Below are 72,089 nucleotides of genomic sequence, written 5' to 3' on the forward strand. Positions count from 1 at the left end.
TCATGCTACATCTGAGCATTCATCTCTCCTACACTAGCTCACCTTATGTGCACCAAACCCTACCTAAACTACCTCGGCATGCCATGCACACCAAATCTTTGTGTAACAAAGCAAAGTCAGTGGCCTTTCTCCATCACTATGGGATGAGTTAAAGAAAAAATTCATCATCATCATCATCATCCGGACCTCCTTTCCCACCCTAGGGCAGGGTGAGGAGTAGCAACATCCAGACAGCCAAAGTTTGCCCAATTCAATGGGCTATGCTTCCATTCACTAATCATTCAAGCCCACAGAATCCTGGCGCCATCTGATAGGCCAAAAAAATTTCACCATGTTCTGTAGCTTCACATAAACCTAGCTGATAGAGAAAATCCAGATGTGGTCACGTTAAAAAGGGGTGCCAAATCCCTGGTTATGTGCTTCGCACAAAATTCATCCATCCAGCTCGGTCTCTTGTCAGTCCCTTAGCCTCAGCAACTTCCATACCTCTCCTCCTCACACTCATCCACCATTCCCCTCCACCTTCTTCTTGGCCCATCTCGCTTCCTCCCGCTTTCAAATTCTTTCAGATATACATTTTTCACCATTCTATTGTCATCCATTCTCTCCACATGACCAAAACATCTAAGTACACTCTCTTTGATTCTGGTGTCCACAGACTTCCTCACTCAGCATCTTTCCTGTATCACAATAATCCATATCCTATCCACTCTCTGTACTCTACATACATTCCTCAGCAGTCCCATCTCCACTGCTCTTACTCTTGACTTTTCATTTTCATGCCACACCATAGTCTCACATCCGTATTAAAGTTGACACCAACACACCTTCATGTAAGCCTCGTGCAGCTGCAACACTCAAGCCTCTGTTTATCAAGACCATCATAGGACCAGCTACTTTCCTTGTGTCACTCTACTTTCCACTTCTTTTGCACAGTTTCCTCTCTTTTCTATCACTGAACCCAGGTACTTGAACTCTCTCACCAATTCCAGTCTCTCTCTCCACTCACTGTAACATCACACTGGGAGTCACCTTTTCTTTAAATAACCACCACTTTACTCTTTTCTACATTCACTCTCACAGCATGATGCCCACAGACATCTACAACACTCTGCAATAGTCTACCAAGCTCTGTCTAGTATTTGCAAGTGGCACTACATCATCAGCATACAATAAATTTGAGATATTCCATCCATCTCCATTCAGTACCAACACCATCCCATTCTCCAATACACATGTTTTTACATCTCTCACCACCTCGTCCATAAATATACTGAACAACCATGGGGACATGATGCGACCTTGTCACACACCTTCACTGATAACGAAATATTCACTTAGATGCCCATTTACCCATACACATGCCTCACTACCATCATAAAAACTCTCGACGGCACATAGCAGCTTACCATCTACACCATACAAGCGCAAAACCTTCCACAATCCTTCTATCTACTTTGCTGTATGCCTTTTCCAGATCCATAAATGCCATGAACACCTTATTATCCTTCTCACATGCCTTCTGCACTACATGTCTCACTGCAAATATTTGATCCACACATCCTCTGCCACTCTAAAGCCACCCTGTTTGTCACTCACTAGGACATCTGATATCTCTCTTACTTTCTCTATAATAATTCTTACATATACCTTCCCTACAATACTCAGTAAAGTATATATATAATACTGCAATTTGAATAACGCAGGATGCTTTATTATACTGTACAACACTGGTATGATGACCATGAAACAAAAACATAACTGCTATGACTTACATGTACAGTACAAATTTCTTTAAAAAGTCTGAGTTTCCTCAACATAAAAAAAAAAAAAAAAAAAATCCTAGATTCTATAATAAACTAATGCCACACAAATGTTCACAAAAGAAATACTTGCACTATTCAGATATTTAATTGCACAGCCAATTGGTATCCAATGAATTTATCACTGCAGTCTCCTAACCTTACTGTGGGAACAAAAATAAAAATATAACTCTGAATGACCAAACATGAAGTTCAGAATTTCAGACTCAAACTTGAAGATGGATAAGACAAAGTTCATCAATAACCTTTACAGCACAAGACTAAGTATGACACCAACATGAACCTACTATGCATCTGCCAAACCATTCAGTGCTAAGGGGTCCATGTCAGCTTAATACCCTGTCACACCTGATGACTGCAAGAATAACAATCAAGCATCCTAGCAGTCCTTCTTGGCCTCCTATGTCTGTCAGTGGGAGTTCATAGTTTGTGCAAGAACTGAACTACCAAACATGTACATCTTCCTATTTTAAAGTACTTGCGCAATAAGTTAACAAAGGAGATACTGACCTTAATCAACAAAGCAGAAAACAATGCATTACATATACTCGCACTAGTGTACTGAAGCTTGCTGGTATCTGTATTTCCAAGTTTCAAGGTACAGTAACATATTGTACTTTATCCCATTTACTACAATGACATTATCATCATCATCATCATCATCATCCAGACCTTCTTTCCCACCTTAGGTCAGGGTGAGGAGTAGCAATGTTCAGACAGCCCAAATTTGCTCAATCCAATGGGCCACATTTCCATTTGCTTACTGTTCATGCCCCCAGACTCCTGGCTTTATCTGGTATGCCAAAAACATTCACCACATTCCATAACTTCACATTAATGTATCCGATAAGAGTTACACCGGACACTGTCATGTTAAAAAGGGGTGCCAAGGACAATTATATGCTGAATAAAATAATCTGAAGACAGCAATAAAAATATATAAATAAATGCGAAGGGGAGCAGGTCACACTTGGTTACTCTGTGTGCAATGTAGTATATTGCTAAATACCAGCTGCTGTACCATGTTTAAAATCATCATCATCATCATTATGACTTTTCTTTTTTTTTTCTTTTCTTTCTTTTTCATTTTAAGGATGTGATAAGGTAAGGTCCAGAAAACAAGGAGAGGGAAACAGAGAGCATGAAAGTGAAAGAAATATCAAGAGTATGCCCAGGGAAATAGGCTGGACACTTCAAACACCACTCAGAGCACTGGAATCTAAGCTCAGTCTCACACACCTAATAATCTGCACACATCTCCAGAGTTTTTTTTTACTTGTAGATGCATTTCATATACACCTTCCAGAAGTCAATCCATTTGAAGCTTATTTCTAATTTCAACAGTCAAAGGTAATTTATGGTACCTTAAATAACATATCCTGAGGGAAAGCATAGATTACCTATAGTTACTCTGAGTGCAATGTATAGACAGCAGTATTGTTGTAATCAATTACTACACTCCAATGATGCACTTTATATTCTGCTATTGCTGCCACCAGACAATTTAATTACATTCTGCTGAGACCTTTGAAACACGAGAAAGTATACATAGCCTTTATCAGCTTTTTGCAACTTTGAAATTGGACAAGGTATATGCAGCCTTCATTAGCTTCTCACAGCTAGAGGTCTACCCTAAGTTAGCAAAATTATATGGTGGCAGCGAAAATTAAATAAAAACCTGCTGCTCTACACTGAAGGGGATAACAAATATCATATCACAGTATTACAGTGTATTATTATACAGTATCTTGTTTCACATACAGTACTGGTACACTTCTCAAAACTCGATACTGCACAGGACAAGTGGATCTTTGCTGTGCGCAATGTGTAGACTGGGTGTTGGTAAAAAACTACAGTATATTAAGCTCAGTACAATATATACAAGCATGAATCTGCAACACAGTTCATATACATGCTATACTGCAGAATAATGTACAGTGCCATACAGTCAAGTTTCACCATCCATGACTATACTGTTCCCAAAGTAAGTGCAAACAGTGTAACTCTTGAATACAGTATCAAATACATATAAATAAATGCATACTATTCCCAGCTCTGGATCCAAGTCCACTTTGTCCACTCATTTCCCCAAGTTTCTCCCAGTGTTACACTGACCTTCCATATAATGTCACAAACTATCACAATTCTCCAGCGCCCTTTACAGGCATATTACCTGTATCACTGTCATCATCATAACCACTGACCACAGCCAATCACTATCATGTACATGTCATAAGCTAAGAAGTGGATGTGAGAATCAATTACTAGTCCAGTGTATTTTTGTCACTCTTCACTCAGTTTCCTGCACAACTCTATGGGTAGTGGCGCAATTATGAAAGCTTCAGACAAATTCTTCTGTTATTTTTATAAAAAAATAATGGATCTTTAAGGCAAAAAATGAGTGAACAGGAACATTCTGGAGTGCTATGAATAACGCTAATGCCATACGGGATGCTGTAAATGCTGAAACTTGATTGTATATTGAATAAAAAGAGGACTATGCAATTGAAATCTCCACTTAAATAATGATGCTCACAAAATTGGCATAAAGTGCAAAATGAAGTCTTCCTCCAGTTCTGACTGCAGATAATACAGGCACATATGTGATGTTAGCCTGTGACTGCAGTATTAAATCTAAATACAGGATTCCTTAAGAAGAAAATTGGCAATATTCTTATGCATGTATGTACATATGGAAAACTTTACAGCACTTTATGGTGAGGAACTGAGCTTATGTGGAGTAATAATCAAGTTATTTCTGAATTTAATTTCTATCCAACATTACTGCCACACTTAGTGCACACTACTCAACATGTATTACAACCATCTGTGAATGCAAACAACACATTTCATTATCTGGTTCTTATCTGGTTCAGTATCTCATCATTACCATCTTGTCCTTTTCCCACCTCAACACTGATTTATTAGCTCATAAATGGGTATGATTTCCATACATAAATCAATAAATCAAGCCAAAGGCATAAAAGCAAAAGCCAGGTCCATATTATTCCTTGTGATATGCAGAGACAGGCAAGGCTACGACTTCACAAAATTAAGGGCAAGTGACTGATCTATACCCCTATTGCATTAACTGGTTGCAAAACTTCATTCTCCTCTTGGGAAGTCAAGCTATCTACCAATCATCCAATCTTCTTCTGCCACGTCAAGAGTGCAGGCTTGGGGCAAGGCTACTCAGTGCCAGCATTTAATGTGAGGGTGACCACCATCACTTGCCCCATTTTATGGCAAAGGTGACTAGCCCCATTTGCCCCTGCCAGGCATTATGTGAGCAATGAACCACAGCTCTCCCTCAGATGTACGGTATACCTCTTTTGGATTCAATCTGATGATTAAGCATTTGACCTACATAATGACTGGCACTGTACATCACTAAACTACTGGAATCTCATACAGTATACAACTACGCATCTCATTTACGATTTTTGCCAATTACTGTACATGAAATTCTAATTAAAAACACTCAAACAATATTTATAATAACAGACTATAATTTGGTAAGTTTATATTTTTACACTGCACTTATGTTTAAAAACCACTGACCATGCTAGCTGAAGGCAGCTCTCCTTGGGCTGAGGTGCTACAACCATATACTGTATTTATCATGTGTAGTAATGTGGCCTTGAGTCCTTACTGGCACCCCAGGCTGTAAGGTCAACCACCCTGGCACAGGAAAGTTCTGTAAGTGGCTTCCTGGCCTACAAGAACCATTACACTTGTTCAGTGTAGAACCATCTGAAGGTAGCACTACTGAGTGGATGGTAAGCACCCCCACCTCTGTGAAATTCATGGTCATAGTTTTCCTGGTCATACAGCTATCAATATACAATACAAAATATGTATACTGGGTGCAGTGTAGGTAAAGTTACATGTTAAAGAAATGAAATTGGAAATTCTCCAACAATTATCTGTGGATCCAGAAAGCACAAAGTCCTTCAACCTAAGGAGTCTCAAATAAACTGAATACTCCAACCTTGTCAGACATAATGCAGTATAAAGTATTTCTCAGGCTGAAGGAGTTCATGGAGATTTACGTCTGACCCTTCAACCAGGTCAATCTCCTAAAACTGTCTGGAACTAACCAGAAAAAACTGCAGTGTACCATCACAGGCAAAAGTTTCCCAACACTCCCCTGCCAGCATTATGTTAACAAATATTTCTTACTCCTCCCAGAATGTCATACAGCATCCATTCATATCACATTTTTCTGCTCTGTGCCTTATATTCATATCTATCCCATGTAAAAAATATCCATGCAACACCTTATAATCACAACTGGCAGGGAAGTGTATGTGAGCTTTTGATAACAGCAGTACTGTACACAGACTGAAGGGATTTAGATACAGTGACAGTTCTTGCCAAGGTTATACTTAGTCATCATCCACCATGTCCACCACTGACTCAGCAAGGTCTTTCAGTGATGGGGCATTGTCATCATCCACCATGTCCTCCACTGACTCAGCAAGGTCTTTCCCTCTTGACCCACTGTTCTCTGTTTCATGTTCTTGGAATTCTTGTCTGGAATAGTTTTCTCTTTCAATGTCATCATGCTCACTTCCAGATCCAATGTCTCTTTTAGAGTCACTGAAGTCTTCACTGAAATTCCCAGGGTCCTTTCTGAAATCTTCGGGGTACCTGCTGACAGGACCGGAGTCTCTACTGAAATCATCAGAGTCTCTGCTGAAATCATCAGGGTATCTGCTGACACCACCAGAGTCTCTGCTGAAATCTTCAGGGTACCTACTGACACGGTTAGAGTCTCTGCTAAAGTCATCTGGATACTTCCTGACATCATCTGAGTCTCTGCTGAAATCTTCAGGGTATCTGCTGAGACTTGGGGGGTTTCTGCTGAGATCTTCGGGGTACCTGCTGATGTGACCAGAGTCTCTGCTAAAATCATCAGGGTATCTGCTGAAATCATCGGGGTATCTGCTGGAATTATCAGGGCGTCTGCTGATATCATTGGGGTATCTGCCGAATTTATCAGGGAATCTGCTGAAATCATCGGGGTACCTTCTGTCACCATAGGTGTCTCTGGTGAATTCATCAGGGTATCTGCTGACACGACCCAAGCCTCTGCTGGAACTACCAGGATCTCTTCTAGGACTTGAGTCTCTTTTAGAATACATGAATCTTCTATAATCAGTGGAGTCATTACTAGAATCACATAAGTCTCTCCTAGAATCACCATGCATTCTTCTAAAATCAACAGCATCCCTGTCAGAAACCAGGGAGTCTCTTGCAGAATCACTTGGACCTCTTCCAAACATTGTACCACCATTGATGGAGGATACCATGCCTTCCATACCCATGTGAGTTGAAGGGAATGAAGCAGCTAATGTTGGATAGGCTGCACCTGGACCGGCAACTCCACCGGCTGCATCTGCAGGTACTTTACTGCTCATCTCAGAAAGAATTATTGCATGAGCATTTAAAACAGCAGATATTATCTCTTTCAAATCTTCTTCCCTTAAATCTGATCTGCCAATATTTAACAAATAAGCAGAGAGATATTTGGCTATTTCTACTTCACTACAACCTAGTGTTGCTCTTGCAATGCCTGCTATATCTATACCTATGTACTTTTCATGTGAAAAGTTTTCCCAGTGTGATTTTCTCATGTCGTAAGATAAAATTGTAGCTTGGTTGTTGGTTTTTACAGGAAATGATCTGACAGCCTCAGTTATCAGTCGCATTACTGCATCAACAGTTTCCTTAACCTTCTGGGCTGAAGCAACTCCTACTGTTCTACCAAAAAGATGTGACAAAAGCTTCTCCCTTGCAGAGACCATCAAATCAAAATTGGCTTGTTCTTCAAACAAATCAAATGGCTCTAAACCTTCCTTATTGAAAATATTTACTTTTTCACAAAGAACAGAAAGATCAGAAGCCAAGTTCCCAAGCAAAGGCATAAAAGACTGAAAGAGATCCATAACTTCTGTGACAGAATAGAGCTTCTGTGGTTGTTGTTCAAAGTGAGGCACTGGATTTACCATAACTGTTCCAGTACCATAAATATCTGTTCTTGGCACAGTGGAAGGATCTGACATCTGAAGACTCTCTGGAGCAGCAGGTACCACATCGTCAATTGAATATTTGTCCATCATGAGTTTAGCAGTAACAGAATATTTCTTGGAATATTTTGCAGCAGCTTCCCTGACAAAGTTATTTACATCAATACCCTGTAAATCATGTTCCTGCAAAAGATCATCTTGTCTTTGTTTCAAGTCATTATTCATCAGTTCTTTCATCCGACGCTGCCAAAACACTTCCCACTCTGCACTCAAGTCAAAGTTTTTAGCGTCAGTGCCCATCTTTCTTAACTCTTCACGCCTTCTCTTCCAAAAGTATTTCCACTCTTCCTGGTACTTTGGATGAGACTCTGGTTCTTTTTCAAGCACAGCCTGATGATAAAATCAAAATAAACATCTTCATATTACCCATGTAAAAGAAAAATATTAATACAATATTACAAATCACATATTGCAAACATAAAACAATAGCCTACATTGTCCAAATCTATATACTATGGTAAATTCCATCCTAATATTCTCATTATACCACACATTATAAAATCACTGGTATAAACAGCTCCATTTTAAAACTGTCCTTATACTACACATTACGAAATCAAGGATCACCTCCAAGTTTTTGTGTCGTTTCAGGAGGCGTTGCTCAGCTTCCTTGAAGACTTCAATCTTCTTGAGAATTACCATCTTTGAAAGATGCTCAGCCAACTCCAGTGCATCTATGCCTTTGATGGAAGTCTTCATAGCCCTGTAGGAAAAACAAACATGAATTAAGCATAAGTGCAATTCATCATACACTTCATCCATGTCAGAAAATGCAACAGCGGCCTTATGAGCACTGCAGGACCACACGAATATCTCCACACACAGGCCAATATCACGTAGGGATGTCACATTACCGTACTACTAACTGATTGGTATTATTACATGTGATGAACTAGAAAATGCTGCTAGTATGTATGGGCTAAGGCCCACATGCTCGTCAGTATGGGGGTTCCCTTACATCTTTAACAATTTATTTTCCAAACTACTCATTTATATAGCCTGGTGTGCTTCTTATGTCCTTTCAATATCAACACAGATTGCACGTATAACACACAAGAATACAGCAACAGAGCAGAATCAGCAATACATTGATATGGAAGAGGTGTTAACAATACTAGAACACTGTCCTAAAACTCTTAATACCATTCACACCATCCTCCATGACAAAACAAAGTCCAATGAACAACTGCATGCATAGATGATGAGGAAAATCTCTCCAGTAAAGTAGATGATTTATTTATAAGTCTCAAGGCCCAATGCAGAATATACAGTGTTATACTTCTATATCTTCTAACCTGCACTTCCTAGCAACATTCCCTAAGCAACACACTGTATTTTGTTTTTGTTGATTTGGAGAAGGCTTTTGACAGAGTCCCTAGGGAGGTGGTGAAGTAGGCAATGAGAAAGCCTGGGATTGAGGAGTGGCTGGTTATAGTGGCTATGGATATGTACACGTATGTGGATGTTACACTCAGGTGAGACTGAATGGAGACTTAAATGATGAGTTTTCCGTGTATGTGTGTGTGTGTGTGTGTGTGTGTGTGTGTGTGTGTGTGTGTGTGTGTGTGTGTGTGTTTCGTACCTAATTGTATCTTAACAGGAATGAGTCAAGCTCATACCGTCCCGTGTTTTGAACCATTTTTATCATACATGTCTTTAAGTTTAAGAATAGTTTTGGCACACACTGTTTCATTTGGTAGTGCATTCCACTGATCAATTGCTCTATTTGGGAAACTGAATTTTCTTGTCTTTATCATCTCTCTTTTTGTAGTTTTTTGCGATGTCCTCTTGATGTTGCTTCCCACAGGTTATATACTCATTTATGTTTATTTTCTCTTTTCCTGTGATGCATTTATGTAACCTAATCATGTCTCTTTTCCTTCTCTTCTGTAATGCTGGTAGGTTTAATTTCGAGTCCTTCTTCACAGCTTGGATCCCTTAATCATGGTGCCCATCTTGTAGTGGCCCTTTGTACCTTTTCAATCTTATCTTGAGATGTGGATTCCAGACTACTGATGCATACGCCTGAGTTGGTCTGACAAAAGATGTTACTATCTTTCTCAGCATGTCCTCATTTATATATGTGAATGTAATCCTCATATTAGAAAGCAGTGTGCGCATGTTCTTTACTTTTTCATTTATGTAGTCAGCTGGTGATTGTCTGTTGCTGATAATCACTCCTAATCCCTCTTCCTTTTCTGGTGTGTGTAGAGTTGAACTTCCTAACTTGCAGTCCCAGTCTGGTCTTTTTAACTTTTACCAAATTTTATTACATGACATTTGTCCACATTTAATTCCATTTGCCATCTATTGTTCCATTCATGAAGCTTATTTAATTCCTCTCGTAGCTCTATGCAAGAGACTGTGTTTGTAATTTTCCTTTGTAGGGATTATGGCATCTGGCAATAGACAGACAGAGATATTTGCATCATAAGCAAATATATTTAGGCAGCTTCCATTTCTACTGTTGCTATGTCCTTTATATATGCTAAAAACATAATTGGTGCCAGCACTGAGCCCTGTGGAACTCCACTTGTCACTTCTCTCAATGATGAGTAATTTCCCCTTAGCACTGTTCTCATTCCCTTTTACTGAGAAAATCTTCCAGCCAATCATACAGATTACCTTGGATTCCTCCTTGATGGTACTGTTTCCATAAAAGTCTTATATGTGGTACTCTGTCAAATGCCCTCTTGAAATCCAAATACATGCCGTCTACCCAGCCATCTCTTTTCTGTATATTTCTGCAACTCTATCATAGTGGCCTAATAGATTAGTAACACATGATTTTCCCTTTCTAAAACCAAATTGTCTTTCTGTTATCATACTGTGTTTTTCCAGGTGATTTACCCAAATTCTTTGTATCAGTTTTTCTAAACTCATCCTTTCAATGGTAGTTAGTGATACTGGTCAGTAGTCAAGTGGATTTTGTCTATTTCCTTTCTTGAATTGGGGCACAATACAGTATTTGCTTTCTTCCAAATATCACGTAGTTTACCTACAGTAGTTTTAGGGATTCTCTTTTGCACATTCCTGTAATACCCAACACAAAATCTCATCAGGGCCATTAGCTTTTCCTTTGTCTACTTTCCTCACGTGTGTGTGTGTGTGTGTGTGTGTAATTCACCGGGTCGGTCAGGATCACTTGATGGTCGTGATCGCCAGCATTTTACCCTCCCGGAAGGGAGCTGAGAGCTCATATAGTCCGATCTAAGGGCAAGGCTGTGACCTTCACACACCCACACACCTGTCCCCTTGCTCCAGGGGGACAGTAACCACCCACTTCGTCAGTGAAACTTTTCGCGACCTGAGCGAGGCGCGAACACCCGTCTACCAGATGGCAAGCGAGAACGTTACCACTGCACCAGCGAGTGTGTGTGTGTGTGTGTGTGTGTGTGTTGTCACTGCACAAATTTATTTAAATAACTTACAATAACTTTGAAAACAGAATATCTCTAAATATGTGTGCATATGTCACTCGGTAGGGTCTGAGTGAGATGTGTTCATTGTGCAAGATCCAACTGAGGGAGTTGGGGCTGCCCAGCACTCAGCCACAGTTGGACACAAACTTTGTCAAATGACATTGAGATGGTAAAGTATCAGCATCTGAAATAACCTGGTATGCAAAGTACAAATGAATGCACAAATAACTACTCAAACACACTGCTCTGATGACTGACACAGGTGGGAAGGAGGACTGGTTTGCTACTTCCACCAATATCCCCAGCACCAAAATAGTCAAAGTAGCTTGTCTGGACGCTGCGGCAGTGGTGGTGTGACTAGAAACACAACCATTGATTTCTTTTCACAATCATTCGCTATAACAAAAAAAAATTTTCACCCTTTTTTTTATCATTGAGATACACTTCCACTATAATGATCCCTGATATATCTATCTATCTATTGCCAGATGCCTTAATCCCGTACGGGGTGGCCATAAACAAATTGCCTCCACATCACCCTGTCCCCCACCATTTCACTGCCTTGCTCCCAACTCACACCCCCCTCTCTCATATACCTCTCCACTCCATCCCTCCATCTCATCCTCGGCCTCCCCCCCTCCATCTCACTCACATACACTCTCCTCGTCAGTCTCTCACTATCCATGCTTTCCACATGGCCAAACCACCTCAGTGTGTTCCTCCTAACGCTTCTTATCACATCCACATCCACACCACAACGCTCCTTTATATCCTCATTTCTCAGCCTGTCTCTCTATGTGACTCCACAGGCTCCTCTTAAATAGCCTAACTCATTTCCACTGCTCTCACTCTTGACTTGTGTCCTTCCAGCAACATCCAAGCTTCACTTCCATACGTTAGAGCTGGTATCACAATATTGTCACGTAGTAACTTATTCACTTCCATACTCACTTCCCTGTTTCTTATCACTACTTTCAAGGAACCAGCAACCTTTCTTCCTTGATGTACCCTTTCAAGCACTTCACCCTCCAAACTTCCATCCTTACTCATCACACTCCCCAAGTACTTAAACGTACTCACATTTTCCATTGCCTCACCACCCAACCTCATTGTACATTCACTGACTTCCCTCTCTTAAAGACCATCACTTTAATCTTTCCTACATTCACCTTTAGATTCCATTTCTTACACACTCTCCCAAACTCATCCACCAAGCCTTGCAGCTTCCCTTCGTCTTCACTTAACAACACAGTATCATCTGCAAACAACAGTACAGGGAGTTTCCAAACACTACCCTCTCACTAGGGCCACTCCAACATCCACTGCTCTACCTTGTATCTCTTTTATTACCCCATCCAATATACAGATTGAACAACCATGGAGACATGACACATCCCTGTTTCAACGCAACCTTCAAAGAGAAAAATTCACTCAGTTCACCATCCACACGCACCGCAGCCTTAGCACCATCATACATTCTTCACAGCATTCAACAACTTTCCATCTACTCCATATATTCTTAATACTTTCCACAATCCTCGTCTATCTACCTTGTCATATGCTTTCTCCAAATCCATGAAGGCCGCATACAACTTCTTTCCCTTCTCTAGACACTTCCACTAAAGATCGAAGAATGAATATCTGATCTATACAACCTCTTCCCTTCCTAAAGCCTCCCTGTTCTTCTCCAATTCCTCTGTTATTTCCCTAACTCTGTCAATAAGTATCCTACCATACACTTTTCCTATTACACTAAGAAGGCAAATGCCCGTATAATTACCACACACTTCTTTTTCCTTTTCCTTTGTACAAGAGAATAATTATACCTGACTTCCGATCTTCTGGGACTCTATCATCCTCCCAGGCCAATCTGCACATCTTCCACATCCATTCTACTACTATCTCTTCCCCATGCTTCAGCATTTCACCACATACTCCATCAATTCCTGGGGCTTTCCCCAATTTGACTTTCTTCATTGCTTCCACAACTTCTATCCTACTGATTTCTTCCTGTCTTCTCACTTCCCTCGCTCTCCCAGCCATTCCCCAGCCACTTATACTTGCATTACTTCCATTCTCTATGTTCAACAAATCTCAGAGTGTTCTCTTCACCTTCTCCCTTCTCCACTAGTAATCAACTATTTTTATCTTTCACTCCCCTGCTAACCTCACTTCCACCCTGTCTTACTCTCTTCATCTCTTTCCAGAACATTTTCTTACAGTCCCTCCACTTTACACTCAGATTCCTTCCAAATTCCTCATCCACTCTCTTCTTACTAATATTTTCACCTCTCTCTTCCTTTCTACATATAACTCTCTCTTCTGTCTCTCAACTTCTTCCACGCCCCTACTTCTCATCTATTCATTGTATGCTTTCTCCTTTTGTGCCAAGCCTGTCTCACCTCTTCATTCCATCATGCTGTTCCATGCACCCCCTTCCGTCTTCTCTTCACCCCACACACCACATCACATCCTGTACATATTTCTTCTGTGAAGCAGCAAAAAATTCCCCTAAATACTCAAACACCATGCCAATGAATCCTTAACACAAGCTGACAGCCACAGGTTTTCCTCAAAATGGTTACCTCATATGTGGAACACAGGGTATGATGTCACCACCAAGGTGCCAACACGGCTGTTACCCTGCAATGTATCACTCACATGATTAACTTTTTGTTGACAAATTGGAGAAAAAAGAAACACCGATGTGGGACTAAGTATACTCTGAGGAAGCTGTGAGGCTAAATGTCAATACACACTTAGTCCCACATCGGTGTTTCTTTTATCACTCACGTGTCGTTTTGTAGTGTTCAGTTCGCCTTCCTAACCTGCTCTCGCCTTGCATACTCATTTTCACTTGTCTATATTAGACATCTATTCATCATATTCCTGTATTTACCTTCTTTATGCATTTTTTAATATATACACATGTGACTTTGTCTCACAAAAGTATCTTGTGGGGAGACTGAAAGTGATTCCCCTATTTAGATCCTTGGGTTCTCAGAGTCCATGACCATATCTTTACTGAACCCTTGTTAAAATCCATTCGATATAAATACGTTCGTTATCCGGTCACTTTTTCACACATGTATCCTGATTGTTTATCGAGAGTTGTCCGGGGCACGATGGAGTACAGGGACATAAGTCTGCATAACATTCCACCATTTCTACTTCTCACTGCACTGTAACTGCTGACTTTCCAGAACTGAGAGATTTACTATGTTTTCCTGTTCATTAAATGACTCACTCTGATACACTGCATCCAGGTGAAAAGTGACTGAGCTGTGAATTGTGAGGCAGATGCAATGGATTAACAAACTTATGACCCTGAATGTACTGCTTCAAATTCCACATCAGTAGTATCACTTGCACTTTATTCACACACTGGTGGATGCAAAGATCCTCTCATATTTCACTGTTATTTTCAAAGGCTGCACCCACAACGGTCTATGCGCTTATTCCAACACGATCACCAACACTTCACTTCAGGTGCACTGTGTCCACTGGGAGATGAAAAATATATATATAAAAATAAAAAATTAATAAAAAAGCTCTTTGGGTTAAATATGAAAATGGACACTGCAAGACAAGGGGTGTGTGAGAGGGATAAGTTGCCACAGTGAGGGAAAATATCATGGTACTAATAGTAGCTGAAGCCTCATGGTCATCTGAGATATTAATCAGATGGACTGCAGGCTGAAGCTGCCCCTCTCCACCATTCCACCAACCTCCTTTCGGGTGATATGGAGGAAGCTAAGGGACATAAGTATATCCAAGTGGTGGATCCATATGGTCACAGCAGACCAGAAAATTTGGCAGCAAGTCTTACCCTTCACTTTTCCACCCACTTCCCATACCCTCAATCATTACATTCAATACAGCAATCATGTGATTACGTTATGGCACATCTGGCTTCTGATCTATTTGTCATATCCAACTAAGGTGTATAATGCATTGCTTAAATGCTTTAAAAACTCAATTCCTTCCTCTCACCTCAATGCTTCAAAAACTCAATTCCTCCCTCATTCACCTCACTGCATCAAAAACTCAACGGCTTCCTCACTTACCCTATGCCTCAAAAACTCAATTCCTCCCTCATTCACCACAATAAATCAATTCCTTTCTCACTTACCCTAATGCCTCAAAAACTCAATGCCTCCCTCATTCACCTCAATTCCTCAAAAACTCCCCTCATTCATCTCCACACAGACTTCCATATGACTATGGTATCCCATTACCTGTAACATCCTTCTTCATCTTTTAACTTTCTTGGTGCTCATTTTCCTAATGTTCCTTATCAAATATACAGTATCATACTAGTAAACTCTGCTTCTCAGTAGTAACATGTGTTGAACTTATTCCATGCTAAATATAACCAGACACACCTGCTGACTCTATATTAACCTGTGTGGAGTACAGCTCTCGTAAATAGTTAACTGGGGGGGGGGGGAAATCCCGTCATCAGTCCCCCCCCACTCCACCTACATTCTTTAATCTACCTCTCTCTCTCTCTCAGCCAAAATGATACCTCACATCCATGTGATTACATGTACAGTACTTGAATACTGTTCATTTGTACTCTGATGGCAGGCCTTCTCCCTTTCTGACAAGCAGCACTCACCTGTCAAAATGCTCTCAACCCTTTCCTATCCAGTTCCCTTATGCACAAGTTAAACAGGGTTCACCGTTGTTCGTGCACACAGCTGGCCAACTTCAGATGTTTTCCTCATTCTGTCAATCCATTTACCTACAACCTCCAATCTGTTACATACGCAAAGCCCCGATGTATCCGATTTTTTATTTTTATTTTTTTAACTCTGCAACTTTTGGTTCCTTCTTTCTGCATGAAAAAAAATTAAGCCTGCAGATATCTCCTTGGTAAACAGTGGATAACCCTAGGAAACTGTTTCCTTGTCTAAACCTGTCTTTATTGGTAACTCTGGATGCCCAAATAGGTATCAGCATCCACAACCACACAACCAGTACTCTAGTACAGTCACCAAAAGCACCACCATTGCTCCTACTACCATCACAACAACCATCATAATCACAGCCTAAATATATCAGTAATACAATAATGTACTGAACACTGTAAGTAACTGATTCCTTTGCTACTGAGTTTCTGAAAGGTGGTTTCTTATCCATGACTTACATTCAATTGAGTAAGAATCTGCACAATGAAAGTTTTTGTTGCTGTCCAGCAATTATCTCTGTGCTCACACTTGTTCATACTCTACCCAGCACTGACCTCCATCCAGGCTTCACCTTCATGGCACATGTGAGTTGAACTATAAACTGTCTTCTTTGTGCCAACAGTAGCAGATCCACATTAGATGCTCAGAGAATCATCTAGAAAAACAACTGTGCATTCATTCATTCACATGTTGGCAGCATTCTTTATTCCACTGCCACTGTTGTGGAGTTCCACGTGTGTTCATGTAGGTCGTTCAGTTGACATGCAGTACCAAACCAGGCACTGACAGTTAATGATGGTGGATGATGACTGAAGGTGACGATTCATAAGCATGATGAGAAACACTGTTTGCGAAGGAAGCCTACTGAGCAAGCTGGGCACCACAAATGGAAATTCACTTCCATAATGCAAATCCGCACGCTCAAAAAATTACCTTCCACAACTACAATTCTGCAAACTTTTCAAAATATGCGGCTCCGCATGTGCAAACCATTTATCTCTTTCAGTACCACGGCATCAGTTTAATTTTGTTCTCAATACCATTAGAGGATATTTTTAAGTTTACGATGATATTTTTCATACACAAGGCGTTTAAAATCATCTCTAGTTACTCATCCACTACAATTATATCATTATTTATTCTGACTAACAATAAGTGACTTTATTAAGTTAGGAAATTGTCTGTAGTACTGAATGGGATATATAAAATTATATCTATAGTAAAACTAAAATATATACAGTAATCCACCAAATTAGCATGGGTTACATCCCAAACGGCCATACCACGTTGAGTACACCGCTTCCCGTCCGATCAGCGAAGTTAAGCAACGTTGGGTCTGGTTAGTACTTGGATGGGTGACCGCCTGGGAACACCAGATGCTGTTGGCATCCCTACGTGTCAAGTGGGGTTGGTGGAGGATTAGTGCCCCTCCCTGTAAAACAATTAACTCTAAGCCCTTGGCCACCCCGTTTGGGATACATGGCGTCTGGCAATGAATGAATGAAACATCCCAAACCCCCTCGCTACTTCTTGAAATTCGCTAATTCTTAAACAGCTTCCTGAAAATGACATCTACTGGTACTTGCATGGTCTATGAATCATTGATACTGTGATGCATTACCCATAAATAAACATTTCTTGCTAAATCCATTTTCCCATTGTTTTCAGCTGTGCCAACTCTTGTGTGATTTGTCAGTGTAATGGCAGAAGGGACTGTCCAAAGTGCTTAACTAAACCTAACCTACCTTAGTTTAACTATCCCTAATAATTTAACCAAACCTAAGCTAACCTACAGTTAGGAAGTTGGAAAACGAAATCCAACTTTCAGTACACAGAATAAGTTTCTTCTACAGCACCGAAAACAAACTATCACAGGTATGGCCTAACAGCTTAACCCCTCAATGGCCGTGGGTTCAGAAATTTGCTTGCACCCCTGACTGACCCAGGAACGATTTTTTTGGAGTTCTCAAATCAATTCAATTTTCCTACAGATGTGAAGAGAATTGTCTGGCACACCTAGCAATGTGTATGTTAGCTTCCTAAACCCATTCTGTGATTTGCTATGATTTGCAGAAGAATTCGTAAAATTACGGTGCATGTGCCATATGGACGAAAACATCTGAGACCTGACTGCTTGGGATAGTATCATACGGTCATGTAAACATACCAGTGACCTTGATCCTTTCCCATGTTAACAGTTTTTTATAGCTCGCACTAACTCAACGTCACTGACACTGGTATTATAAAGGGTTGTTCAACACCGAGGGTTGTTAAGGGGTGAATGGAACATATTATTGTTTGCATCAATACGCTCTCATATACACACAAAAATGAACAAAAGAGTTATATGTTAAATGTACATATAACTTTCAGCAGAAAGACCTTACAATTTCAATTCATATTTCTCCAGCTTATTTTCTGGATTTTTTTTTTTTTTTTTTTTTAAGGAAGAATTTGCTAATCAGTGAAGTCGTTAATTATGAGTTCAGCAATTATGGAGTTCTGTAGTATTTTAAATATTACATTAGTATATTAGACTGTTTTTATTATAGAACAAGGGTGTATCATTCACTACTGTAGATAAATGAATAAAATTATTACACTTCATAGCTCACACTTGACAAGTTGACAAACAAGTCCACCTCGGATCTAACCTTCTTGTCCTCACTCCTGTTACAGTCAGACTCCTCTAGCAACTGAGACAACTCCATCTTGAGCAGGTCCATGTTGCCCTTCATAAAAACAAACAGCTCAAAGTTCCCAGGGGCCGGGCAGGTTTGCGATTGCAGTACAGTCATCCCTTAACATCCGCGTTTTTGACATACACGGTTTTAAATATCCGCAGTTGGATATAACATACACGGTTTTAAATATCCGCGGGTGGATACAGTACCGGGGCTGGATTCACTAAAGCATTTTATCTCGCTGAACTCTGCTGACACTATTCACTGCAAATGTAACTTTATCCCAGGCACAGTTCATGGCTGTATTGATGATGGCAGTATCCTTCATTTATTAATGCCATTAATTCATCAGGGGAAAAGTTAGAACGGGCTGGGAGTATATTTTCTTCCATTTACCCTCGATGAGCTAGTCTAAACTGGTTTGCTGTCCTCCCCCTCCCCCTCTCTCTCGTACCCCTCAATGAGCTGGTCTAGACCGGTTTCCTACCCTCCCTCCCCTCCCTCGCTCTCGTAAATAATACAAAGCAATACACACCCAAACCGCACTGAAATCATACGAGAGTGGCTGAAAGTGTTATTTTATATTATATTGTGAATTACTGTGATAAAATACAAGTGATTTAGTGATATTTTTACGATAATCAGAGAAGTCATGATGCTAAACGCATTTGCTAGCGAACATTTTTGCGGCAGCAAACTGTGTAGCAATGCTATGAAATGATTTATGACATTATATCAATAAGCTTTATAAAAGTAAGTGGTAATAAAAGTCTTTCATGAAGTTTGATAAAGTTTGTAATGATTTTCCTCACATCATTACTGTCTTGTTAAAGTCTAACATAAACACTGGAATATCGTAACAAAATCATAGGAGACTGGCTAGAAGGGTTTTATTTTTATTATTACTACAATTACTGTGATGAGGTAACGTGGCTGTAACCCTATTTTATCTTGTGGTTTGGTGGAAATTTCCACCTCCCTGCATCAGAGTCAAAACACACCTTGTATTCTCTCAAATCGTTCTCCATGCTTGGAGTGCCTACAGTCATGCGGTTTGTTGCAAACGACAGAGAAAGATTGATGTTTGTCTGACAAAAATTTTAACTCTCAAGATTAATGATAAGTGGGTTAAAACACGAGCTGAAAACACACAATTTTTTTCCTATTTCTCCGCAGAGAGCACAGTCAGTATGTTGCCGTCACAGCCGCTGCAGCCAAAGGGTTAAAGGGGGCCAAGGAGTGTTTTTAAGGGGGGCAGCAGATATCCGCGGATTTTTAACATACGCGGGTGTCTCTGTTACCTAACCCCCGTGGATGTTAAGGGAGCACTGTACTTCCAAAAACGCAAAACCACAAATCTGTGTAAAATTTGTCGCAAATGCAAATCCGCAAGCGAAACCACACTTCTGCAACTGCAGAATTTGTGGTTTGCGGAAGTGATGGCGGAAGTGCCCAGCTCTGCTGGTGAGTATGTGACAATGTGTGGTTATACGGTGGAAATGAGTGGGAAAGGTGAACTTCAGCCAAGAGCTTGCAAGGATATAACACCGGGTCCCATTATACGAGTATCCACTATACAAGAATCCGATAATACGAGAATGGGCAATCTAAATCCAAATCCAGTGATGCGAGCAGGGTCAGCTAACCTAATCTCATTATCTCATTAAGTTACGTACTCTGTTATATGAGTTTTGTGATCCTTTTCATTTCGATCCGACACACGAATATCCACTATCCGAGCACTCCACCATCAACACATCCCTCTCCTGTAACAGGACCCACCTGTAATCTTATTCACATGTGCTTCATACTATAGTCATCTGATTTTAAGGCTACTTGAATTCCTAATTGGAACTACAATGATCCCTTGGTTATCATGCACTTGGTTATTGCAGTTTTCATTATCACTGCAAAACGGAAATCTGCAATCCTGCCATTATCATGCATTTTCTGGCTAAAATGCATCAGTCATGCTGGCTTCTGCCACCAATAATGGTGCAATATCTGTGGTTTCTGATGGCTTTGAGGGATTCAAAGACGAGGCCCTACTCGAGGAGTTAATCCCAGGTGGTGGAGACCACTCTCTCTCCACCCCCTAGCCTCAGAATTCCTTACCTCAAACCAATCTCAGGATTCTCTATGGTACAAGTTTCATCCTCACTGTGTCCTTTACATCGCATTATATTAACCTAACCATGCCTATGTGTGTTTCTGATATTTACCATAACAGCATATACTGTATGTATTTTAGTATGTAAAAACTGTTGGAAATGGGAAAATATGGGTTTATGAGCAGGATGCCCAGTACCAATTAGGATAAATCCCATAGGTTCCGTGCTATTGTTATCGTGCACTATGCTCGGTTCCAATTATGCACGATAACCAAGGGATCACCGTACATAACTGTAAATATTACAATCTTACTGTACCATATATGAATAAGATTTATATGAGACTGTGGGAAAGCAACCTCATGGAGGACAAGGCGACATGGTGGTAATTTGTTTGAGACCATCCTCTCTCAAATTAAGATGCCACATTATAAATGACAGATAAGGGCTAGGGAACACGTCTCAGACCCAGAACAGCCAATGCAATGGATGAGTATGACTTCAAAAGTCAGAAACAGCAAAGAAACTTTGTTCACAGACAGTTTCACCTTAGCATAGTGAAGGCAATTACCAAAGACCAATTGGGATGTGTTATGTTCACACATGGCCTGGTGCTCTAACACTAGAAGTGCAGGTTCTGCCATGCCACTTTTTTTTTTCTTTCTTTCTTTTTCTTTACTTAATGCCAGTCTGCTTTCCTCCTCCATGACTGGGAATGAGTTGCAGAGTCTATTTACTCACCTTTCAGGTGCTGATGGGACACCTCTTCATGGTAACACCACCTCCCAGGGGATCTCCTGGTAGTCAAACTGCCTCAACTATCCTGACTTGGTGAAGTGTGGTGCCCCAGCACTGCTGCTGTCACAGGGCACCTCACCCAACGGGAGTGCAGCAGCCAGGGCGCTATCTCCATATCTCCATCAATCAAGTGAGAGCGATCAGTGTCCCTTGTTGCTCCGGTGTTCCTCCCCAGCGACACCACAAGCAACCCAACAACAAAAACACCAACCTACCTTTCAGGATGATGAGTGTAATTTCCGCTTTCAAAGAAAAGCAAATGCCCACATCATAGTCTAACACTGCCTTTATGTTAAGAATGTCATACAAGGCAGAAATTTGTGCCTGGTCATCCATTCTGACCGATAACAGAAAATATATCTCCCTTCATGCCGAAAAATACCTATGATCAGTGTGAGAAGTGAGGCCTGGTGGTAAAGCAAGCACACCAAATTACTCATCCCTGCACACTGGCGAATGATTCACCACTAAAGCTGCAATATTAACCTGTTCAAAATAAATCACCGGGATCACTTAACATGTTCAGCACATCACACTTCATCATCAATTCCACAACTTTAGAACTACAGGAAAGATAATGACACCAGTATTACAAGAACACAGTTCTCAACTGAGGCCTCAAAATGTGTTCCTTTAACAGTGTGGTAAATTATGTAAGCATGAACTTTTCAAGACACAGAGATAATATGTCATTTGTATCACAAGATAAAGCTTGCTGAAAGCAGCAGAGGCAAATGACAAGGTTAATTTGTTCATTCACTGAGGGGAAAGGGATGATCTATCTGGTTTTATAAACTGGCGAGGCACAGTATGTGATACAACAGCATGTGATAAATCAACAAACACTTAAGTTATTAGAAAATATCCGCAGCACGAAACTCACACGTGATTTGCTCCCAATCGATTTTGGACAAGTAACACTATCTTTGGTAGACAGCAAATTTGTGAACTATAACACATTCACTATCACTCCTCTACATTTTTCAACTGCACTAGAGTCTGTCCATGTTAACCTGGTAAAGATTTTGGGCCTTGTATTGCTTAATTCAGGTACTTTGGTGCCAGAAGAAGATAATAGTAAAGCTTAACAACCTCTACAGCACTTCTTAATGACTAGCACCATTTACTTGTGCTAATCTCTTGTTAAGGCTCACCATTCAAAATGGGGAGATGACATTTTTGGTCAAGTGGGCAGAGTACTGTATATTCTGGTCAAGATGATATTTTTCAAAAGGTCACTGTCAACTTACCTTTTAACGTCCTTTCATGATGATCAACACAGATGATATCCTCTTCATAGCCTCGTACCACTGACTTACCCATATTAACTTTTTTCTCTGTTACAGTACAATGGCCAGATGAGATGATATCTTGTCCACAGTCACCAATACCTTACTTGATGTATCTTTTACTACAGGCAGCAGCGAGGATCACCTGCAACAAGAATGCCACTTACCTGACCTTCAACACGATGGCTGCCACTGCAGAGGTAACATTCTTCTCCGTGGCCACTGCAAGCTTCAGCTTTCCCATCTTGGCACCCACCTTGAAACAAACGTAAAACATCAAAGCAATTTAAAAATCCCATAACGTAACTTTACCACAACTCATAGTGGATGAATCTCAAATACTCCACTACGTCTGCCCCAGTTTAATGACAAACAGCAATTTTTGCATGCTGTGTTGTAAGTTTCCATTTATATATGAGTCGGCTGACCCATACTTCGCAGTCATTATCTGAGGATAATCTCAGTCATACTAGTAATCCTCATCCTGGAATTCATTAGTAACAGATTATTTCATCAACTCTGATGTATCTGTCACATCATATTCAACACCACATGTCCATGTGAGTGTAGCACTAGAGTTGTATGGGAAGTCCAGTCTTGGTGTTGCCTGATGAAAGTAAACTACAGCTGCTTCTGGATGAAGCATCTAATTACTGCTGGCATGTTCATGTTGGCTGATGGATACAAAATTATATATCTACAGTGCTGAGATGCTTCATGCATAACACGGATCACAAAATCTGAAAATGAAGACACGAAGTGAATGCATAATGAGGTTATTGAGTAAGAAAAGTTTTTTTTTTTTTCTGCTGTCTATTAGAAAACAGTAAAAGAGTAACTTACCCAAGAATACTGCAGCCTGATAAATGTTGTAGTGTTGAGCAGAAATTTACAATCAAAATTTAAAATCGGAAGCTGTGAAAGAAAACAACCTACATTGAATATTAAAATATTCTGCACATGACAGTACTGCTGATACGTTTTGCCACCTGCCACCATAAATGGAGGACTGGTTACTTCAGCAAATACAGTAAACCATCTTTATAACAAACTAATTGGGGAAGGATGAGTTGTTAAATCAAAAAATTCATTTAATTCAATTTCTGATAAACCCAAAAATCTATTAAAGCCAATGTCTGATGGTCATCTTAATTTATGATGCAAGATGACAGATCTGTTATTTACTTACTTTGGTTCATCAGTAACGAACTGCGTCACTCATCAGTGTATGTCATACATACATATACTGAACACTATGAACACTATAAATTTTAAACCATTAATAAATTAATGCATAGAGAGGATTATTAACTAAGTGGCTGAGATGTGGTGAAAGTGCTTACACAATGGCAGGTAGAGCTGGACTGATGCCACGGGTCAGTCAGTTGGCAACACCTGCCAGATACCAAACCTTGTTCAGTAGTGAACAGGAATCCCCCTTTATCCAAAACGTTTATGTCAAAGCAAGTCCTTTCTGATAATAATTTGTTGGATAACGACAATCCAATGACACAGGTTCTATGGGGTTATGTCAAGTTGTCACAGATGGTCACTTCCATGTGGCCAGTCACCTACTCCCCCATACATATCCAGTTATACTCAATACAGAATTACAGGGATGTGTCATGTCTCCATGGTTGTTCAATCTGTACATGGATGGGGTAATAAAAGAGGTACAAGGTAGGGTACTGGATGTTGGAGTGGCCCTGGTGAGAGAGGATAGTCTTTGGAAACTCCCTGTACTGTTGTTTGCAGATGATACTGTGTTGTTAAGTGAAGACGAAGGGGAGCTGCAAGGCTTGGTGGATGAGTTTGAGAGAGTGTGTAAGAAACGGAATCTAAAGGTGAATGTACGGAAGAGTAAAGAGATGGTCTTTGAGAGAGGTGAAGTTAGTGAATGTACAGCGAGGTTGGATGGTGAGGAATTGGAAAATGTGAGTACGTTTAAGTACTTGGGTAGTGTGATGAGTAAGGATGGAGGTTTGGAGGGTGAAGTGCTTGAAAGGGTACAGCAGGGAAGAAAGGTTGCTGGTTCTTTGAAAGCAGTGATAAGAAACAGGGAAGTGAGCATGGAAGTGAAAAAGTTACTACATGACAGTACTGTGATACCAACTCTAACGTACGGAAGTGAAGCTTGGACACTGTTGGAAGGACACAAGTCAAGAGTGAGAGCAGTGGAAATGAGTTATTTAAGAGGAGCCTGTGGAGTCACATGGAGAGACAGGCTGACGAATGAGGATATAAAGGAGCGTTGTGGTGTGGATGTGGATGTGATAGGAAGCGTTATGAGGAACACACTGAGGTGGTTTGGCCATGTGGAGAGGATGGGGGGTGAAAGACTGACGAAGAGAGTGTATGTGAGTGAGGTGGAGGGGAGAAGAGGGAGGGGGAGGCCGAGGATGAGATGGAGCGATGGGGTGGAGAGGTATATGAGAGAGGGGGGTGTGAGTTGGGAGCAGGGCAGTGAAATGCCGGGGGACAGGGCGAGTTGGAGGCGATTTGTTTGTGGCCACCCCAAACGGGATTGAGGCGTCTGGCAATAGATAGATAGAATTACAGTATGTAGCGAGCTGTGTAGCAGGCGACACTAGGGTGAGTGGAAAGACAACAAACAAACTTCCAAAATTTTGATGTCAGTTGATTAACTTACTAAAATGTGAACTACAAAACCTGCAACTGAAATATCACAGTGCTCATTAACTCTTACTGAGCTGCACACCTCATATGAGGCACAATGCCTACATGGCTAAGCTGCAAGCCTCATATATGAAATTTACATTGTTTATAAAGCAATGATGCAGGGGAAGTAAGGCAATTTATACTGTTAACACTTAGAGCAGAAATAACTTTTCACGGAATGAGAGTACAGTAAACCCTCACTTAACTGTGCCCTGCAAGACGAGATATCAGATTTAATTAACTCTTTACTGCACCCCGCTAGATTGGATATCAGATTTAATGAATACTTGGAGGGTCCCCAGACAAACACCATACATATTGGATGCCATCCATGAAATGGAAAAAACCACACAAATATGCCAAACAATTCTAGACTCGCCTGACTTTTTTGCATTTAACATATACAATCCATCATATGAGGCGTATGATGCAGGCCTGGTGCATTGCTTCCCAATGCAGGCAGCAGTTTTTCCCGATCATCTGGACTAGTCACGAAGATGTGGTATGACAAAGGTGTGGAATTAAGGCCCATGCTGGTGTAAAATGGGTATAGTTTAATTTTTAGTACTAGAATATATTATTTTACTCATTTGTTTCCATTGTGCTTGACTTCCCACTCCATGGGGGGGGGGACACTGAACATGAAGTATCAGCTTTATCTGATCAGGTTTCCCCAACTGATCCAGTACAGACAGAGCCTATTGTATACAGTGTTGCCTTGTTATACATGGCCTCATTATGTGATAAATTGCAACAACGATAATTAAAAAGTTATACCCTGTCCAGGTACAGTGTTAAAAAATTAACTGTAATTTTGCTACACCGAAATTTTCAACAACTGCCTCCGAGAATCTGTGCGGATGCGGTGACGCACAGAAGCCAAAATGGGCGCCCAGTGTTTGCGTTTGCTGTGATCGTTGCCTTTAGTTCTAGCTTATGCACGAAAGACCACTGAAACACCACTGTCATGGTCAAATAATGGTAAAAGTACTTAATAAATAGTGCAGTGTGTGATATCAAGTAAAGTGATACCGTATCTTTTTTTGTAGAGTGGTCATCCAGGCCCTCCAACTGTCCCCCATCCTAGGGGGTGGGGGACCCTTGGTGATGACTCATACCTGCATAGGATTAACTTCAGCTGGGTGGCTGAGGTTTTATAGGTCATTTCAGGCTTCGCAGTCAAGGTCAACCTCCCTAACCCTATGGAACCCATGTTATATCGACCTCATTATGCAAAACTGTAATTTGATCCGCAATAGGTCTCTGGTTGATGCAACCCTACCGCATGGTGAGGCTGCTCTGTAAATGTATGAACACACAAGGTGAGTTGTGAAGCAGAAGACGCCTTGGTGAGCGATCTGGTAACAGCAAAATTTTGACTGTCAGCTTCTTAACCCAGTGAAAAGCAAATGTACTGAAGTGTTGAAGGCAGGAAGGATACATAACATTGTTATGAGCTCACTAGCATGTGGTGAAATCCATCGGGACTGGAAAAGAGCAAATGTGGTCCCCATATACAAGGGAGGGAACAACGAAGAGCCACTGAATTATAGGCCAGTATCACAAACTAGTGTTGTCGCTAAAATCTGAGATCATTGTGAAAGACCGAAGGAACAAATACCTAGAAGGAACTATTAAATTAACAGATCATCAATCTGGCCTCAGAAAAGGAAGGTCATGTACTACAAACCTACTAAGCTTTTACTCAACAGTAATAGATGGTATGCAAGAAAGGGTCAGATGGACTGATGTGTCTTTTTGGACCTAAAGAAAGTGTCAGATAAGGTACCATACAGGAGACAGTTGTGGAAACTAGAACACAAAGGAGGTCTAAAAGGAGCTTTACTTAAGTGGATGAAAGATTTTCTGGAGGACAGGGAGATTAGAACACTCATAAAGGACCAGCAGTCAGAGTAGTGTAAAGTAATTAGTGATGTACATCAAGGGTCAGTTTTGGCACCCATCATGTTCTTGGTTTATGTAAATGACATGGTGGAAGAAATAGACAGTTATATAAGTCTATTTGCAGATGATGCCAAGCTATTAAGGAAAATGGAAAAAGAGAAATACTGCAAACAGCTGCAAATGGACCTTGATAAGGTATCCAACTGGAGCCGAAGGTAGGAAATGCAGTTCAATGTGAAGAAATGTAACGTAATGAAATTTGGAAAGAGAACAGAGAGACAAACAGGAAAATACAGAATGGGGAATGAATGGATTACTAAAACTAAAGAAGAGAAAGACTTAGGGGTACTCTTTTCAGACAATATTTCACCGGAAAATCACATAATCAAGATCACCAGAGATACATTTAACCTTCTGAGAAACATAAGGGTTGCATTTACTTATCTGGATGAAGAGATGATGAAAAGGTTGATTGTATCAATGATAGGCCCAAGGCCGGTATATGCAGCAGTGGTAGGGTCACCACATTAAAAGAATGATATAAGAAGGACTGAAAGAATACAAAGAGCAAGAACAAAGATGGTACCTGGATTGAGAGAATTACCTTACGAGGAAAGACTGCTGAGACTAAATTTCCCAACCCAAGAAAAAAGGATCAGAGGAGATGATTAATATGTACAGAGTGACTAGGAAATGGAGAAGCTTGACAGGGAGGACCTGTTTTTTTTTTTTTTTGGGTAAAAAAAAAAAAAAAAAAAAAAAAAAAAAGGGGACCACATGCAAGACAGACATCAAGAAATACAGCTTCCCTTACAGAACTATTGAAGCATGGAATAACTTGGATAAAGAGGTGATAAATGCTATGGATATTCACAATTTCAAAACCATGCTGGATGTTGGTAGTTATGGAGACAGGACAGTATGAGCACAGCTCCTTTCCCATAAATCACACCTAGGTAAATACATACATACATACACACACACACACACACACACATACTATGGCTGCCCAGCATGCATTCTCTCTCTCTCCCTCTCACACACACACACACTATGGCTGCCCAGCATGCATTCTCTCTCTCTCCCTCTCACACACACACACACTATGGCTGCCCAGCATGCATACTCTCTCTCTCTCTCATCAAAAGTGTTGTTTTCACATTTCTTTTAGCTTATGCTATGAATTTGCAAACTGTAATGATTGAAGATGACATACACATACGCTAGAAGTAACTTTTTGCAGGCCCACTGAGCCTTTTGCCTATGAGCAAAGCCCAGCTTAAGACTCAAGTCTCACAAAAATGGGGCACGAGTCATCTCCATCACTGCGTCACGGTGAGTTTCAATTCCACTATTACAGTATTACCATTAGTGCTGTACAGTCAATATTTAACAAGTGCAATGATGATCAGTGTGTCCGATGGTGGTATGGCTTTCAAAAGGCCATAATAAATGGTGACTTCTTAAAAATTTGGGGGGGGGGGGTCTTTCCCCACATTAGCCATATAACCACGTATCATTTGGAATCATTTATGTGGAATTCATTTACACAGGAAACTTACCCCCACATTACCTGTGTACAACAAGGGCCCACTGTGTAAGTGAATTTTCGGACATCAATTGTTCATGTAAAGGGGGAATTCCTGCAATGGTGAAACTTGTTTAGTTGGTCTAAAGGGCTTGTTAGAGTCAATAGTCAATAAACAGAGGTTAGTTATAAAGAGGTTTACTGTACAGCTTAATCTCCATCATGAGCCTCTATGATACAAAACCAATATTAAGTACAGCATACACAAACATATGCTGGTGATAATCTCAAGTGCTCCAACAAAATTTTTTCTGCGTCTCCCGTGCAGGAAAAAATATAACCCGGATAACTGCCTGGTGAAGTGTGGTGCTGCTACATTTATGTAGATTCCCACTGTTCTCCATCATATACTATGCAGAGTGAGACACATTTTTTCTCATCCTCATAATTGGTGTGTAAAAATTCTAACCATCTATTTCTCTCCCTGTGAATTGATGAAACAACCTGGCTTTAAGGGGAAAAAAAAAATAAATAAAATAAAATCACAACCATCACTCCACCTCCCTTTCAAACCTGTAGGTGGGGGAAAGTAAGGTACAGAAAGCCAAGAAATGGAGAGGATATGGTAGTGGGAGAGCTAGTCAACAGTATATACCCAGTACAGTAGGCTAAATGTCTATTCATTCACCATTTAAGCCCCTGGAATGCTGACATCACCTGATTGGTACTCATGTCCATACACAGCTTCATAATTGCCTATCACTAGAGTCCATCAGATGTCTATCAAGGAAAAAAAATGTCAAACCCTTGTCATATACTCTTTCATATGAAATTCATCCAACTTTATCCCCTATCTTAACCTGGTCAGTAGGGTGGCCCAAAAATGTACCAAAAAACTTTTTTTCAAAATTACAGTATTATTCTCCACAAGGCTACTTCTGTTCCATATCACTTAACCCCTACACGCCGGGGGGGTTTCCGATGACGCACGTTCCTCCCTACGGGGGATCCATTATTTTGGAAAAAATACCCTTACTTCAAACCCTAATATCTGCCAAACTATAACAGCTAGAGAAAAAATTAAAGATACATAAGACTCACCAACTCTTCCTCTTTCAAATGAAAGTAACCTCACATCTCCAGGTGGTCCCGTCGATGAGTATGACTAAGTTAAAGTTCAGAGGGTGGCAGCAAGATGCTTGTGGCTATACGTCAACTGGCGTTGCTCCGCGAATGGCTATACACGTCAACCAGCGCGTATGGGTTAAGGAGCTTTCATGCAAAAAATCAAGAAAATCGGCTCATATTTAGAAGTCACTCCCTAGAGGAAAAATACATGATCCTGATAACTTTATGTTTGATCGCAAATGTCTAATTGTCTAATAAATATAAGGCTTGTAACTGCCTGTAACTATCATAAAACTGCGACAACTATCGAACTAAACATTGAACAAAGCTTGAGCAGTAGTCGGTAGACATATAGTATTTATTGTAACATGCGGCTACCACTGCTGCGTGCTGCAGCCATCTGTTGGAAACTCCGACGCAGCCGAAAAAGCACCACATCCACGTCGCAGTGCGCACTGGGTGGCTCATCAATGACTCAGTGGTCACTCAGTCACTAAGTGGATGACTATTTTTCCACACAATAGGACATACATAGGTGTGCTATTGATGACTAGCGTGTCGTGACAACAAGCAGTGAATTACTCTGATCTGGCAAGTAAAATTTATATCATTGTTATAACTACATTACCAATAATGACACCTACCAAAAAGTTACTGTGATTTGTACTGTATTAAGTTTTTACATTCCACATACCAGGCACTTGTTGATGAATATTTGATTCATTAATAATGGAATACAGTGTTTCTAATACCAAACGCAATGATTAATAATCATTGTATCCAGCATATGATCCTAAGTATCCAGATATGTGGAGCAAATTTATCAAAATAATGTTCTGATGAGCATCAGTACTGATAATTATAACAAAGCCTTGCTTATCAGTGTGTTTCATTCACAGGTCATGCCTATGACAAGAAGCAGTCCAAAACTATGGCTTCTGGGCAAGGCCGATAAAGATATATTGGGTGCTTGCCTGCCAACTAATGCTGATGTCCTCAGGAACTTCATGTTTCACCAACAGAACGGTCTTACAATCAGTCACAGCACTAAGAGGACCATTGCGAAAGTAATGGTGATCTGGGATAAAGTGTGCATCCCAACCCAAAGGGTAGACTCTGGTATTCGCAAGCTCCAGAAGCGTCACAAAGAGTACAGTACTGTGTAATTAAGAACAACAGACCGTTACCGAAACCACGGTGCCGGGTCAAAGAGCAAAACATACATCGCCACATGTTCATTGAAGTTCTTCAACATACTCGCTGTGACATGACAAAATGATGCCAGGACATTCATGATGAAATCACCCAACCTTTGGCTGACAGACTCCAGGTATGTCACTTCTGACCAAGTGCAAACACCTAAAGGTTGTCGACAACTGTGCCGAGAGAGGCATAGCTCTCATCCAGTCATACAACGATGTTCTGATGAGAGATGAGACTCAAAAGCAGTGTATGCTGCAGCTCGTTGCTGACCACCAGAAAAGACTTCCAGTTCTGATGAAAGCTGCTTTGATGAAGACAAAGGGATGCATTATTCCTATACGAAGTGTTTTAAGTGCGTTCTTCTAGCACTGAAATAAAAATTGTCTATGTTTGGAAACAATGAAAATACATATTTCATTTTTTGTTGAAAATAAGTTGATATTGTGTTTTCAGTTCATTTTTTCGGAATTACAGTATCGGGTGTGACCTCAAAAAATTGTGCATTTCATCCAATTTTTCACATAGTGCCTTCAATGATGATAAGGAACATATATAGCCTCATGGAAGTGAACAGTTTCTACTTTGTTTTTTGAGCCACCCTACTGGTCAGCTTTCATACCTCTCTTTCTTACATACTCATTCGCCACAACCACCTACCATTTCCTTGACCTACCATGCCTCCTCCCTTTTCACCATGCTATTTAAATCCATTTCCTCCCTATGACCATACCATCTAAACATGCTCTCAAACTCTTGTCCAGAGACTTCCTTACTCCACATGTTTCATGAACCACATTAGTCCCTAACCTATTCATGCTCCACAAACATTTCTCAGTAAACCCATCTCCACTGCTCTGACTCTTGACTTTTCGTATTCATGCTATACCAAATTCTCACACCCATGTGTTAATGTGGGTACTAACATCATGGAATCCTCTCACATGAAGGATTATAGTCATTCAGACTCTTAGTTTTCCTTTTGCGCAATACATACAAACCACCTTCTATAAGACCGTTATGTTCAAAATAGTGAAATCTATTCCTCCTATCAAAAAGGGGACTTTTCATTTGACTGATGTATGAATAATTAATACAGCTTCTGCAATTAATATGTTAGTTTCACTAAGCTCTCTGTGTCCACAAAAACTATACAAGTAGGCCCCTTCACCTCACTATAATTAAAGCTAATCTCAACCAAAGCAACTAGGGAGAACCACTTTCCCACTGAAAACCATTTATCAATCCACCTTGAGTTCGATATGCTTCCTAAGGACATACTGTTATGGAGGTAAAACAGACATCACTCTGACACTAAAGTTCAATGCAACAAATACTGTAATGGCAGTTACCTTGAATGTTGATGACAACTGGTGGCGTGCTGGGGAGGGGGGGGAGGGGGGGGGAGGCTGAGTAGCTGAGGCCGGGGTTGGCCTCTGATTCCTTACACAACTTTACTAGGAGGCAACCTGCCATTCCTTGAAGTCACTACAGTGACTTCTACATACTTTGGCATATAGTTCCTTGGCCAATTAGAAACACCTCAGAGTTTTCTGTTGATCTGAATCCACATTTGCAGTGACACTGCCATGTGCATGATAAATGGATTGCATATATATATATATATGAAAAAAATAATGAGCACTTATCTGCAATTTATATGTAATTCTAGAGAAAGAATCAATGGTACCTTTCTTAGATCATCTGTAAGATCATTATTGAGGTTTGGAGTCCAGTCCTTTTCCTTATAGGATGAATACTTCCTATAGATATTCACGTAGTGAAGTTCCTGGAAATTTAAAAAGGAAAACTATTAATACAATGCATAAAAACCAAGAAGGAAAAAAATCAGCATTTAAATAAAATCCACTTAAATACTGAACTGCAATGAAACTTCATCAAGTAATATATATTATTACTGTAATACTGTTTGACTGTTTGGCTAAAACGGCAAGATTTTGTAGAAAATGAAAGGACTGTGAATCTATAAATGAAGTTACTGACCGCACACTTGAGTTTGTGTTTGATACATAGGAAGTGGTCCAGGAGGTCAAATGGCTTTATCTGCATATTGCAGACAACACAGATGAATACACACTCATCCGGTTCCCTCCTGGGAGTCAACCTGACCTCAATCACATACTGTACACCTGTAATGATAAATGCCAGTCATCAATTTCTATTCTACTCTTTCCTTTCTACTAGTAACTAGGTCTCTATACTTCACTTTAACATAACAAATATTGATCTGTTTCAAGTCACAAGTTGTGTTTTTGTTAACAAAAAGCACCGCATTGTTCTTTATGACTTCTGTACCTCTGCACTTACGATTAAGAAAAAATAGCAATAATGTACGTCCTTGTTGTAAGTATAGTACTGTACATTTTATGACATTCAATTTCTGCTATGAGAGAACAGTTTGCAAAAAGATTGTCTATAATAATTCCAGTATTACCTATAAAGCCAAATAATTATAGTGCTTTCACTCTAACCTGGCCCAAAATTGCCATTTCGTCATCTTATATGCTGAGCTGTAGCGATACATCAACAGCAGAAAATGATACTAGTCAAGTAAAAGTGTTATGGAAATAATGCAGTGCTGTGGTATTGTCCTATTCAGCAAGACAGTGTCCTAAGTTAATGAAAGTATGGTGTCTGAATCTATCCCTGGCTTAAATGGGCACTGTCTCCCCAGCAAGCTCAAACAGACTCACCAATTATGAGACAGTCTTCTCTCTCCTCCAACAACTGCTGTGCCAGTGCAATCTCCTCGTAGAATGGTCGCAGTTCAGCCTGACAGCCACAACACACGCAACCAAGGAAAAGAATCACCGTCATTATCCAAACTAGACAGAGATAGAGAGAGGGGGGGGGGGGGATGGAGGGTTGATGTAACACCACCATTTAACTACACTGAGTGGAACCAATCTCATCAATGTGGACACCAGGTAAACTAGTCAGATATGGAGCTCCAACTACAAGGAAGAAAAATACAGTAGTTGGACAAATAGCTGGCCTGTGAACTGGTAATGAATGGCTGAGATTGTAAAAGGAGATGGCAACCAGGAAACACTTCTGCTGTGATCAGCCCCTGTATGGGAGCTCCAAATGAAAGCAAGGTATCAACCAGTGAGGTAAATGAGAAAATAGCATGTGCACTTACATCAACCTTGCTAATTTTGAAGGGCAGCTGTCTCCTGACAATAGTACAAAGATCTTCTTCTGGTGGCTTCTTAGGTGCTTGGCCAGAAACCATCCCTCCTCCTGACTGTGTCTGGCGAGGAAATGGTCCACCTGGTGGTGGTATACTGGGCACTTGAGGGAATGGTCCAAATCCTGGTGGTGGTAAATTAGGCATTTGCAAAGGAAATGGTCCTAATCCTGGTGGTACAACATTAACTAGTGGTGGAGGGAATGGTCCACTTGGTAGTGGGATATTAGGTACTTGGTGAGGCAATGGTCCAACTGGTGGCACACTCTGCATATGGCCAGTACCAACTGCAGCATTATTTGACATTAAAATCAAATTCCTCAGTTCAGTATTCACTTGACCAGTTTTATTTGCTTCCTTCAATAGTTCATCTTTTTTGACACCACAGGATGCCAAAAAATCAAAGTAATTTCCTTCATCTCCAAAATCTTCATCAATTTCCATTGGAACCACAGTCTTATCATCACTACCAGTTATATCAGAAGTATGTGACCCCCTCTCACTATGAGAATTTCTTCCAATACCACCAGGAGCTTTAATGTTAAAAGGACTTGGCACCATATTTGGGTTGCTGCCTCTTTTCCTTACTTCCTCCATCCATAAATAGTATTTCAAGTCCTCAAAATCTGCCTTAGCTTGTTCATACTCCATGTAAGCCTCCCTCTTTCTACTTACCCTGGCTTCATTAAATCTAATCTTTGCTTCTTTCAAAGCACGCTGTCTTCTTGCATACAGTTCAAACTTCTCTATCCTACTAAAATTTTCATAGTTGTGTCTGTTTTTCAAAAGGGAAGCACCACGAATATCATAATTGCTGTCTCTCTTGTCTCTTGGTACTCTCTGCTCTCTTGATGTTATTCGCTCTCTCATGTCTTCTCTTGATGCTCTTCGCTCTCTTGACCTTTCTCTTGATACTATTCGATCCCTTGACCTTTTTCTTGAGCTTTCTCTCGATAATCTTTCTTCTCTTGAGCTTATTCTCGGCATTCTTCGCTCTCTTGACCATTCTCTTGATGATCTTCGCTCTCTCGATGATCTTCGTTCTCTTGACCTTTCTCTTGACCTTCTCCTTCTCCTATCTCTTAATCGATCTTCCTCTTTTCTTCGCTCTTCTGACTGCTCCCTCACTTCCCTCAGCTTCCGTTCTTTCTCTTTACGTTCCTGCAACCTCCGTTCCTCTGACTTTCTAGAGTGATTATTCCTTTCCCTTTCTCGTATTCTTAACCATCGTTCTAGAGAACGTTCTCGCTCAACTGAATCACGTTCTCGTGATCTTGATCTTGATTTTGATTGTGATCTTGATCTTGATTTTGATTGTGATCTTGATCTTGATTCTGACTGTGATCTTGATCTTGCTTCTGACTCCAATCTGAATGCAAAGATAAACAAAGTATCAGTCAATCAGTTTAATGACCATGCTTCTTCCTACGAGAATCCCCATACATGTTTCAGAATGGTATAGCTGATGCTTTCTATGGGCTGAAAACTAACCATGTCCCAAAATCTGCTAATTATTTCACAATAAAGTTACTGGAAACTGTAGGGAATAGAGGGAATCTGAGATGTGTTATAAGATTTGTAACAATGTATGTCTTAGCTTGGACACTTTGACTCTTCACTCGTGGCTGTAATATTTCTTCCCTGAGAGTTATGACTTGTGGTTAGTGCCCCAGATAGTTGTCACATTTCACTCTCAAGGTAGTACCTTCGGGGGTCAATGGTAACCACCTATCTTATGCCAAAAACATAAAAGTCTAATTTTATTTAATAACCACTTTCTGGGTATGACACTTGCAAGATGACTAAATTATAGAATTTTAATGTGTACATTAGCATATGGGGCGAGGGAGAGAGAGAGAAATATCAAGGACAGGAGTAACTGGGATGAGGTCACTGAGAAATGTGTGCAGTGTGGAGAGTGGATAGGATACAAGATAACATGAAAGATGTGGAATAATAAAGTCCATGGACAAAGGAGTTAAAGAGAGCTTGATGTTTGGGGGTACCGCAAAGATTTTAGGCAATTGCATAATTTAACAAGAAAACACTCAGAGAGCGCACACCTCCGCCAATGCCATAAAAAGGATTCAGATCCGCCCCCAAATTTTATCAGTTCTTTCATGGTCCATGGCCCACCGTTCCACAAAATTTCATTGAAATTCACTAGCTCACCCTTCCACAGATTTTCATCAAAATCCGTTCATAACTTTTTGAGTAGTACTGCCAACAGATCCGTGGATATAGGGTCTTGATCTGGATCCAGATCCATTCCAAAATTTAATAACTTCTTTCTTGGTCCATGGCCCATCTTTCCAGAAAATTTCACTGAAATTCATTGAGAACTTTTGTAGACATTTTGTGGGATACTCTGGATCCAGATCCGCCCCAAAATTTAATAATTTCTTCCTTGGCCCAAGGCCCACCCTCCCACAAAATTTAATCAAAATGGCTATAGGGGGGCCCGTTAGAGGGGGTTATAATCATTCATGGAAATTCTCAATTCATGGAGGTTTGCGTACCCTAACACCCAAGAACAGTGAGAGACCAGTGTAATTTGGGTAGGGTGCAGCATGAACCTTACTGTAAATGAGAGTACAGTACCCTCGCATCCAGTACGCGTTTGTCCAGTACTATTCTCGTCCAGTACGGGCGGTAAAAAAGTAAAATAATTCATTACTGTAGTACAGATTTGTTGGGCTAGTACGGATCGGCTGCACAAAGTGGGCCAAATCCAAAGAGTTCTTCTCTAGTACTGACGTTCTGCATCCAGTGCTATTACCCGCCTGGGCGCGGGAAGATGGCAAACACCAAGGAACGTTTCCCTGTTACTGCCGCGCTAGTCCAATGCACCTTCCTCATGACAAGTGTCGTGTGCCAGTCACACTGCAGTGTTGCACTTTTCCCTGATGATGAAAACGACAATATCTGTGTGTGACTTTGAGGGATTTATGAGGGAGGTTAAGGCAGACAGGCCTCCTCAGGATCCTGAAGGCCCTCCTTCAGGGGGTCAGTAGGACCTCCTACAGCCTCAGAAACCCTTCCCCCTTCCCCTCCAAGTCCCTCACCACTCACCTTAAAGGTTGGTAAAATCTTAGTTGTGTCAAAATGTAGTTAAGTTGAATTCAGGGGGGACTTTATCAAGGCTTGTCTGACATTATTCACTTTTCCCATAAGGTCTGTTGTTTGTCCAGTACGGCAGTTCTGTCTGACAAAAATACCGTACTGGACGCAAGGGTACTGTACTTTTACAGGGAGACCAAGGAAAACGTATGTCTATCTCCTGGGAAGGACCTAAGAGTTTGGAACATGACAGGATGATTGGGAAATACTGCAGGTTGGAAAGAAGCCATCAAGTGAAGGAAACTGACACAAGCATGGAAAATAGCCTTTTAAAAGGTGTACATTATGCTCATGTTCAGAGATCACTCACCCTGTTAGCATGCAAAGGTCTTTTCACCCAAATGCAGCTCCCTGCATGCGTGTGTATGTGCATGCATACGTACATGCATGTGCATTATCAGCAGTGTTAAACTTACAATATAGCTATTACATCTACAACTTACTTCTCAGAGCTGTGCTTCCAGTTCCTTCTTTCCCTATACTCAGCTTCAGTGTCCTCTGCATCCTTGCTTACTTCCATTTCCTCTCCTCGCTCCAGTCTCTTTTCACTTGTCTCCTCATGCTTCTCAGAGCTTTTCTTCCAGTCTCTTCTTTCCCTATGCTCATTTTCAGAATCTCCTGCATCTTCACTTAAGTCCGTTTGCTCTTCTTGCTCCAATCTGCTTTCTGTTGTCTCCTTTTGACTCAGTCTCTTTTTTCTATCAGCTCTATTGGCTCTTCCTGTCCCATGGGTCTCAATTTCGTCAGAGGAAAAGCCTTCAAAATCATATACCATCAGCTCTAAAACATCCCCTTCATAATCTGGATTGCCATCTTTCTGGGCCACTCCTGACTCCTTGCCTGTTTTGCCATTAATAGCATCATAATCATCATCATCATCATCTACGTTGCCACCACCTTTCCTTGGCAGCTCTTTTTCTATATCCCCATCATTATCTGGATTGCTATCTTTCTGGGGTAGTTCCGGATCCTTGCCTGCCTCACCATTCAAAACAGCATCATCTTTACTTGACAACTCTTTTTCCTTGCACTCTTCTTTTTTGGCAGCATTATCATTACTTTCTAATAGGCCAGGCTTTGGTTCTTCAGCTGTTTTCAAGGCTTTATCTCTTGATCCTGACACATCTTCTTCTTCTGCTAAATCCACCACTGGAAAATTTTCTGGGCTCTTCTGAAAATGAAATCAATACTGAATAATTAATCCACCATAAACATCCCAATCCCTTTTTCTCCCACCTAAGAACAGGGTACGGTAGGGTTGAAAAAGCAAAAGAAAGGGAAAAATACAACAGATGGAAAACTAGCTAACAGCATGCCCAGTGAAATGGGCCACATACTCAATGAAGCCCCCAGAATCTCGACTTCTCCTCACATGCAAAACCATCTCCCCCCCCCCTCCCTTTTTTTTTTCTTTTTAATGGATGCGCTTACTTTATGCTATCTGTCAGATAAGAGACAATCTGTCTACCACCATGTTAAAAGAGGGTACCAAACCCTTGTTATGTGCTTCTCCCGAGATAATTCATTTAACTAACTATCCACTGTCACCTGACATCCAACTAACTCCATCTGCTGTGAGCCATTAGAATTCTCACACACTCAATTACCTTCTATATCCACCTTTATCTTGGTCTACTACATCTCCTAAAAAAATCAAAGTCTTAAAGCCATTATACCCACTTATTTACAACCATTCTCTCCATATGGCCACAACATGTCTTATATACTGCAGTGCTATTAATAACATTACCAGTAATTATATTAATCTTCATTATCATCATCATAATCTTCACTGTCATCATCCACACCTTTCCCACCCAAAGGCAGGGTATGTAAGGTCCAGAGGAGCAAATATATATACAGTGTATGTATGTATATGTATATATATATATATATATACATACAGTAAAACCTCGATTTAACGGCATCCTAGAAGGCCCTGAGCATGCTGAAAAAAACGAAACTCTGTTAGATTGGGGCTTACACCTATTGATACCCCCAGAACTCACACTAACACATTTTTACACATTTTTAAGCATATAAACATGTGCAGACATACAAAATCAATAAAAAAAATTTATATTATGAACAAAAGAAAGCAGGTAGGTGTGTTGTATTGTAGTAAAGTACTGTACAGTAATCCAGGTAAGTACAGTCATCCAGGTAAGTTAAGAGGGTATCACACTGTACTTCGTATCAGGAACAGCCGAGGAAGGTTTAAGTGGAACAAAACTTGGACACTATCACACACGTTCCTCGTATCCTCGGCAAAGGACATGCTTCTCACAGTGTTGCCAGAGCCCGGTCTCGCGACAGTGGAAAGTGATTGCTGTTGCTGACTCAGTAGAGAATAAGAAACAACTTTGTTTACAAACAGGTACACATGCCGATGAGAAGTATACATCACATCACATTATCCAGGAGTTGTTGTCGTGATGTTTTCAGGTGGCGACTGGTAGCAGTACGTCTAGCTGCAGTGGAGTCCTCAGTTGTAAACACGTGATTATTTTAACATCACAGTTTCCTAGGTATAGGAAATATTAACTCTTTATAAGAGTTTCAAAATGATTGATATTTATTCTAAAATATTAATAAGTATTCAGTGTTAGGCTAAATGTTCAGTGCTGTAGTACGATATATTCTCTGTCGAATTGCCTGGGTTTTGGTCACACTGTTTTGCCCGCCGTGTCCTCGGCAGGAATCCATCCAGATGAATTCCAAATGCCCGTGGTATCGTCGGCAATTTTACCACGTTACTGTTCCGATTTACCATCGTATCCTCGGCAAACCTCATAAGAAGTGCCATGTGATTTTTCACTTTGGGGTCAGGCTAGGCGGGAGGAAGACTGAGTGAGCATAAACATACCCGGTTGGCAGGACTCTGCAAACAGGCGATCGAGATGCACGTGGTGCCCGCCACATTAGAATTTCTTTCTACTTTTTACCCATTTGGGGGGAATTTAAAAATTTTTTTTTGCATAAATATTCCTCGGGAGATTTGTGCCATTAGTTTGGGGTTGCCGTTAGAATAAATGCCGTTAAATCGAGGTTTACTGTATATATATATATATATATATATATATATATATATATATATATATATATATATATATATATATATGGAGGGAGAGTAAGAAATTGTTTTGGAAGGAGGTAAAGAAAGTAAGGCAGTGTGAAAGGGGAAATAGTAGGGGAGTGAAAGATAGGAATAATAGATTGTTGGTGGAGAAGAGAGAGAAACTGAGGAGATGGAAGGAGCACTTTGAGGATTTGTTGAATGTAGAGAGTGAGAGCAGTGCGAGTATAAGTGGTTGGGGAATGGCTGGGAGAAGAAGAGATGAGGGAGGAAGAAATCAGTAAGGCGGAAGTTGTGGAAGCGATGAAGAATATTAAGTTGGGAAAGGCCCCAGGAATTGATGGAGTGTGTGGTGAAATGCTTAGGTATGGGGGTGAGATTGTTGTGGAGTGGATATGGAAGTTGTGTAGATTGGCTTGGGATGAGGGAAGGGTTCCAGAGGACTGGAAATCAGGTATAATTGTTCCCTTATACAAAGGAAAAGGAGAGAGAGAAGTTTGTGGTAACCATAGGGGTATTTGCCTACTTAGTGTGACTGGTAAAATATATGGTAGAATACTCACTGATAGGGTTAGGCATATGACAGAGGAGCTAGTTGGAGAAGAACAAGGGGGATTTAGGAAGGGAAAAGGGTGTGTAGATCAGATATTTGTTCTAAGGTGTTTAGTGGAGAAGTATCTAGAGAAGAGAAGGAAAGTGTATGCTGCCTTCATGGACTTGGAGAAAGCTTATGACAGGCAAGGTATGTGGAAGGTATTAAGAATATACGGAGTGGAGGGGAAATTGTTGAGTGCTATGAAGAGTATGTACGAGGGAGCTAGGGTTACGGTGAGAGTGGATGGTGAGCTGAGTGAGTTCTTTGATCTCAATGTGGGACTGAAACAGGGTTGTGTGATGTCTCCATGGCTGTTTAATATATACATGGATGGGGTTGTAAAGGAGGTGCAGGGTAGGACAGTGGATGTGGGGGTGGCTCTAATGAATGAGGGTGAGATTTGGAAGCTTCCGGTGTTGCTGTTTGCTGATGATACAGTACTGTTGAGTGAAGATGAATGGGAGTTGCAAGGTTTGGTGAATGAATTTGGGACAGTGTGTAGGAGGAGGAATCTGAAAGTTAATGTAAACAAAAGTAAAGTTATGGTGTTTGAGAGGAATGAAGTCACAGATTGTGCAGTGAGGTTGGATGGTGAGGATATGGAGAATGTGAGTGCATTCAAGTACTTGGGTAGTGTGATGAGTAAGGATGGAACTTTGGGGGATGAAGTGCGTGAAAGGGTACAGCAGGGAAGGAAGGTTGTTGGTACACTGAAAGCAGTGATGAGAAATAGGGAGGTGAGTATGGAAGTTAAGAAGTCACTGCATGATAGTATTGTGATCCCTACCCTGACGTATGGAAGCGAGGCGTGGACCTTGCAAGAGGGGAACAAATCAAGAGTGAGAGCAGTGGAAATAAGTTACTTGAGAGGAGCATGTGGAGTGACATGGAGGGACAGGTTGACGAATGAAGAAGTGAAGGAACGATGTGGGGTGGATGTGGTTGAGAAGATTAGGAGAAATACACTGAGGTGGTTTGGACATGTGAAGAGAATGGAGAATGAAAGACCGACTAAGAGGGTGTATGTAGGTGAGGTGAAGGGAGGGAGAGGGAGAGGTAGACCGAGGATGAGGTGGAGGGATGGAGTTGAGAGGTATATGAAGGAGGGGGGGGTGAGTTGGGGGGAGGGTAGTCAAATGGTGGGTGACAGAGCGACTTGGAGGTGTTTTGTCTGCGGCAACCCTTTGCGGGATTAGGGCGTCGGGCTATAGATAGATAGATAGATAGATATATATATATATATATATATATATATATATATATATATATAAATTCATAAGTTGTACTGCATTAATAAGTGGCCATATTAAACTCTATATTCATCCAACTAGGTACCACATCATTTAAAAGAGTATAAGCTTCCAAGAAAAGTGTTGAATTATTTCCTCAATGACTCCACAAATGTGCATGCTTTACAGACATGGGTACCTTATTAAAAAATCTTGGTGGTGTGTAGGAAAAGGCATGTGATGCATAAGGGCACTCCCCTACTACTCTAAGTTCCTCGTGCCACAGGGGATCAACACCACTAGGCAAAGCAACACCTGAATGTATAGTGAGAGGAGACAATATTCCAACTAGCTACAAAGGTTCGCTATACAGTAATTATGAGTCTTGCAACTCATTAAAAATAAACTCAATCCTGGCTCTTACTAGGAGCCAATGCAAGTAAAGAAGAATTTTGTAGGATTAAATGAGGGGCCGAAACATAAATTCCTTCCGAGATTTGATGAACTTTACCTTCGTTTTTCTGTCCTACAATAAACTATGGCCCGGAGCATCTCATATAGGCTACAGTAAGTCCACATATAAACCTGCCGCTTCGATCATCTTTTCTTGCTATCAAGTTAACAAAATTTATAGAGAGCACTTGGTGTAAGTTCCTGTGCTAGTTATCAAGCTAGTTACCAGTTTCTCCCAGTTTACAGAACAGGCAAAGTGGTAAGAGTTCACATGTTGAACTCGTCTATGACTGGTAACAAGAACTGTCTGTGTAACAAATGTTTGGCCATATCATATGCCATACTCCAAAAATAAGAACCCAGATGCCTGACTGCTAAAAACTACCAAATCCAGATGCCTGACTGCTGGAAAGTGCCAATGCTTTATGAATATGCACTCTTTTAACTCACCTGTGGAACCTCAACCTCAATCACTTCCTCCTCCCTTTGCTTCCGTTCCTCCTCTTCTTTCCTCTGTTCCTCTTCTTTCCTCTGTTTCTCCTTTAGTCGCAGCTCCTTCTTATGCAGGTCTACCACATACTCATTGAAGACGCGTTCTGGCACAAACATGTCCTGCAGGTTCTGGAATCGACTGTCTTTTCGGTGTTTGGATGCAAATTCAGTGAACGAAGACAGCCAGCCAACCCCGGCCTCCTCCAGCAGTTGACGGAATGACTCCTTCAACTCTTCCAGCTTAAGCTTCCTCTGGTTTTTTGCTTCTTTCACATACCTGGATAAACAATGCTTTTGATAATACAATGATTTATCTCTTCAACCTAGTGATGTATTATTTTGTTCTTGCTAACTTCTACAATTTTCTTCATTTTAGGAGTTTTCAAACTCAGGTCTAACAGCTTCTAACCCTTTACAAGGTAGGGCTTTTCCTCAACTGAATAAAACTATCTTCCATTAGCCGCAGATGAATGCCTTAGTAATCATTTGTCAGATAAATGGTTAATGATCCCTTCACTATAAGTCTCCTCTAAAATGAATAAAATCAACTGTAAATATTGAGGTAGCAAGAATAAACCATCACACTGTCAACTGATGCAAGGGGCTAATAAGTATAAAACTTCATTTTAAAAAATGTTAACCCTCTGACACAACTGGCACATACATTCACACCTCAAAATCTCAGTCCACTTAAACATCTGGTACAGATTAATCAATCTATTAAAATATCATCATCACCTGGACCTTTTTTCCTCCTAGAGGATGGGTTGAAGTTGGCAGTATGAAAGTGGGTGTGTGAATGAGTGCTACACACCCATTCATGACCTCATAATCTTGGCTCAACTTCGCAGACCTAACCATATGCATATACTGTATTTGCGTTTTTCTTTATATCGGTAGATGCGCTTCAACACAGGCCTGCCAGATAGTCGATCCCTCATCAATCAAGTTACAAAAGCCTCTGTCATGGGTTCCTTTGTATATAAGTCATCCAACCAACTCGATCCCCTATAAAATTCTCATGCCTCATCATCTTCTAAACCTGGCTTCTCACAAATCCATTAAAAAAATAAAAAAAATAAAATAAAAAACTTTTCCACTATTGTATTTCTCACTCTTCATATCAAACTTTGAGAATCTTCATACTTTTCTTTTTTTCATGATTTTCTTTAATTTTGCAGCACCATTATCCAATTCTTTATTGCCCCCAACACAAGCATGGGGTCTGGCAGAAGGCTTACATAATCTAGACATTTAAGGCAAAAACAACTGTTCCTGGCCCCCCATGCCATTACATGAACAATAAACCCTAACTATTCCACAGACTTTAACCACTATGGGCCACATTTAGTTGGCCAGGCATCCACTTGTTGGTTTATATGGTTACCACCCAACAGCAGTTTCCTGGGTTACAGGAAACTAACTGGTTTATAACTCACACAGTCACCTGCAGGCATTACAGCATTGATGAGCTGCCTACATGAGGTGGCGCTATGTACTCAGAGCAGTGCAAAGCCGGTTCAACATCCACCCAGGGGCCAAAGCTCCCCATACTATATTTCCCTGCACCTTGCCATGAGGAAGGACCCTGATTTACAACTGGCAAGATACTGTCAACCATAGGCAGGCACTGGTTTCATACACAGTGTATGTACTGTGCTGCACCAGCAGAATGGCCCCACAGAAGCAGTTGCTTACCTGTGGTAACTGGATCTGCTTGGCCAGACAGACTGGGGTTTAGCAAGAACAACAACACTGAGTGAGTGAACAGTGGGCACTCTGACCTACAATCATCACTTCATCAACACTGAAAAATGTTCATACTGGCAGTGTCATTTTATTAAACAATTTCACAAAAAGACTTACTGATCATAAACCTCTTTCCTCTCCTTCGAGGTAAGCAGAAGATACCGAGGATCAAACACAATTTTTGATAATTCTTTTGTCCATGTAGTAAAAGGTGACACCTGTAGGGAGAGAAAAGAATGGAATTACTAAGATTTACATGTTGATTTACAAGCACACTGAAATGCCAGTGAAATAACCAAGACTGAAAATTAACTCAATTTTGCATGAGAAACTTGCAATCCTATTGACTGTAATATGCTAATATTCGACTCCATTACAGTACTGTACTCTGATCTGAGTCACAAGCAGGAATGACACTTAAAAGCATGCTAAAAAAAAAAAAAAAAAAAAAATCAAGTTTACTTCAAATTCAGATGTGTCATGCAATCCTGGTAGCTCTTCAAAAATAAATTATTACAGACTTTCATAATTAGTTGATGAGCATGGAGGCCAGTCCCATTAGTTTTTCCTTACTCTGCCGAAGTCATGTTATCCCATTTAATATCCTTCAAGCTATCCCCTCAATACCCAAGTTACTTCCACATCTGAATTTTGAGATTACGGAATAGTGTTCAGATACAATGAAGCATGATCCAGAACGGAAACAGAAAGTACAAAGTACAGTATCGTACAAAAGTGAGCGAATAATCAATAGCATGCCCAGTGAAAGTCAAGGTTCAAATGAAACGGAGGAGTAGGAGAGGGGAAAGACAGGAGGAAGTAGTCGATACAAGAAGGACAGAAAAGCTGTAAGAGGATGGATAAAAGGCAGAATATAAGAGAGAAGTGGAGGAGCGATTGCGTAAATATGATCTGGAGCAAATGGGGGATGTGGAAGGTATGTGCAAGATATTCATGAAAGAAATCTGTGCAGCATGTGAAGTGGTGTGTGGGGTGAAGAGACGACGAAAGGGGGTGCAAGGAACACCATGGTAGTATGAAGAGGTGAGACAAGCTGTGGCGCAAAAGAAGAAAGGATATAGTGAACGGATGAGAAACAGGGGCGTGGAGGATTCTGATAAGAGGAAGAGAGAGTTATATGTAAAAGGGACGAGAGGTGAAAAGATTAGTCAGAGAGGGAGAGAGAAAGAGAGAGAGAGAGCAAGAAGCAAGTGGATGAGGAATTGGAAGGAATTTGAGTGTAAAGTGGGGGGGAATGTAAGAAAATGTTCTGGAAAGAGGTAGAGTTAGACAGGGTGATAAAGAAGTAAGTCTGGGAGTGAAAGAAAAAAATGGTAGCTTGCTAGTGGAGAAGGGAGAAAAAGTAAGCAGATGGAGAGAACACTTTGAGGATTGTTGAACACAGAGAACGAAAGTAATGCGAGTATAAGTGGCTGGGGAATGGCTGGGAGAAGGAGGGAGGTGAGACGAGAAGAAATCAGTAGGATGGAAGTAATGGAAGTACTGAAAAGAGTCAAAAAGGGGAAATCCCCAGGAATTGATGGAATGTGAGGTGACATACTGATGCATGGGGGAGAGATGGCAGTAGAATGGATATGGAAGATGTGCAGATTGGCCTGGGAGGATAGTAGAGTCAAGGAGGATTGGAAATTAAGTATAATTATTCCCCTGTATGAAGGAAATTGACTCTATCAGATACGTTTATGTGAAGCTACAGAATACGGTGAATGTTTTTGGCGTATCAGATAGGGCCAGGATTCCGAGGGCTTGAATGGTGAGCGAATGGAAGCGTGGCCCACTGGATTGGGCAAATTTGGACTGTCTGGACGTTGCTACTCCTCACCCTGCCCTAGGGTGGGAAGGGAGGTCCGGATGATGATGAGTATCTGGAGTTACATGAAGAGACAGACTGACAAATAAGGACATGAAGGAGCATTGTGGTGTGGATGTTGAAGTCCTAGAAACCATTAGGAGAAATACACTGAGGTGGTTTCGCCATGCGGAGAGGATGGAGAGCGAGAGACTAACGAGAAGAGTGTATGCGAGTGAGGAGCAGTGGAGGAGAGGGAAGGGGAGGCAGAGGAAGAGATGAAGGGATGAAGTGGAGGGGGTGTGAGCTGGGAGCAAGGCAACATGGAGGAGATTTGTTTGTGGTCACCCCTTATGGGACTGAGGCATCTGACAATAGATAGATAGATAGACAGAGGTCCAGTGAAGCTACCACACAATCATTCGCTAATCTTACATGCATAACTCCATATACACCTGCTGGATACAGTATTCATTCTGCCATGTGTCAAGTTAAAAGAGGTGGCAAATCTCTGACATGAGCTTAATGTATAGACTTCATCCAACCAATTTAATCTCAGCCTTATTACTGTTGTCAGCTCATTATCACACTCTATTTACCTACTAAATTCATCCACCTTCTTGAGGTGACGTGGAGCCTACTATGGTGCTCCTGTTAACTGGATGTAGAGATGCACATGTTACGTTCATCCAAAAATCAACCCTTCAAATTCTCGTACAAACCTTGCTGTGGCAAGGCACCATTCACCACGTGAGAACATCAGTTTACTGCACATGACAGCCTTGCTGGGGTGATTATCTGCCTGTGGCTGATGGGTCTGTCTGGTTAGACAGACTGAGGCCTACTACTACTAACTACTACTACTACTTCTTACCCCTACTTCTACTACTACCACCACCTTCTTGGCTTCTAGTACTATGCCAACTCAAACCTTCAAACTCACTCATATATACCTATTTCATCATCCTATCTATCTACTTATCTATCCACGCAACCAAAACAGTCCTTCAACGCAACCTCCACAGAAGACTTCTGGGTGTGAATGACTGAAATGGCTACATTCCTTTAGTCCACTGGGTTCATGTTCAGACAAACCTGGGGTTGCAACAGCAACAATCATCCTACATTCAGTATATACATCTATTCTCTCCAAATGACCATTCTCTTCAAACTTATTCTCAACAGAATCCATTTACTACAGGTTTTCCTAAATCACTGTGTACCTACCTATTCCAGTCACTCTATGCACTCCAAGAATATCACATAAACAAACTGAAAGTGCATGTAAGCATGCTGAGAGGAGATGGGCAAAGACTGTGATTAAGATTAATAAAAAGTTACTCACATTCTTTTCCACCAAGAGTTCTTTAAACTCCAGCCTCCGTTCCTCAAGAGGTATAGTTGCCCGCTTGTGAGCAGCGTCTTCCTCTACCTTTTTAACAGATTCTTTTATTTTACCGCCAACTTCTCGTTTCGTTCCTCTGTTTCCTTTGCCTTGTATCATACTGCTGATTTCTTTTTCCTGTTTCTTGCTGTCAGTTTCCTTGTCTTGATTTTCTTTTTCCTGCCTCATGCTGCTGCTTTCTTTTTCCTGTTCCGTGCTAATGTTTTCTTTGCCTTGAATTTTCTTTTCTCGGTTCACACTACCGCTTTCCTTTTCCTCTTTCTTGTTGTTGTTTTCTTGGTCTTCATTTTCTAACTTTTGTTTTTCGTCAATGTTTTCTTTGCCTTGTTCCTCCTCATTAGTCTCTTCTTCTAGTTCCATGTCTTCAACTTCATTTTCTTGTGTAATGCTGCTTCTCTCTTCTTCCTGCTTCTTGTCCACGGTTTCTCTGTCTTCTTTTTCCTTGTCTTGATTCCCTTTTTCTTGTTTCTTGTTTTCTGTTCCCTGCTTCATGCCTTTGTTTTCAGTTCCCAGCTTCCTAGTTTTGTTTTGCATTCCCTGTTTACCGTCCTTGTTTTCTATTCCCTGTTTTTTGTTCTTGTTTTCTATTCCCTGTTTCTTATCCTTGTTTTCTATTCCCTGTTTTTTGTCCTTGTTTTCTATTCCCTGTTTTTTGTCCTTGTTTTCTGTTCCCTGTTCCTTGTCTTTGTTTTCTATTACCTTTTTCATATCCTTGCTTTCTGTTCCCTGTTTTTTGTCCTTGTTTTCTATTCCTTGTTTTTTGTTCTTATTTTCTATTCCTAGTTTCTTGTCCTTGTTTTCTGCTCCCTGTTTCTTGTTTTCTGCTCCCTGTTTCTTGTTTTCTGTTCCCTGTTTCTTGTTTTCTGTTCCCTGTTTCTTGTTTTCTGTTCCCTGTTTCTTGTTTTCTGCTCCCTGTTTCTTGTTTTCTGTTCCCTGTTTCTTGTTTTCTGTTCCCTGTTTCTTGTTTTCTGTTCCCTGTTTCTTGTTTTCTGCTCCCTGTTTCTTATCCTTATTTTCTGTTCCCTGTTTCTTGTTTTCTGTTCCCTGTTTCTTGTTTTCTGCTCCCTGTTTCTTATCCTTGTTTTCTGTTTCCTGTTTCTTCTTTTCTTCCTGTTTTTGTTTTATGCCACTGCTCTCTTTTCTCTGTAAGAAGATAAATAAAAATCAACATTCATAATAATCAGGGGAGGAAAACATCAAATCCTCGGTCTCACTCAATTCTTAACACATGCATTTCATCATCATCATCATCATCCAGACTTCCTTTCCCACCCTAGGGCAGGGTGAGGAATAGCAACGTCCAGACATCCCAAATCTGCCCAATCCATGGACCACGCTTCCATTCACTTACCATTCAAGCCCCCGGAATCCTGGCTCCATCTGATACGCCAGAAACATTCACTACATTCTGTAGCTTCACATAAACGTATATGACAGAGTCATTCCAGACACTGCCATGTTAAAATGGGGTGCCAAATCCCAGATCATGCACTTCTCCTCACAATATTCATCCTACCAGCTCGACCTCTTGTCAGTCCCCCTTGCCTCACCGACTTCCAAACTTCTCTTCCTCACACACTCATCCGCCATATCCCTCCACCTTCTCCTTGGTCTATCTCGCCTCCTCCCTCCTTCAAATTCACTTAGATATACCTTGCTCACCACTCTATTATCCATTCTCTCCACGTAACCATACCATCTCAGTACACTCTCTTCGATTCTGGTGTCCACAGATGATGATGACTAAGGACTGTATTATTAAGACTGTGTGTGAAAGTGAAGCCAAGTCCCAACATTTTTACACTAATCTTGAAAACATGTGACGATGACAGAACATGTCTAACTTTCTGTATCACTGACAATGACAATTTGTAATGTACGATACTGGATGATGAAACCTAACAACCATGAGTGCTGCATAAATGAGCATTAAAACTCAGGGGCTTGCTTAGATCATCACACAGTCATTTTCAATAATAAACCAGACAGTTCTCGAACTCCTCACTTACCTTGATCTTTTTCTCAAGCTCCACTACCTCTGGTGGGGGTACTGTCATCATCTCCTCTACATCTTCCCGGCCATTTATCTCTTCAGGCACCTCCCACACCGATGTCCTGTTACACACAAACAAAGTCATGCATTACTAATTACAGTAGACTCTCACTTTAACAAACTTCGATAGACTGCATGTTGAATATAATGGACACCACGATGGCCATCGAACTTCCGTTGGCTATAACAAACAATATCTGTTAAATGGGGTGCAATACATGTACTTCCCTCTTTTTTTTTTTTTTTTACTCCAAACTGCCCTGAAATTGTCTTCTCCCCATCATAATTGCTAAGTTGTGCTGGCAGACTGTAGTAATACAATACTATACTAGTCATGATGAAGTGCTATGACAAAGATGTGAAATAAGCTGCAGAAGGGCAAAATTATGGGCCAAGTTTGTGTAAAATGGGTATAGTTTTCATTTTCAGTACTAGAATTAGGTACTGTATGCAATAATTTTCAAATGTGCTTGAAATTCCACCTGGGGGAGGGACCATAGGATATATCAGACTATTGGCTTTATCGGATCAGGCTTTCCCACAATTACTCTGTTATAGCATGGGTTTACTGTACATTAAAACAGCTATGGTTGTGAACAGTCAAATAACATACTTCATTTTCCTTGGACAAGATAATTTTTTCAATATCCTCCTCATCATTTATCAGTTCCTTTCACCATGCTAACCCAATCTGTTACCATTAGACTACAGTACAAGGCAAACAAGGCAGACAGCAAATAGAAATAAAAATTGAAAGCACAGGTGTAAAGTATCCCAAAAATGTCCAGTGAAATGGGACATGCATTTTTTTTTTTTTTTTTTTATAAGGGCCAAATTCACAGGCTCCCATCCATTCTTACTTATTTCTGCATTAAAGAAAATGCATTCAAAATCCTAAGCTCCTTCCCACAAGTAAACATTCTGCACACTAAATGTTTCATTTGACAAATAGTGAAGACATCTTTCTTATCATTTTTTCCTTTCTACTGTAATACCAGTTAACTTAGCAAAGACCCTCTGGGGCTGGAGGAATCAGAAGCAATATCCAATAATCCCTGCATCCTGAATTTTTTCCCCCTGGAAAGAGGAAATTATAGAGGCATAAAGCTTTTACACCAGATAATGAAGGTAATGGAGAGAGTTCTAGAAGGTATGATTAAAGAAAGAGTGAATATTGATGAGATGCAATTTGGGTTTATGCAAAGCAAAGGGACCACTGATGCCATTTTCATTGTTTGAAAACTTCAAGAAAAATATATAGGAAAGAAAAGGGAGCTATACTGTACTTTGTTTTTGTTGCTTTGGAGAAAAAATTTGACAGAGTCCCTGGAGAGGTGGTGAAGTCAGCTATGACAGAGCTTGGGATTGAAGAGTGGCTGGTTAGGGTCATTACGGCCATGTATGTGGGAGCTCACACCCAGGTAAGGGTGAATGGAGATTTGAGTGATGAGTATTCTGTGAATGTTGGCATGCATCAGGGGTCAGTCTTGAGTCCCTTGTTGTTTATCATGGTACTTGAAGCCCTCTCACGTGACTTCAGAAATGGACTCCAGTGGTTGATGTTGTATGCTGATGATTTGGTGTTGTTGCAAATAATGAAAGAAGGCAGAGGAAAGATTTAGGAAGTGGAGTGATGGTATGAGGCACAAGGGCTTAAGAGTAAATGCAGATAAAATGAAAGCGATGGTATCTAGGGCTGGGGGCTGTACTGTCAAAGAAGAGTGGCCATGTGTGCATTGTCAGAAGGGCATGGGAAGCAATTCCATATTGTGCAGTGTTTGTAATAAGTGGGTGCATAAGAGATGTAGTAGTATAAGTGGTAGACTAAGAGATAATGCTGATTTCATGTGTGCGGGGTGTCGGGGACAGCATGTGGATATTGCCAGGAGTGAGAGATCTAAACTTGCTGGTGAGTCTCTTGAGTGTGTGGAAGTTTTGTTATTTGGGAGACATGTGCTGTAGGTGGCACAGGAGCTAGCTCTGTGGCTAGAGAGAGGAGTAGTTGGAAGAAGTTCAGGGAGATGTTGCCTCTCCTGACAATGAGAGGGCTCTCCCTCCAAGCTAAGGGATCTCTGTATGTGGCATGTGTTCGGTGTGTAATGTTGTATAGTAGCGAGACCTCGGCAGTAAAGATATAGGATATTCGTAGGCTCAAACACACAAAAATGGCAATGATTAGGTGGATGTGAAGTGCATCCTTGAGTGCAAGGCCTGAGGAAGCTAGGATTATGATGGAAGAGTTGAGAGATAGGATGGGACTGGAATGTATTGGTGTTGTGATGAGGAGAGGTAGATTGAGATAGTTTGGCCATGTGGAGAGAATGAGGGATGGTAACTGAGTGCAGAAAGAGAGAAGCATTACTGTTGAGGGTGGGGTAGTGAGACGTACACCGAAAAAGACCTGGGACAAGGTCACTGAGTGTGACCTAAGGGTTAAGGGACTAAATGGGGAAGCTGCCAGAGATCAAGAAGCACAAGGAGACACCATTAGGTGACCAAGGCCGATGCACGCAGCATGCTGGAGCCTTCAAAAACAAAAACGAACGAAAATGATTTACTTTTGCTAATCTATTTATCTACAGTATACACCTAGAATTCCCCCAAAGACCCAAAGAAAAAGAGGTAGCCGAGACAGGATGACACACTCCCAATTTACTCATCCAAACACACACATTTATTCGTATCTTAGCCCCAGAGGGAGAAAGGACAGATTCTCACCGCACCACACTGCACGAGGGTCAGCTGGGCAGTGCAATCAGCGGCATCCGCAGCAGGACCCGACAGCAGAGCTGGTTTACCCTGCCATATCATAATGTACCCATCCCCTTACCCGCACCTGACCTGATCAGCTGATCAGAACAAATGCGGGAGAATATCCTCTCAGGACCGTGTCATCATTTATTCATTGACAATTTCTCTCCAATCATTCTTATCATGCACAGCCACTCTTCCTTGCTCAACAGACATCCCACTCACATCCAACACTCTCTTCACACTGCTAATACTAGATGATATTAGGAGAAACTTCCTCAGATTTATCATATCCATTCTCTATATTACCCAACCATATGATTTAAGCACATTCCTATCCTATGACACATCAACTTTCTTACTCCACTGGTGTTGGAGTGCCATTCAAGCAGTGACAATTATGTACCTACCAAGTTATTTTTCATTCATTCATTCATTCATTGCCAGACGCCATGTATCCCAGACAGGGTGGCCAAGGGCTTAGAGTTAGTTGTTTTACAGGGAGGGACACTAATCCTCCACCAACCCCACTTGACGTAGGGATGCCAACAGCATCTGGTGTTCCCAGGCGGTCACCCATCCAAGTACTAACCAGACCCAACGTTACCAAGTTATACATTCTTCAATTCCCCATACCGGTACATCAAAAGGAGAATGGTGGGGTTGTAGAAGAAAAAGTTCAATCTGCAGTTCACCAGTTTCATGTTCAACTGAGCACAGAGTCAACAATGTGGTGACAACGATACTGGTCCACATTCATCAAGTCCTCTTGCAGCTTCTGTAATCAGACCCTTACTTTGTATCAAGGCCTTCACAACATCTACCACTTTCCTTCTTTGTGCCACTCTACTCTCCATTTTTTAAAAATGTACTGAGTAGCTAATTTTCTGTCACTTACCGTACAATAAATAATAGGCAATCAAAATGCCAGGCTTCCTCTTTTAAGGAATCCTTTTACTGTACAGGGGCTGTCCATGATTCGTCTGTTTTTTACGGGGTGGAAATGTAACAAAGTGGCCACACCAGCTAATTACTTACCAACTACTGCGTAAAATACCATAGGAGATGGCTGGTGTTAAGTGGCATAAGAGTCATAAAGACTGGGATTCCTAACCAAGGCCATTAGTAATTCCCAATGTCTAGGGTTACCCAAATGAAAGAGTTATCACTAAACTGTCCTTTCAGGCGTCAGCAAACAGAAATGAAAAATGTTAAAATAAACATACTTGGTATCAGAGTTGAAGAAGAAGACACGCCCATTACCAGTCCACAGGACATGCCATGAGGTTCCTGGAACTTCTTGTGCCGACACCGGTCGATTAAGGTCCTGGTCTTCATTCGGTCCATCCTTTCGTAAAGCACAACACAAAGCTACATTAGTCTGGTTTCTCATAAGCAAAGTCGTCAATGCAAAATTTAGCTTGTATATACATATCAACTTTTTCCGTACACCTGGTACAGTGGGGAAAATAACAAATCAGCATTACAAGTATGGAAAACTGGCTGATAATTTCTACGGCACAGCATGGAAAAAAAAAAAAAAAAAAAAAGAGAGAGAGAGAGAGTACCGTAATGTATCTTGAGGATCTGCTGTCAACGCAAAAGCTACATACTGTACCTTGCTATCATCAGAGGCCATGTCTGTTAGTGTTCTGGATGGTTGCAATGTTCCCAGAGGCCTCAACCAGCTGCAAATAAAGTTATCTTCTAAGTCACCCCTGTCATAAGCCACTATACAATAATATAGAGTACCTGGTATAATGGTATGTCACATCTTATATACTGGCACTGTATTATGGTAACTCACTTGTAAAAATCACAAATGCAAAAAAAGAGAAAGTTCCCCTGGCAAAATATGTGGCAAAAACTATTAACTAATAATGTTTCCAACCCCTTCAACCCGAGAGTCTCATCTCGGCTAAACAAAATTGTCTGGCAGTAGCCAGAATACAATTTAAAAAAATTAAAAAAAAAAAAAAAAAATCCTCCTCCAGATGGAATAACTGTTAATGGAGACTGTTTACAATCCCTTCACCCTGAGAGGCACCTCCTCATCTCAGCTAAATAAAGTACCGGTACAGTACCAGTAAACTGGCTCTATCCAGAATTTTTTACATTTGTTTAATTCAGAGGCAAATATATAAAGAGTTTTTGTCTTATCTAAGGGTTTCTTTCATCAAAAGGAAATAAAGTTTACCTTATACCATTACTGTACCTAGTTAGGTAGTGAGATTATGTTTGGTCTGATAAGGTTAGATTTACTGGTATGTTTTATTAAGGCATTACTCTAACCTCACCTAACACAAACCAGACTGAGCCTAACCTTATCTAGCCTAACTAGTTGAACGCTTCACCTACATCGTAATTATGAACTTTTACAAGAAATGAGAAGAACTATGGTCTGACATAAAACTCCATATACCGTACCGCATTTGCTCATAACTACAGTAATATAAAATCCAACAAAAGTATCTTGTGAGAGCCAGAAAAAAAAAAAATAAATAAATATGCAGTTTCCACCACACAGCCATTAGAAAAGGGAAATGGTCAATTTTCGGTAGAACACACCATTCGATTTCCAAGCAAAAAGTATTTTTTCTTGTCGGTTTAGTGTGAGTTGAATGAATTTGGGCTTCATTATGTTTGGAAATCACTCGTTTTGGAGATTAGGCCTACCTAAGGCAAAACATACATATTTTGGGTGGTGAAGGAAGCGGGCAGGTCACCCGCGGTAGTGTTTACCAATGGTCTCTCCTACTGGCCGCGTTGTTTACCAACCATCGCTCCGACTGGATGCATCAGTGCATCATGTGTCGAAGCAATGGAATACTTAATGATTTAACCAAACCTAACCAAACCAAGCCTAATCCAACCTAACCTCACTTGCATTTGACAGTCAACTTTCAAATTTTAAAAAATGCACGTTAGGAACGTTATATATGGCCGGCTACTGGCAGACGTCGGTGGAGATCAGAAGTACTGTAATTAAATACCAGATTTTCATGTTATATACGAAATTACGAAAACAAGTTAATAGTGGAATGGAGTCAATATAACGTGGTCTACAACGTGATTGTGTCAGATTCCCTGGATCGAGCAATGTGAACTACCAAAAACTGTCCAGGGAAATCAAGGTCTTCCCAACGGTTTTTGGTTGATGACCTGATGCTGAAAGTTTTATGATAAAGTTTCACAATTGTGTTGCACAGGATTACTACATTTTCATTAGTACTTACTGCACCCTAGATACTGAAGCCCAAAGTACCATGACACCATACCCCCAAATTGATCCTGTCATTATGGCTTAAGTGCGCACCGGTATTACTTTACTGCTTTCAATGACCTAAACTCCAAGTTCTGGATCATTCAACCCCCATACTACCCTATCATTCATGTGAACAGTATGGTCTCTCAGTCAGGCTATTCTGCTACCTAATATCCAACGGTTCTATAAGGTCTGATATTAGTATTATTTTGGTTTCAGACATCTGGGTAATTTCAAGTATTAACCTTTCCTAATCTTTAGACCTCCTTATCTGGAATATCTTGAATTGCTAAACATGCAATCGGAAATTAATAACAGCGTCATAAATTAATATAAATTTTTTTTCGACGTTTCAGAACTGTCAGAGCTTTGCGTGCTGTGACAGACCTCCCATGCATTCATGTTCGTTGCTAGTCATCTGTAGGCATGCACTACCGGTAGTGCCTGACATGCATTATGGCTGACCACATTTTTTTTTTTTTTTGGGGGGGGGGGGGGCAGCAGATTGGGGCTTTTGCTTTCATCTCCAACAATCATAGGTCAGCATAACTGGCAGTCACTTCGCTCCTGATTCTGAATTTCAGTATCAGGATGGCGTCTCTGTGCTCAGGTTGTGAGTGATTACTTCTAGATAACTAAGAAATTTCTTGGGGATTATGCAGACAAATCTGAAGCTACAGCAGTAAGTTTTGAAGACATCATGGTGTTTTGGCAGCCCTGGTGATCCGTGAAAACTGTAAAAATCTGTGCTGCTTCAGACACAATAAACTTATCTGGTTTTGTGGCCATAGCATCCCCATTCCCAAATTGAAAGAGAAAAAAGTGCAATTACCAAGTGTTTGATTTTAAGGGTACTTTTCTTCATGGGGGTAGGTTAGGATAGGTTCAGTTAGATTAGGTTAGGTTAATTTACATTAGGGATTTTGGCTTGACATGCAAACTGTTTTTCCAATGGTTTTTAATGTATTCTGTACACATCATTTCTATTGGAAACTGCTAGTTTTTGTGATTTTCCCCTAGCAAAACCCCTTGGTGGGGATGACGGGAAATCACAAAAACTAGTGATCTGCAATAGAAATGGTTAAAATTGTTCAAACCACATTAAAAACCACTGGAAAAACATTGTTTGCATGTTAAAATCCAGAGATGTCCGAAAATAAAAATTTACCCAGATATTAAACGTAAGTTTGTATCAATGTCTGTTAATACTCTCAAAATACCGTGACCCCTCCGAGTCAAATCGTCTGGAATATAATCTGGCGTGGTCGCGACCATGGTTTCATAATACCAATATAAAGTCGTCTGAAATATAATCCAGAGTAACCCCAACACTGAAGGGGTTACTGGCACCAATATTAATACTCTCTGACCCCTTTGGATCACTGATTAATAAAATAGGCTGGCCTTCGGCTTGCTAAGAAACGCGTCTATAACCACAGGGTTACTAGTGACTCTAGGGTCCCCATGAATCACTCAAAGCTGACTACAATCGTCTGGAACTAACTGGAACAAAATACATACGTTGCCCCCCTTATCCATGCATTAATTACTGCAGTTAATCACTTCATTTACCTGTTAGCTCCAACACACGCTACGGCGCCACAAATGTGCACTGTTGCCAAGACTATCAACTACCCTCCATCTATATGTAACATGTGTATTAGTTCAAAAGAACACAAATAATAATAATATATTATATTTATTACCATATCTTCAATAAAAGTACACATTTTAAATGCCTGGTGCTTCATTATATGTTCATAACAGCTCTAAAGATCAGTTTCCACCTTCTGGCAACAACTTGCATCATGTATATACTCCATTTTTAACATCAGACTGTCAAGAAGCGTACCGTGTTTCAAGAAATACTCAAATTTTACCCAGTTCGGGGAGATAAGGGACGATGTTTTACATTTGTAGACCAAGTTAAAGGGGGGGGGTCTTCTCTATATCCCATAGCAAAAATTTCGTTTAGAACCTTGTCTAGAAGTTAGATAAGGGCTCCTATCTCCGAATGCTGTCGCACAGTACAGCTCAGTTTACTCAGTAAAATGCATCGCATTACTCACTGGGCTCTAGTGTGATTTGAGGGGAATACCGATGATCACATGCAGCGAAAGTACGCTGTCATTCACTGAAACATATGCAATAAATTTCTTACAGAGCGTATCATTCGGTAGCATTATTTCAATAAGAGGGGGGGATTAGGTAACAAATTTGGAGAAGTTGGCCCCCCTTTTCCAGAGTGTTGGATCCGGCCCTGAATTAGAGATCCTATAGATCACACATTCATTTATTCACCATTCTCGCCTACAGATTCATGAACATAGGATTAGGAAGAGAGGATAACTGCTGTAGGTCAGCTGGCCCATACTAGACAGATCCACCTTACACAAACACACACACCTTATTATGGGCAACATGAAAATGATACATTTCTGGAATGGTCCTAGTTCAACCATCTGAGGTGGGAATAAAGGGTATGGTTGTACTACCACACTCTGAAGGGGTATCATTCTTTTCTGTGTGATCCTGACATTTCTTTAGTTACGGAAACTTTGGTGGCATCTAATGCTATAACAGATAGCACTGTGGCCCCATCTCTCTCTAGTGCTGGGAAAGAGGTGAACTTTACCTACAGTTCTGCATTCTTTATATTTTTCATAGTTCTCTAAGTCCCTGTGATTTCCATGATCCTTATGGCTGCCAGGGATGAATTGCATCAAGCAACTGTGTAGCCCAGGTTCTGCTTGTAATGACTGGAATTAACTGAACAAATTATCACCGGTCTGACCAAGACTCAATCTTGGGCCGTTGTGCTTCACATGCACACACATTACCACTGAGGCAAAGAGAGGATCCCCCACTCTGCTTTTAGGTAATGTGGGATTTTATAGACCCCTTTGCATCACTCTTTTCTCTCCTTGGTGATTAATTTGGTGAGCTTCAAACACACATGGTAGCGTAACATTGGAGGTCACCATTGGGGACGCTGCGGACCACACTGAACAGCTCATCCCCGGGATGTAAGGACTAGGATGCTCTCAGCTAACCAACAACATTATTGCCCCCCAAGCCTCGCCTCACATCCCACACTGCTGCCAACCAGTGTAATGGCCACCACTGCCACCAATGTAATGACCGGAATGAAACCGAACAAATTAATCACTGGTCTGACCGAGGTTTGATCTCGGACCCTCCCACTTCACACGCGCGCAGGTTACCACTGAGCCAAAGAGAGGATTCCCCGCTTTGCCTCAAGGCAACAGGGTTTTTTACAGACTCCATTACATGCTGGCAAGCACTGCTTCTGGTTCCACAGTGGACCTCAGTTTTCAGTAGGGCCTCCATCTGTGACTGTTCAGTTTGGGGATGTAAGAGAGTGGCTCAGCCCTCACTGTGCCTCACCCGCAGTGCAACTGTTTTGTCACTTGCTGTAACTTTGACCTTTACATGGATTTACTTGAATTATTTTTCCCTGCTCCTGGTCCAAATGGGCAATGAGAGGTGGTCAGAGGATAGGATGGAGGTCAAATAGGGTCATCCATTGCTCTGATATGCAAATTGGCAGTGAAATAAAATGTTGGGAGGGCAGACTGGTGCTGGGCAGGTAAGACAGGTGGGAGAGGAACTAGACAGGGAAAAGGAATTGGTAAATGGAGGGAGGGTATTGCCAGTGCTGTGCCAAGATAGTTTGGACTGTGGGCACACCTGCACTTGATAGCTGGAGGCATATGTATGTGGACCTGTCCATGTGCATCTTGCAGAGGTGGAGTGACTATGCTGAGGATGTGTGTTCCTCCGTGCTAGTCAGTGGTGAGTGCTGGCACTCATATGTACATGGAGCATCTGTCTATGTGAGTTCGAAGTGGATGGAATGGATGTGTTCTAGAGGTTGCAGAAGGTTTTTTTTTTTTTAGCAACCAAAGGTTCTGTATGCAGACCTTAGACAGGAAAGAGAAGGCTGAGAAGCAAAGTGGCAAAGGTGAAGGTGAGAGAAGAGAAAAAAGTTAAGGATGAAAGAAGGGGGCAAACAAGGTAGGGAGAAGAGATAGGATCCCAACAATGCTGCTCCTTTTAGATTGATCCAGGCTGTTTCATCCAAGAGTCAGAGATCTGAGAGCACACCTCTTAGACACAGTCAGAAGTGATGAAACCTAAACACCCCTGAGGGGATGTGAACCATGTCCACTTGAGAACCATCTTGTGTGGCTACTTTATATCACAGAATGGCAAGTAATGGCAGTTGAAAACTAAGAAATTATGAAAGGCTGCAGTAGTTCCTTAGGTATCATTCATACTATGACTTATTAATAGCATGATTACTTTTGAAAAAACATATAAAAGTAGTATAATCAGAATGCTAGGGAGAAAATACTCTTGTAAAAACAACCATGAATCAGCAGAATTTGACTAAACAGTAGAAATTACCAGCATATATGAACATCATTTGAAGTTGGTGGATTAAGTAAAACATTAAACATTGTACTTCTACTGTACTGTATTTGTTCAGATAATATTATGCATAAATCTTTACCAATTTGCTATCCTTGGTATAAAGAAATCAGTTACTCCTTTAAGACCAACTTGTAATAATCTTTACTAAAAAAGAATCAATTAGCAGCTCTACACTGTATACCAGCCAGAAGAAACATAAAAACAGAACACAGCTATACTGCATGTAAATCACTAAATTCAGTTATTACATGTGACAGTCATTTAGGTTCCTACAGTGAAATCTTGCCTTCATAATGACATCTTATAGCACAGTGAAAAGTCCATTCAGCAATACTGATTTCTCATACACTCTTTAAGCTTTGTACAATTTTACTGAGGAAAGAAAATGTAAGATAAATATATGTAATCTGTATTGATAATTACTTGTGAAGACAAAATAAATATAATTCAAACTTAAATGCCTTTAGGAAACACAGCCAATTGTTGCAAGGTCATTCATTTCAACCTATAAATATTATCTTTAAAGCATTTCCTTTTATAAAGGTTTTTCTAATTCCTCAATAAACTTTCTCCATTGAAAATCAGTTGTTAAATAATTATAATACATCACCTGTCTTCTTAAAGTATATTCTGCCTAAAAAAAAAAAAATAATAAAAAAAATAAATAAATAAAAACTGCTAATAACAATTTTACTACTACTCACACCTGCTACACCTGACCCTGTGATAAAGAGACTTCACAGTGCTGTCCTTTCAGCACTAGACTGTAACAATTCATTCTGACCCATCTGTATATATAAGAGCCACGTTTGTTTGTCCTTCAATCATGTCCAAACCATGGGACAGAGACTCCAGACCCATATATATTCCTACTCAGGGTGAAACAAGGATGGTTTTAGGAGGGTGAAAATTCAGATTTGGGACATATGAGGTCACCAGTCGAGTGTTCACCATTTTGGCTCAGGCAACGGCGGTTACCCCTGCAGGCCAATCTTTGGCATGGAGACTTACATGACCTCCAGTTTGGACATAGGCTATGCAAGGTTGACTTCCAAGGTCATTTGAGGTTACTCGTCAGAGGTCATGAGGTCATCAGTAATACACGCTCAACAACTGGACTCTGCTGCCCAATTTTTGGCATGGAGACTCACATGACCTTCAGTTCGGACATAGGCTATGTGAGGTTGACCTAGGTGGTCATTTGAGGTCACCGGTCAGAGGTCATTTGAGGTCACCGTTGATAGTAAACAAGTGAGTACAAATACTATGCACTGGTCTGTGAAAGCAGAAATACAAAGTTCCTGGAGCTCTTATAATCCCTCTTCAAAAGAATAAGAGGGACATGGTATTTCTGGAGTAGAAAGAAAGATCGAACTAGAACAAATAGGGTTAGAGTGTTCACCTTTTTGGCGCAGACAATGCTGGGTGCTTGTGCTTGTAAGACATAAGGGATTAAGGGACAATTCTCATTGGCTTGAGAGCTTTTGTAAAACTTCTTCATCAGATTATGTTTCCTATTACACCTTAACTTCCTCCTGTGTGTTACAGATATAAACTTACACTGATATCAGAAAAGGATAAATAACATAAAAGATATTAAGGTAATATGTGAAATAAGTTGCTTAAGAAAAAGTGATATGAAGCCTCCTATGCCGATGAGAATACCACCCTTAAACAGCAACTACCAATCCAGTCTTACAGCTTTCGAAGTCAAAAGCCTAGGGCTATACTACCATAGTTTAGAGTATTCAAGGATTATGACAATACAGACAAAATACCACAAAAGTTATTCTAGTGGCATAAGCTCTCTTACTGCACACTCAAAAGCAATAACTGTGTCTCCACCAACAAAGCCATGGCCAGTGAAAGGTCCATATAATCAAAGAGAGGTGCTGGAGAGGGACACCTTTTTGTGGTTTGCAATGATACAATCAGGTGGCTCCACTACTTGACAATACAAGCATCCCTAATCTCCTTCCCTGTCCCTGAAAGATGGATGGTGGACTGCAGAAGGAAAACTTCAGCCAGTAGTTCACTGAGTTCATATGCAAGATGAGCCTCAGACCAGAACTCAATAGCTAAACAAATTCAAGTTGGCATGAGTAAGGGTGAATTTTCAGTGAGATGACTGTGCAGACAGAGGAATAGAGTACAGCAGACATCACTGGGCCACAGCTTTGTCCAGCTGGGAAGATACTAATCATTGCTTTTGTCCGCACCATCAAAACTACAGTCTTAATCGTCTTTGTGAGTCTGGATGAAATAGCACCAATCAGAACTGTCCAGTCATCCTTGCTCCAGAGTCAACAGGTTACACAACTTCACTCACACCTCTACTTTGGACAATTTTACAGCTTAGTCCCTTCAACCTGAGGATGTCTTTTTCATAATATCCTTGCTACTCTTGGACTGTTTTGTTCAGCTTTGGACATTTCAGCTTTGGACAGACTGTTTGGCATACAGTTTTCAAACTCCATTCATTATCCATCCTTCATCCAGTCCTTTACTGCCCCATCAGAACCATAAGGGCCCTTGGCTAGGCTACTGCCTTCATTAACTACTGATTAAAACAGTAATGAGGTAGCAACAATAAAAATAGTAAAGGCATCATCATACTGAAGGAATGAGGTGCTTCTGAAAAGCCTAGTATTCCGGTAGATGTTACCACGACTGGGACAAACACAGTCCCCATGCTGTTTAAAAAGCATATTTTTCTTTGTTGAATATCTACATTGTTGTGTGAAACTGTGAATCATGGTAATGTCATATACTGTAATATAAATAATACAAATAGAACACGTATATATAATGTAGCGTGAATTGTTTATATATATCATAAACGGAAATTAAAATATCATTGATGGAATATGATGGCAACCCACCATTTCAGTGGTCCTGTATTATTTAATTTCTGCTACATTTAGTGGAAGTTAGGTTCTTAATACATAGTTTGTTCAACCTGTAAATTACACCTAGTGGGTATCTTGACTCATTCAGTCTCTATGTGGGCATAACTTTAATGTTGAGTAAATACTGGAACTCAGTATTTTGCTCACTCCCTTCACGCATGCACACCACAAGACCTATGTTGCCACGGACTCAGAAGGCCGTGGTGTTGTCCCCTCAGACGCTCCAAAGCAATTACAGTACCTTACTTTCCCTAACCTAACCAGACCATAATAGTCTAAATTGATAATTTTAAGCATTAGTCCTTGTGTGTTTGTTTTGAAAACAAATCTCTTGTGGAAAAACTTGAACACTGGACTGTCTTGTGCACATGCGTGAAGGGAGTGAGCAAAATATTGAGTTCCAGTATTTACTCAACATTAAATTTCTGCCCACATAGAGACTGAATGAGTCAAGATACCTACTAGGTGTAAGTTACAGTCTGAACAAACTATGTATTAAGAACCTAACTTCCACTAAATGTAGCAGAAATTAAATAATACAGGACCACTGAAATGGCAGGTTCCCATCACATGCCATCAATTATATTTTAATTTCCGTTTATGATAAATATAAACAATTCACGCTACGTTATAGATACGTGTTCTATTTGTATTACAGTATTTATATCACGGTATATGACATTACCATGATTCACAGTTTCACACAACAGTGTAGATATTTAACAAAGAAAAATATGCTTTTTAAACAGCATGGGGAATGTGTTAGTCACAATAGGGGTGACATCTACCGGAATACTAGCTTTGAAAGCACCCCATTGAATGACTCAGCACTGTTTTGTTTTTTCCCTGTTGAACACTTAACCTATTACCATATGTGGGGGGAAGAGAAACTTATTCTTAATTACAAAAAACTTATTATGTGTCTAGAATTCAGTGAAAAGCCTATTTCTCAAGGTGTGAGCAAAGAACACAAGCTAAACATATCTAACCAAAATGTTCCCAACTACTCATGAAGGAGGGAGAGCTCAGAAGGCAATGTATCCAAAAGTAAAAAAATATTACCATACAGTTAATAAGGTACAGGTGAATATAACTCTAAATCAATCTGGAAGCTTGCACTCTCAAAACATACAGCAATATTTTTAAATGACTTGTGCTAAAAGCCATCATCTACAGAAAGCTAAGTACATTATTATAGTATTATATAGTTATCATCTTGTCACAATGACAGGAGTTTCATTTTCCCTATTAACCTGGCAAGAACCATACACACCAATGACCAAAGCATGAACACTAAGGTAGTCTGACATGAAGGTGACTTACAACCTTCCTTACCTAAACATGCAACACTTGGTTTCACAACGGTAACTGCCGATCCCACATTATCCTTTTTGCAGCATGGCAGGGAGGGGCTTCATTATATTTTCATGAATTTCCCATGAACACTTACTGTAATCTATTAGTTTTCATTACATTTTGCACTATGTCAGTATCATACATTTTTAGGCAATCAGCAGACAAATAACTAGTTTCTGATTCAGCCTACTGCTTGGCATTAGTGAGCCTCCACGTTAAACACTGCACACTTGTCTCTGCATTATCTTAACATACAAACAACTATTGTACATTAGATTATCTACTGTAATATGAATTAATCAGCAAAAAACACTCATTGGCTAAATTCAAGTTCTACCTGGCAGTGGTGAGGTAAGAGGCAGGCAAGACCTCTTAAAACAATTCGTAACACAACAACGTCCTTACAAGGTAATTACAGTTTTGAACTATAGTGCAGGTTAGGCTGCAATATTCCACCAATATTCTCTTGACTCATGGCTTCAGCATCAGGAGTTTTCAGGGCTTTACTGGGTTATGTAAGACAGGTAACACTTGTGTCAACATGATGGGAAAGGTGAGATTAACTTCAAGTTACCTAATAAACAAAAGGGTACTGTAAGATAAAATCCCATCTGATAATACAGAAATATACAACTATATGATATGTAGTGACTCTAACAGTACAAACACAGTAAGCCAAACCACTATTAAATATCTTCTTAGTAATGTAACATGTCATTCTCCTATTTCAATATAAACTTGTACATAATGGCAAGATGCAAAATTATATCGTCAACTTTTAATTTGGTGAAAGTCCATTATTTAGGCAAGACTGCAACATGAGTCATGGGCTGGCAAAGCTATCAGACAGCAAACCCCGCTGTTACATTTTTGCACAAATTAGAATGCATCTGAAATTTCTGAATGTTTGAATAATGATTGAATAGATACATGATCCATTTTACTGGGCATTAACTGGTAGTTCCAGCATTTTTTTGCTTCCTTTCTCAAACTCACTCGCCCAATTAGTAGTGAGAAATAGCCTTTGGCTAAAGCTCTGCTTGCAGATTTTTCATTACTGCAACCAATCAATCATTGAGTCCTGTGTAATCCCATCAGGAGTGTAGGGACCTATGGTTAAAGTACTCCACACAGACATTAATGACAAGTGAGCAATCACTCTTCTCTTAGTAACATAATTCTTTGATAACACTTTTTTCACTACACTTTTCAAAATAGTTGAACTGAACAATGACTGAGATTTCTGACATTACCAGAGCACCAAGGGTAAGCACTATCCATGGAGGTGAAAGAATTAGCAGATATTACAGGTAAAAATGCAGTTCTGTTGCTGAATAAAAATAATAGAAAAATGAAAACATGGGCATACACACAGACAAACACACACACAGGATGTAAGTAAGGTACCATTATTTGAACACCTTCGTAATGAAGGTCTCTAAAGATGAATAAAACAGTGTTAGTGGCAACGAACCTCTTTGTACTGGTGTATGGATGTAGGATGTAGTGACCTGACTGCCTAGCACCTCTGCTGTAAGCAGCCTTGGACTTTGTACAGGAGTTAACATTGTACATGAGGCTTTGATTTTCCTAATTCACATACCCAAAGAGATAAGACACAAGCTCTGAATCTCCCTACACAATGTGAATGTGAGAAATGGGATAAGGATGAAGATGATGGTGATGATGATCATGATGATAATGTTACCAAACTAGAGGGGTTCAGTATTACATTTTTTTTTTTTTTTTTTTTTTCAAGTGTGCACTTTATATCCATTAAGAAAAAAAATAATGAACTGAATAATGACAGAGTCCACCTTGCAAAAGCAACAATCTCAGAATTATGACATACTAATATTGTGAGATATTCATTATACAATTACAGCATACCAGTTACAATAATAAATGAAAGCATATACTGCACATTAAACTGAGAAAAATACTGCACATCTAAAGAATAAGTAATACACAGTATACTGCTGTACATACTAACAGTACTGAATGATGTTTATGAAGATCAATGAGAATCAACTATGTAATAAGCAAACTTGTACACAGTAGATCTACACTCCTATCAACTTTCCATACTTAACCCAAATAAAGTAAAAACTGGAAATGGATAGATCAGGCTAACTTAGTTTGGAAAGCCAACCCAGTCTCTGTACAGCTGTTCCTGTGCAAGGAAAGTATATACACAAATTATTACACAAGACTCTGCAACAAAAATTTATTTCTTTGCTTAATACTGCACTTGGAATTAATTTACAAATAAACTGTACTTCAAATTGTACATCTTTTTTTTTTTTAGAGTGATGAGATGCAGTACCGTATGTACTTGCAATGTATGCAGTCATAAATAGTTTATTCATTCATTCATCATTTAATCCAGTGTTGTCCCATGAAGAGTCTAGGAGCCAGGGGCTAAGCAAGTTTGTCCTGACATTTAAGATTAGAGTGACCAGCCTCACCCATCCCTAAGTGGAATTACAGTACATGGGCAATAAACCCTATCCACCCCTTGGATATAAACCTGCACTGCCTCAGAATATCTTGCTGAAAATTATGAAAGAAAATGTTTCACATCAAAATACTGTAATACCTTTGGTTCAGTGATTTATCACTCCAAAGCTGCAAACTGACCACAGGAGAACTGAAAATACAGTAGAGACAGTCAATACATTCGTATATTACATCTTCACAGTAAAGTGAAGTTTCTGCACACACACACACACATACTGTATATGATTGTGATTGGTGGGGGTGCTCACTATCTCCTCACTCAATGTAGTGCTGCTTTGGATGTCTGCCCTTTCCTCTCTTCCTCCCTTCCCCGTCTGTACTTCTTTCCTTCATTCTTTCCTCTTCCTTCTCCCTATGGGTGACTTTACACTCCAGTCTTTATTTCCTTCATTCTTTCCTCTTCCATCTGCCTATGGGTGACTGTACACTGAGTGACAAGCCAAATGGTTCCCTATACACCAAGAAACCATTTACTATCCTGGGTAGTAGCCATATAACCAAATCATGGCACCTGGTGGTTCAGTGAGTAATTAAGGCACTCCAATCGGATTAAGGCGGCATAGGTTTATATCTAAGAGGTGGTTTGGGTTTACTGCTCAAGTAATGACACTCAGGGATAAGTGAGGCTGGTCACTCTCATCTTAATAGTCAGGACCAACTTCCCTAGCCCTGGCTTCCTACGTCCTCATGGGGCAACATAAGATTGGATGATGGATATATATATATATATGATTTACACACTCAATGTGTATGGTATATTGCTTCAATGTTTTCCTTTCCCCCTGTGATGACTCTGGCATTTCCACTCACAGCACTGAAATAAGTTTATGAATGAATACACTAACCTGTCTGCACAGTTCATATAGTGCATATTCATTCATACACTTATTCTTGCATTGCAAAACTGTCATATGCACACTAAAAATCACAGAGGGGAAAGTAATACTATATACTGAGGCAACTGTATAAAATTATTCAAATATAATGTCTGCTATGCATGTACATACCTGACTGGAGTGTCTGTGTACTATCAATTTGCACATACATAAAAAATAATTAAGATATCAGCTTGTATATTTGAAGATAATAGCAACCTGGAAATCTTCAGGATCATTTACATGAGGCCAAAGATATGTAGATGTCATTTTACTGGATGTTTCTCAGGGTTACAAAACTTATTCTGGTAAAAGGTTTATACATCACAACACTGTATCCATATCTACCCATCTCAAACCCACATGTGGTTCACTCACATTTTATATTTCAGCCAATTTTCCAAACTTTTACTTGTTCTTTCTGCTGTTTCACCAAAAAAATTTCACTAAATCCAGACAACTTTACGTGGAACAAATTTAGACAAAGACTAACTGTATCCCGTAACTCAAAGAATGTCTCCGACAAATGTAATGTTCTTTTGCTTATTGGACACACAAAACCACAAGTTTTCCAATGACACAACCAATTTTTATATAAGACAGGTTGTTTTAGCATAATCAGCAAAAAGCAGAACACTGGATGAGTAAATAACATTCCTATCAATGTCAGCAAATTTTGTTGCCAAGCATAGTTTCTGATGTAAGGAGAATATTGAACAGTAATAAGCAGTTTTCTATCCATACATAAATATTTTTTAAATATATAGTTTACTCAATTAAAAGATCAAATATAAGTCATTTTCCTGAACCCCCTAACACACAAGAAAATCACAGACTCTAAAACCAAACTCAAATAACTCACCCCTAAACCATATGTATATAAAACCTATATAAAGCTAATGAACTATAATAAACCTCATATATCCATGAACATAAGATTCTAAATCCTGACATGAGGTGGGCAACAAGTGGGTGGGTGGCAGGAAGTTTCACCCCTTCCACCAGATGGCATATTTTAGCACTGTATACCTAACTGCTACTACTGGGTAATATTATTCAGCTTTGGGATGTTTTTCTAACCTGGAGAATAAGATATAACCTTCATTAACTCCTTCATTGCCAGGAACCACTCAAAAGTTGAAAATCACCATCTAGAGGCATCAAAAATTAACTAAAATAATCCTTAACCCCTTCAGTACAATGACTACTTTTAAATTTTATTCTTGTCACCACCAGATTTGCATTTGGTTTAGAAGAGCCCCCAGGAATGAAAGGGATTAATGAAGGCAATATTTACCTGCTCCAGTTCAGGAAGTCTCCCCTGAGTAGAATAAAATCAGCCAGAGATAACATAAATAATAGTTTTTTAAAACAGTGTCATTATACTCAAGAGGTTATTTAAGTGAAAAGGCTAAACAGATTAAGCACAACATTTGCAGAGGTGACATGGGTAGTTCTAGCCTCTGTTTTCTAAAAATCATTTTCCTGGATTCTTAATGAAAACTTATCTATCAAAAATTAACCTTGCTCAACGATGCAACCGACCACTTCAACGTATTGACATACCGGTACTGTATTTATTTTACTGTTGCTAATTTCTGACTGGTGGCAAAGGGGATTAATGAAGGGTAAATCAAACTCCTCCAGTCTGAAAGTCTATCCTAATATGAATTTAACTATCTGGAGATAGCAAGAATCAGTACAAAATATGTCACCACGATAAAGGGATTAAATATGACGCAAGTCAGATCATAACCTTTGTTTCAGGGGACACAATTCTGAACATCAAACTGTTAACTGGGCCAAAGCAAAATATAACACTTAACCTGTTTAACCCAGGGATTTTTTTTTTCTTTTGCTTTATTCTTGCTATCTGACTATTCTATTATGCTTAGGACAGACTTTTCAAACAAGAGGGGCTATACACAGTCCTACAACCTGCCTAGAATATGAGAGGCCACTCTTCAGTTGAATGAAATCATCTGCTAGCAGTAAGAACAAACTACAAATGACACCACCTGGATTTAAAAGGTCTACATTGCCACTCATGCAATGATGTTAACTACTGTATCCAGTGTTGAAACCCACAAATCAAGGGATCATCTGCAGTGGTTGCAACAAAGCACTTCAATACAAACATATAATTACTGAACTGCAATCCTTCCTTTCACTCCAGCGTGTTATCAATATTATATTATTTTCAACAAACCAAAAATCCCTAGCCCAATTCACCTCTGCTAATGGCCAAGTGTAGTTCAGTGACACTACCTTAGCAGGTAATATACAGAATAAATTAGATCTGCTCTTGAATATGATACTGTATACAGTCAAAGAAACAACTATTTTCCCAGTTCCATCTGAAGAAAACTTACAACTGGCAAAATGCAATTAAAGCCCAATCTCTACTAGTGCGCATTTCAGGTGGTTTGAAATTTCAGCTATGTATCTATCAAACTTTGGGAAGATACTTGTGCCTCTCTCTGTACAAGATTCAAGTTCTGTTAAATATTAAAATTTTCTAAACATGCGAAAGTTTGTAAAGTAGGCTACCCTGCTAATATTTCCTCTTTCAGGTACAGTACAGGTTCTAAATGTGAAATGCATCAACAATAACCACTGATTTCATTACACTAGTACAATCATCGAATAAATATCTTCCTAGCTGTGTCTGAAGCTTGTTTAAGACGGTCAAAACATAACCCTAACCTTATTTAACTAATGCTTGTCTCAGATGGGTTGACTTCTGTGATGTTAACCAAATCTTGCATGTCTTGGACGGTTTGACTTTCCCATGATGTTAACCGAAGTCTTACCTTAACTAATGTGTGTCTTGGATGGTATGACTTTTCCACGATGTTAACCAAAGTCTTATCTGTACTGCGTGTATTGGATGGTTCAATTTTTGTGATGCATTCAACAAACTTAGGAAGATGTTTAATTCCTTGACTGTACAACTATGCCTCCATAATAAAAATGTATACACAGCAGGCAACAGTATTCTGATAATGTTCATCAGATCTTAAGGAACATAGCCACAGATTCACTCTACCTAATAAATATTTCTTTCAAGCCATGAGAAAAAATGTACCCATTCTTGCTGAGTCCTGCACTACATTGTACTCTTGAGGAGAGGAGTGGTCATGATCCTTAACCCCTTCACTCTGTCAACAAATTTTTTTTTTCTTTTTTTTTTTTTTGCTACTGATATCTCCAGACAATTTTATTCAACTTAGGAAACATATCTCATGATGAAGGGATTAATAATTGGCTGCACTAATCACTCCACTTCAGAAAGCTGGGATCTTCTCAGCTGAATAAAATCAAATGAAGATAGAAGGAATAAATTACAGAGTATGTATAACATCAGCCTGAAGGAGTTTAACCCTTCAATCCCCTTGACATCTTTTTA

The 72,089-nt window shown here is 40.2% G+C and overlaps 1 protein-coding gene and 1 non-coding gene across 2 annotated transcripts; one reads left to right on the forward strand and one right to left on the reverse strand.

The window, feature by feature from the left end:
* Positions 1 to 5,907: 5,907 nt before the first annotated feature.
* Positions 5,908 to 54,951, reverse strand: LOC145414681 (uncharacterized). Its single transcript, XM_080284198.1, has 15 exons — positions 54,916 to 54,951; positions 54,524 to 54,645; positions 50,503 to 50,608; positions 49,544 to 49,636; positions 48,434 to 49,285; positions 45,396 to 45,496; positions 43,488 to 43,806; positions 38,128 to 38,855; positions 34,517 to 35,933; positions 34,068 to 34,146; positions 33,358 to 33,503; positions 33,044 to 33,142; positions 23,081 to 23,169; positions 8,483 to 8,618; positions 5,908 to 8,245 (listed from the first exon to the last, which is right to left on the reverse strand). The coding sequence occupies exons 1-15, from the start codon at positions 54,934 to 54,936 to the stop codon at positions 6,212 to 6,214; spliced, it is 6,342 nt and encodes a 2,113-aa protein (XP_080140324.1). The 5' UTR covers positions 54,937 to 54,951; the 3' UTR covers positions 5,908 to 6,211.
* LOC145414793 (5S ribosomal RNA) lies at positions 17,301 to 17,419 on the forward strand. Its single transcript, XR_013899947.1, has one exon. It is a non-coding gene; the product is annotated as a 5S ribosomal RNA (ribosomal RNA).
* Positions 54,952 to 72,089: the final 17,138 nt, after the last annotated feature.

The sequence above is a fragment of the Coenobita brevimanus genome, chromosome 100 (genome assembly GCF_032717465.1).
Source record: "Coenobita brevimanus isolate Jiangsu-jjx chromosome 100, ASM3271746v2, whole genome shotgun sequence".
Taxonomy (NCBI): Eukaryota; Metazoa; Arthropoda; class Malacostraca; order Decapoda; family Coenobitidae; genus Coenobita; species Coenobita brevimanus.

Excerpts from the sequence above, each read along its gene's own strand:
- LOC145414681 (XM_080284198.1), bottom strand. The coding sequence starts at position 54,936 with ATGGCCTCTGATGATAGCAAG. Across the intron at positions 35,934-38,127 it reads TGGAAGCACAGCTCTGAGAA|ATTGGAGTCAGAAGCAAGAT; the intron begins GTAAGTTGTAGA and ends CTTTGCATTCAG. Across the intron at positions 33,504-34,067 it reads AGAAGACTGTCTCATAATTG|GTGTACAGTATGTGATTGAG; the intron begins GTGAGTCTGTTT and ends TTATCATTACAG.